Source organism: Gastrolobium bilobum, unplaced genomic scaffold, assembly GCF_033153095.1.
Source record: "Gastrolobium bilobum isolate Gb01-03AN ecotype WA unplaced genomic scaffold, APGP_CSIRO_Gbil_v1 utg1099, whole genome shotgun sequence".
NCBI classification, from domain to species: Eukaryota; Viridiplantae; Streptophyta; class Magnoliopsida; order Fabales; family Fabaceae; genus Gastrolobium; species Gastrolobium bilobum.
In genome coordinates this window covers 28,030-100,118 of record NW_026897765.1, presented here as the reverse complement: position 1 = coordinate 100,118, position 72,089 = coordinate 28,030, and the positions used below count along the sequence as shown (strand labels likewise).

Below are 72,089 nucleotides of genomic sequence, written 5' to 3'. Positions count from 1 at the left end.
CTCTTTGTTAGAGGGCAAAAATATCCACTGGGTTGCCTCCCAGTCAGCGCTTAGTTTAATGTCTTTAGCTAGACATGTTACTAACCTCTCAGGTTTTTGGAGAGGTTGTTGAGGGGACTTCAGTATCCCCTGGTAAATGTCCTGGTGTTAAGGCTAGCAGCTATCTGTCCCAGGTGGGACTCAATATTTCTGACCACAACATCGTTCCTAGTGACATATTCTTTGACATAATTTTTCAGGGTGTTGATGCATTGGTTCTCTCTTTGGAATGGAGCATAATTGGTTCTTCTCTGTGGTTCACATGCTCCGTTCCCACTGCTCTGCCTTGTTGATACTGCTGCTGCTGATTGCTGTATGGCCTTTGGTTCATGGGTGGTCTCCATTGCGGATTATGGTTCTGATCCTTCACTATGGTTCCTCCATGGTTTTGTTTATTGTTGCAACCTGCAGTTTGGTTATCTCTGGTCCGGTTGAAGTTTTTGTTCCCGAAGTTTTCTGCATAACACACCAAGGCAGTAGATGGACAGTCTGTTGAATCTTGAAGGTCACCACAGGCTGAGCATGGTTCACTCTCAGTTGTTGTGAGTTGTAAGACTTCCATCCTTGGTTGTTCTTGATCAGCTTTCAGGTTCTTCACCTCATTCATCAGTGTGGCCAGTTGGGACTCCATGGCATTTTGTTTGTCTAGTTCGAGCATGCATGGCTTCCTTACTGGACTCACCCTGTCCAGTGGCCACTGGATACATCTTTCTGCAGTACCTTCTATGATCTCATACCTGGGTTCGAGGGTATCTGTGAAAAAGTATCCTCCTGCAGCAAAGTCTAAATGTGATTGAGAAGTATGATCAATGCCTTTATAGAAAGACTGTAGAACTCCCCAACTCTCTATCCCATGGTTTGGACATTTTCTGATGATGTCCTTGTATCTCTCCCAAGGTTCATAAAGATTTTCTCATGAAACATTCTAAAGTTGGAGAGTTCTGCCCTAACATCAGCTTGTCGAGACATAGGGAGAAACTTTTCTATGAATTTATTAGAAAGTTCCTCCCAAGAGTGTATGGATCCAGGGGTGAGAGTTTTCATCCATGTTTTTTATTTTAAGCCTAGGGAGTGAGGAAACAGCCTCATTCTCATACTTTCCTCTGTCACACCCTCAGCTTTAAAATTATCACAGATATCTTGAAAGTTTTTGAGGTGTGTGTAGGGATCTTCTGCAGGGAGTCCATGAAAGACTCCAACTTCCCTTATTATGTGGAACATGATGGGTTTCAACTCAAAATTGAGGGCTACAAGAGGGAGGATTACTCCCCTTTCTGGTCTGTTCCTGAAAGAAGCAGCCAGGGTTCTAAAATTATGTTCAAGAGGGATGTCATCATTGTTGTTGTTATGATAAGCCATGTTTTCAAAAATATTTTCCCTCAGATTTCTTCTTCTTCTATGTAAGGTGTGTTCTAGCTTAAGGTCAAAGAAGAATTCAGGTATCTCAGTGGAGTGGGGAGAATCTGTTTCAGATTCTCCACTCATAAACTATAAAACAGATAATATGGATCAGTAGAATATGTGACAAGAGAAATAAAATTGAAAATGAAATATACAGTGTATGTATGTACTTTAAAACAATAATATGGACAAAATTTAGTGTATCTATCCCCGGCAACGGCGCCAAAAACTTGTTGAGTGCTCAGAGGCTGTTGGATGAAAATATAGTATGGTGAAAATGTTCCTCAGTTTACTAAGAAAGAACACAAGTGTTTTCTTAGTTTAACCCAAGTGCGCAAGTGCACGCATCAAGTAATAAATGGGAGTATTATGCCCAGATTATCGTTCCCATGAGGATAGAACTCTAATTAGTGTCTTATATTGTTTTATAAAGAATGAAAATGAAAAGAAAAGTTAGTAATTAACCTGTTTGGTCAAACGTTCCCTACTGTCTTGACAACGTTCCTCAAGGATAGTAGGTTCAATAAGACAGCAAATAGTTCATCGCTTCGTTATATATGTCAGCCTTCTTGTTTAGGGAAGGAACAACAATATTCATGAGAGGTTTATAGATACAGGATTAAATAAAGAAAAATACAAAAAGTAATAACAATAGTCAAGAGACAACAGGGTGGATGGTTTGAAAAACAACAATAACAGAAGGAACGGATCCACTGCTCCATTCATAAATAATTATTTTCTCTACTCAGGACCTAAGACTTAAGTATTCGTTCCAATTTCTTTTCTGCCAACGTCTGATTCCTCAATTTATGGACTAGATGGCTGACAAGTTTTCATATTCTTATGGCTTCCTTGACTCCAACAGGTACTTAGTGCAGAACCTTAAAGTGAACGAAGTGGCCCCTTATTCTTAAGGCAACCAGCAATACTGTTTCCACGGTACTGCCTTCCCCCTCTGGTTAAGCTGTCTGAAATCTCTTCCTTATGGAAGATCCTTTCTCAGTATGTGTTCGATTTCCAAAGATACACAATGAAGATAGCACACTTAACCAGAGAAACACAAAAGCTGTAATACTAGAGCTTCGAAAATAACTTTTTAAGAACTTTGCAGTTTTTTCATTCCACAGATAGTTTAGCTCATGGCTACTAGTTTAAACATAATTATTCCAAACTGAAGTCCCATAGACCCGAGATTCAGTTCAAAGATAACGAGTGGAAAAGATAGAAATAACACTTGTATTTAAATGAAAACAAATTGCTTACAACAAAATGAAAAGTGGAGAAGATGGTTCTTGCTCGTGAGGAGTCTCAAGTGGGTGATATAGAAAGAAGAAGAAGTGTTGTCACTTAACTAAAGTTAAAACTATACAAATAAAAACTACGAAAATAAACTAATTGATCTCTTCTTAAGGAATTCAATCCCTCAGGAATTCGATGGATGTCTTCGTGCTTGAACGTCCTATTTATAGGTAGAAGAGTGAATGGCAAACTTGTAAATCCCTTGGAGTTGGTTTCTTAAATGCATGAAAGGGGCGGTGTGAACAGTGTTTTGTGGGTCGCACGTGGCTGGATGGGACAATTTTTGCTGAGATTTGTCTTTCCTTCTGAACCTCCCATGCCTTGCTTTCCTTTTCGGCCAATAGGAACCGTTTATTCCTTATTGTGCACCTTTCTCCTTGGTTGAGTGTTGCCCACTTGTGCTTAATTGGAAACTTCTTTTCACCGTTCCCTGAAAAGTGGTCAGAAAGATTGAGTGAGTGAAGCAGGTGTATTTAATGCCCAAAATCTGTTCCCCTTTTTATATATTTTCCAAAGATTACGTCACCTTTCGTTCCCCGCTGTGTTTTTGTGATAAAGATATAAAAATTGTGTTTTTAGTGCTAAAGTTGCTCATCAGGTGAGGGAACATATGGTATTTTGCCATCAAAATGGGCTTAGATGGGCACGGATTTCCGTCCCATCATTCACCCCTATTGAAGTGTTTAAACTCGGACAGGGCACAATATGTTTTATCCGAAATTGACGAAGGCATAAATGGTCAACATGTAGGAGCTAAAGCTCTAGCTCGGAAGGCACTTAAGGCTAGTTATTTCTGGCCATCCATGAATGAAGATGCTCTGGAACATGTTAACAAATGTGAACAATGTGAGAAACATGGAAGATATTTGCTGGCTTCTCCAGAAGAGCTTAGTTTTATTACTGCTACTTGGCCATTCTTTAAGTGGGGAATTGATCTTTTAGGTCTGTTCCCGGCATCTGAAGGCTATCTGTGATGGCTAATTGTAGTTGTCGATTATTTTACCAAATGGATAAAAGTCGAACCAGTGGCCACTATCACCTCGGCTAGAATACAACAGTTTTTTTGAAAGAAATTTGATTTGCAAGTTTGGTATCCCGGCTGAGATTGTGACTGATAATGGAATCCATTTTGCAAATTAGAACTTTCAAGAGTTGATGGCCAACCTACCTATCTGTCATCATTTTGCCTCGGTGGAACACCCACAAACAAATGGCCAAGCGAAAGTGACAAATAAAGTGATTGTTGACGGGTTGCGAAAAAGATTAGAACAAGCCACAAAGGGAAAGTGGGTGAAAGAATTATACTATATTCTCTGGGGATATAGGACCACGATCCAAACCTCGACAGGGGAAATGTAAGAACCCGCACCGCTAATTAAGGTAATTAATTAGATAATTATGAGATTAATGAGATAATTCCATAATTGACCCTAAAAATTATGATAAGGCTTGTATAATTATAGAAAGTGAGTAATAATGTTGAAAGTCATTTTTCTGACAAAAAGTGCAGATACTGGTTCTGTTACTCGGTATAAATGCGTACCGATGAAGTATCTCAGAAAATTATAAAAAGTGCATGAATATTCCTAGAATAATATGTAGGACTGTGATTTCAAATTTCGAGTTAAAATAATGAGAACTGGTGCCAAAATTGATACTGGCTATGGAAAAGCGCATACCGGAAAGGTGCTGCGAAAATTAATATAAAAATATGATAAATCTTGTAAAATTGAGTAGGTTCAGAATTCTAAGTTTGGGATTAAAATGCTAAGCGTAGCTATTAATGCTAATACAGTGTGGTTAGTGTTAAGTGGACTATATATAGTCACTTGCACACAACCCTAGGTTGATACTCAGCCATTCTATGCGTGGGCTGTGTGTGTGTAGCTGCTGCCTCCTTCCCTTTTCACTGTTCCATTGAGTTTTCTTCTCAAAATCCTTCAAGACACCATTTTTATGAGAGCTAATACACCTTGAACCTTGAACCTTGTATACACTGAGTAGTTGGCTTTGAGGGTGAGTAGATAACCTTACTCTGAGTTTTGGTCACTGGTTGGTAGGTTTTAAGGCCTGTTTTCTGAGTTTTGGTGTGAGAGGCCATCTTCTTGGCATTTTGAGCTTCATGGTGCCATTTGGATGGTGAAAAGTCCAAGCTTTTGGTTTAAGTTCGTGGCCTTATGAAGTTAGAACATTGGTGTTGTGTTGAAGGCTTCCTTTCTGTTTCATTTTCGGAGTTTGGAGCTTTTGAGGAGAGCCATGATCACCTCTTTGCCATTTTGGAGTTTTTAAGCTTGTTTAATCGATTAATAAGTGAAACTTTAACCATTTGAGTAAAAGAAGGTGTTTCTGGGTTCATAACATATTGGTGTTCATATTTTTAGGGAGTCATTGGACTCCCAATCGCGTTTGGACCCTTAAAAATGGGATTATGCAGATCACTGTTCGTATTTCTGCATTCTGGTGAGGAAGTATTCGAATACTTTTCGAGTGGGATTTGAATACTTGTTCACTGGTAGTCGAATACTCCTTGCTGGAGTATTGGGATACTTTTCTGGGAAGAAAAGTATTCGGATACCTTTGAAGAAGTATTCGAATACTGGAAATTATTCGAATACAGTAAGGTTTGGTATTCGGATACTGTGGTATTCGGATACTGGTGGGTAAAGTATTCGGATACTTGGTAGTATTCGAATACTTAAATGAAAGTAATCGAATACTTTCTGGAGAGCTGGAGTATTCGAATACTACTCGTGGAGTATTCGAATACTTCCTGCAGAAACAACATGTAATGAGTTAAAATGAGTGAGAAAGACTTAATCACTTAATGGAATCTGAGCTATGATTATTGGTGATTAATTATGGTATGGGCAGATTGTGATTGTGCTGTTTGTGGGCCTTGAGCTAGTGTGGACTCTTGGCATTGGATAGTTAGCTTGCAAGGTAAGCTTTCGTGTTCTCGGTTTAGCCATTGTGTGGTTCCACCATACCCCATGGGGGAATGGTTTATATGCATGATATGTTACATGCTTTAATAATTGAAAATGCTGTTGAACTTTATGTGTAATGACTTATAATATGCATGTGTTGTTCCACTTGGACGGTAAGCCTGAGTATGTAGCGTCATACAAGATGGTGAGACTGTGGTGGATGCAAGTAGCGTCTTGCACTAATTGCGGGTAATAGACGTATATAAAACCTGCATTTCTCTGGCCAGTAGAATAGTATTGACACACATGACATGATTATTTGCTGCATTGCACTGTTTTAGAAATGATATTGATGAACTGCTTTTGGAACTTATATTGCACATGTAAGTGAGCTTGGGGTGGAAGATCCTTGAGGACCCCTTGTCTTACTGAGATTTCTTGTTTAGAGATCTCACCCCACGTTTGGGGACGCTTATTTTAGGTTCAGGTAATTTAGGGGCTGATGCCTCTAGCGGCAGGAGGCCAGAGCTTAGCTGATTATGATATTACATGCTGACTTGTATGGATGCTGGATTTGGATGCTGTTTATGTTTTCTGCCTTTATATTATTATGTTGTTGTTGTTGAGACTTATGTTGGGTTTGTTGCCTTATTTGGGTGAGCATGGGGTTTGTCCATGCCACTTTGATGTTAGTACTTTTGAGTTGAGTTGTATAAACTATCAGGGTTGTCCGGTCTACGTGTTGTAGTTCCGTGACTAGAGACTTATATATGTTATTCTAATTAATGAGGTATTTCAGTTAGCGGTCTTTTGCAATTTACATACAGGCAATGTTTTATTAAATGATTAAGTAAGCAAGTTGGTAATGATAATGACGTCATAATTGAAAAGAAAAAGATATTTCGCATTTTTAATTAAGCGCAGCTTAATACGATGATATGATAACATTACCGGATATATACGGGGTGTTACAGGAAACACCTTTCAGGTTGGCTTATGGATGTGAAGTTATGATCCCGGTGGAGCTAGGTGAGCCATCTTGGAAGAAAGTCAAGGCTCTATCACAAACAGAAGAAGAAAATAATGAAAAGATTGTGGTTGAATTGGACTTGATTGATGAAGTCTGAGTTATAGCCCATTGCCGAGATATTATGGCGAAACAACTAGTAGCAAACCGGTATAATAAGAAAGTAAAACCCTGGTCATTCAAAGTAAATGACTTAGTTCTCTGGTGAGCAGACATTGGAGGACGAAATGCAGGAGAAGAAAAATTAGCCTCGAAATGGGAAATACCATATAGGGTAAAAGAAAAACTTGAAAAAAGAGCATACATGCTGGAAATTCTTGATGGAAGAATTATAAAGAGAACCTGGAATGCACACAAATTGAAGAAACACTACAGTTTAAAGCTAGTTTATCTTCATTGTAATTCCAAAGCTTACTATGAAAAGCTATGTAAAGATTCTTCAATTCTCAATAAAAGAAGAGTTACTGATTGTCATTATCATTTAAATTAAAAGAAATCGAGCTATTGGAACCCGACTGGCAAGGTGATAAACTCATAATGAATGGGTTACCATAATGTAAGGCAGCGGCTTCTAATTGAGGCATTGGAAAATGAGGGGACGCCCTTGGGAATCTAATTATTGTTAAAAATGCAAGACAAAGTGCGAGCTCTGATAAAATAAATCAGGCTTGGAAAATTAAAAGGGATGGATTGAAATGACCTTGATCAGGTCAACATGTCACCCTAAAATACACAAACCGGGTTAAATATATCGGGTTGTTAACACAGCAGAATCTGCAAAAAATAACTTGGCTAGGTTAATGTTCGAACTACGAAAAAGTCCAAATTATTAAGCAATATAAGATCAACTTTAAAAGTTGAAGTTAAAAACACATCTTAAAAGCCAAGAGCAAGACTCGGCAATATTCATTATAATACCAAAAGAGGTTTTAAGCCCCAATAAAAAGAAAATTGAAGTTACAAAACAAAATCGGCATCCCTGTCCTTCAAAGAAAGGCAATTATCGCTGATCATCCCGCAGCATCTCGGTCATCTTGGCAACAAAATTTCGACCAACAGCCTCACCTTCCAAGGTAATTTCTACATCCTCAGTTGTATCCAGGTCCTGGTTGATTCTTGGAGGAACATAAGCTCCATCCCAGATGTAGCCAACATAATCAAGCTAATAATTTTCAACGTTACATTAGGATTGAAAATTTTCATCTGATTGACAGCATTGGTAAAGGCGCTGTCAACTGCCTTATCTAAAGAGCTTGACTAAGGCCATAATTAGCTTGTAAATTTTGAAGATCAGATTTCAATTTCCCATTCTCCAAGGCCAAATTATTCACAACCAACTCCTTCTCAATAATCACCGCTGACTTTTCTTTGAAGTAGTTAATGATAACATCCTTGTCGGCTTTAAGATTGAAGGTGTCAGCTACAAACTTCAATTTGGCCTTGGATTGTTCTAAGCTCGATTTTAACTCAGTAGCAGAGTTGGTTAAATATTGACTCTCTCTCTCCACCTTATCACGATCGGCACGAAGAGCATCAAGTTTAGCTTGGAGCTCAGTATACTTATCTAGCAAAAGGAATACGGCTTCAACAAAGATGCCGCCTTGAACGCATACAACTCGATTTTTTAAAGCTCCTCCATTTCATCTCTGAAAATGACCCTAGAACTGAAAAAAGCATAAGGAGGGTGTGTTACACTACGCAGTTCAATGGAAACTCTGGTTTCCCATAAAGCTTCTCTCCTTAGCCCGACAGGAAGAAGAGGTATAACGGTGCCTCTATCTACGGACACCACTGTTCTTGTAGTACCACCAGGAACCTCAACTTGAGCAGATGGGTTGGTATTGGATTCCAACTAGCTATCATGTTCATCTGTGAGATCCATTACTAATACAAGAATGGTACTGATAGATAACTCAATAAATTAACATCAGAAAATACATCGAGATTCATAACAGCATACCTCGGTGCATGAATTGGTTAAAAGTGATAGTTAGGAAAGTATACCTGCAAAGGAAAAGAAGTAGAGAAGCAAATGAACCTTCAATATCGTGAAAACAACGGAGTAAGAAGAAATGGAGAAATGGCAGCGTAAGCAAATGCAAATGAAGAAGCAGAATGAAGTGTGAACATGATAAAAAGGAAGAAAGAAATTAAACTGCTAAAACCCGCGAAATGAAAAGGAAAGGGTAGTTTGGTAACTTCGCCTAGCAGACAAGACATTTGAGGGACGTTCTAACAGTTGAAATTTAATGTAAAGCGGCATGGAAGGGATAGCGACGCACGTCACACCTGTGAAAGGATGACATGTAGAAAGTAGTTATCATTGCTTGGAAGAAGTAACATGCCATGAGGAATGATAAATTCAATAAGCAGTGATACAGAAAGTTCAATCTGGGAAAGAAAATTGTGCTAGGATCCAAATATAAAAGCATATTTCAAGATGAGTTATACCTCGGCTTAGAATGCATTCCGTGCCAACCGGGTCCATGCGCATCTCATGTTGACCTGAATGATATATGGACCATCTTGAACTCATATTAAAGCATGTAAAAGTAGAAGTAAAGTCATTCCCTTGCAAGGTTAAGGACAAGGTTTGGTAGAAAGAAGTTTCATCCTTGAGGAAAAACCAAACAAGAGGTTGAACAAGTTATTTGCAAAACATACATATCCCGGTAGATTGGAAAACCAGGCTACAGCCTGCAGGGGCAACTAAGATAAAGCTCCAAAACCACCCAGTTGAAGCTTTAGGTTCCAAACCTAGACATCAAACCAAGATTTAAGATAAGATGAAGATCAGTTTTGGAGATATGTGACATTGGAGAAAGGATTACTCCCCAATCCGGGATAAAGACCCAGGATAAAAATTCGGGATAAAGACCTGACGAAAATTATTGACAAAAAGAGAACAATTTCGTCAAATGTGGAGATAATCGCAGTTACAACTCAGCAGATATTATGGACCCATCTGAGGCCCATATATCTGAAGGGCCAATAAAGGGTGGATATTTGATTACCATACAGATAGAGATTTGGGCCCTAAAGAAAGGGGCCCAAATGGTTCAAACCTTAAGGTAAATGCTATAAATAGGAGGTAAAGACCACATGTATGAACTGATCTCTCTATGACTATTCTACAATCACTATGCACACACACACCCCATTGGCTAAGGCCTTATAGTTGTGTACGGTGATTCGCTACTCCCAATATATCTAATTCATAGATACCTAGAGAGCACAAAATCCCATTTTGGTCTACTAGCCCTAGGCTAGACATCTCTATCACCTACACAGAACACCTTTAAAAATTTTGTCCTCAAAAGTTAGAGTTGTATGTGTTTGTACAATTTTGGATACTTACAATTATCTCTTATGCCAAGATTTTGATAATTTTTTTAATTTGACTACTAACTTGAGAATGACTGGTCTAGTTTCTATATCCTCTCAAGTATTTAAAATTCTACAATAACTATATTATGAAGAGGTAGGATATTCATACTACCAAATTTTTCTACTACCACTTCACTACCACTCTAATCACCATTGGATTCAAATTTTTTTTTTTCTCTCTTCATTCAACTTTTCTTCTAATCCAATGGTGATTAGAGTGGTAGTGAGAGGGTAGTAAAAAAATTTGGTAGTATGAATGTCCTATCCCTAGTACTTCAATATCCAAAATTTTCATGCCCTAGACATCCATTCATTTATTTATATTTTTTTTATACTTTACATGAATATGTTTGATACTTTTATTTTTTAAGAGTATGACCTATTTTTTTTAATAGCCAAGTTCCACTTTGATGAGACGATTGTATAAATAAATAGACTAACCGCATAAGAGTATGACCTATTTTTCTTAATAAAAAATAACAAAAATATGATATTTCAAGTCTACTGGTTAATCATTTCTACACATTATCAATTTTATCTTTTTTTAACAAATAATATCACCTTGATAGTTTCACTCTCTCGTCAATTTTCAAGTTAATTAAAAAATTTATCCTACCAAAAATTTTACTAATAAATTTATAATATTTATATCAAATAACTATCCGATTTTTATTATTGCATTATTAAAATTTCGCAAACTATATAAATTATTTTCCAGGCATTATTATTTTTTAGAGTAAGAAATTTTTTGCACTTATTACATAATTTGAAGAGTTTGATTATACTACTTACAAAAAAAATAAAAATCTCATATACTTATTAACATTTATTAAACTTATTAAACAATGTGTTAAAATAATATGATAATGTAAACATTTTCTCTAACAGTACATCAACATAAAATTATAGAGTAAATGGTATATGGGGTTTGCATTTGTTATTTAACATGACACAACAAACTTTCCTACACACATAATATTTTGTGCGGTCCACATTTTTTGAAGAAAAAAGAAAAAAAAGAAATTACAGCACGCAAAACGAATCTCTATATATTTCACAATCATTTTTTTTACAACATAACTCTTATAAAATTAACGGTATATTTTACTATGATATAGCATATGTATGCTATATCTATTATTATATGCCAAATGTCTTACATGCACATGATCCCTCCTAATATATCTCTCTTTGGTGAGTCTTGTGCCTAGCAACAATATGAAAATAACTTAAAATGTGGAGTGTAGACACTGCAGGAGTTGAAAAATGGGCGTTGAAGAATCATTTCATTTATGATCACACAATTTCTTGGGAATAGAAATGTTATTAAAATATTTATTAAATTGATTTTATTGAATAACTTCGACCCAATTCTTAACAATAGAAATAATATAAAAATTTTCTTAATAATAAAAAATGTTACACAATATATTAAAATCCCCAATTTATTTTTGGGGAGTAACTCTTTTGGTCTTCTTTTTTTGGTAAACAACTTTTTTGGTCTTTTTTAATATAGCATTGGTCTTTTGGTCTTTTTTAATATACCATATATGTCTGGCAGTGGCGGACCCAGGAAAAAAAATTTATGTCCGCACAATCAGTGGCGTAGTTCGGGGGCAGCGCCTCAGAATTTTTTTTTTTATATAAAAGTTTAAATCAACGCTTGAACCCGCTCATAATCTAGTTGCTTCCATAACAAGCTGCAGACAATAGTTTGACCGATTATTTTCCCCCTAAATCTTATCAATCCTTCAAAACAAATATGAGAATATACTCCAGTACATCCATACATCATCATTCTATTTTGGGATATGTTATTTTACCTAACATTTTTCTGCCTACCTTTGCCTACCACTCTCCAATACCGTTAGATCAAAATCTCAAGAAGAGAGAAAAAGATAAATGTTAGTTAAGATTCTGATCTAACGGTGTTGGAGGGTGGTAGGTAGAGGTAGGCAAAAAAATGGTAAGTAGAATAACCTATCCCTTCTATTTTATAGTGGTGAATAAAAAAGTTAACACTACCTATACAGAAGTAAAACAAAATCACAGTGAAGGTCTCGTCTCTAGATATTAACTTATTTGAGAATGTCAGACCTACAATCAATCATCTCTTTTTATAAAAATAAAAAAGGAAACGAAGGATGAAGAGAACGTGGAAATGAGTACGTGACAAGGGAGGAAGAATAAGTTTTCTTTCTAATCAATGTGCGTTGTTGCGTTGTTTTAATCATCTTCGTACGTTGTTACGTTGCTAACTAATATAAGAATAAATATCCTTTTTGGTCCCTAAAAAAAATTTGGTCCTCACTTTAGTCCATTATAAAAAAAAAATTAGTCACCTGATCCCTATGGACCCACTTTGGTCTTTCTGTGGGACTAGTGTAGGTCTTTTTTGAATTTGTGATGGACCACGATTTTAATTAAATTGATCTACTTTAAATTTTTTAAGGACCTCGAGACTAATTTTTTTTGTAAAGGACTAAATTGAGAATCATGTTTTTTGTTAGGGACTTAAAAAATTATTTACTCCTAATATATATATTGAATCAAGAGACAAATAACAATCTAAAAAAAAAAAAAAAAATTAAAATCAAAAAGTTTATGACCGCACTTGCGGGCATTTGCCCGCAAGTGGGTCCGCCAATGATGTCTGGCGATAGAGAGAGGGACACACAATTCAGAGAGGGATTAACACCAGCGGCGCAATAGCAACGATTTGATCCGGTGGTGGAGTGAGGCGGCGCGGCGGTGGCTATGTGCAGCGGCAGCGGCGGTAGAGAGTATAGTCAAAGAGAAGGGAAGAGAGAGGGGGGAGAGAACTGAGAAGGGAAGAGAGAGGGATTATATAAGGATCAAATCAGAATCGTCGGATCAAAAACTCAATCTAACGGTAAAATTAATTGGTAGTGACATGATACTTGGTTGTTACAATATCCTACCCCTATATTAAAATCCCAATTTATTTTTGTGGAGTAACTCTTTTGGTCTTCTTTTTTTGGGTAAACAACTCTTTTGGTCTTTTTTTAATATAGCATTGACTCACAATAAATCAATTCAAATTTTAAAAGTTGTAGTTTCACTGGCCAAAAAATATTTGCATAGATTTTACTTATATAAGTTAGATAAGTTAAATCAATTAATAAGTAATAAATTGTCGCATAATATAAAATTTTATGTAATTGTTGTTAATTGATTTAATTTATCAATTTATGCAAACAAATCAATTTATATGTTTTTAAATTTCATATTTTTAGTAGAATTTAATTAAATACTTAATTTTCAATAATATCTAATGTCATTAATTATTTTTTAAATATTTTTTTCCCAATTGATAGTAGTTAATAATTATTAGTTAACAATGAAAGGGCTACGAGGACAATTTTGGTAGTAGATCTATAAAATATACAGATTGGTGGATCTCGACAATCAATTGCATAGCACACCGCTTACATAATCTCTTACGTCATTTTTTGGCATTTATACACTTGGAATCTTTTTGGCAAGTAAGGTGTTTTTTTATACTCTTTTTTTTTTTATATATATATATAATTTTCACTCATATCTTAAATAAGTCAATTTTTATCATATTTATTTTTAACAGAAAAATATTTTCATTCATCAATTATTTTATTAAATATGATAAAAAGTAACCTATTTATAGTACTTATACTTTTATAATTATTTTATCCGTACTTATTTCTACTGGAGGAGTGAAAATGTGCTCCTTTTCTAGATCCTTGTGCTCGATCTCTTAGATGTTAGATCCATATGCATTAGTCAATTTATTAATGCATTAAATGGAATTCCAACGCGGCACTACTCTACACTTTGTTTTCTTCCACACGTTATCCACCATGTGTAATATAATATAGCTTTCTAATTGACCTTGTATATATTGAATAATAATCCTAGCTCTATAAAAGTAGACGACCTTAGGAATCAATCAGTCAAGAAAACAAGTAACTTACTAGTTGTTTGAGTAAAGAATTGAAGGAGTTCAATGGCAACATTTCAGGAAGATGTGAAGCTTTTGGGAGCCGTGGATAGCCCATTTGTATGCAGGGTGCAGATTGCTCTTAATTTGAAGGGAGTTGAATACAAATATCTGGAAGAAAAGTTAAACAACAAGAGTGATCTGCTACTCAAATCCAACCCAGTTTACAAGAAAGTTCCTGTGCTTGTTCATAATGAGAAGCCCATATCAGAGTCCCTTGTGATTCTTGAATACATTGATGAGACATGGAAAGAAAACCCCATCTTACCTGCTGAACCTTGCCAAAGAGCGTTGGCTCGTTTCTGGTCCAAGTTCGTAGATGACAAGGTAACTCCATTCTTCTATTTTTCTTCTAAACGTGAAATCTCAGAGTAAGTTTGAGAACTCAAATCTCAGTAGTTGACTATCAACCCTGAAAAAGTTTGAATTCATTTCATTCCATAAATTATACCTCTTATCAACATTTGTTTAAAATCATATCAATTATTACTGAATTTCATTTATAAACTATACCTTATATTATTGCTGTGATCTTTGAGTTATATGGAATCTGTTGGAGTATTCAAGCTGACTTCCATATTAGTTGGTAATGGACTAAGTGAAGTGTATATAAGTGGGGGTCCCATAAACCCAATTAAGGTTTTAAGTTGAGATATGATGTCCGATTCACTTGTTACAGTGGGTGTAACGTTAGCCCATTGATTGTTGTCCCTCTCGTAATATCAAAACCGGGTTAGGCTTGAGCTAATTAGATGTTTGGTTAGGAGGGAGATTAAATACTTTAGATCTTAGTAGTGAGGGGGAGCATATCAATGATCGGTTGAGTACACTTGACAGATTCTTATCGGGGATTCGGTAAACATTTTTTGAACATAAGAATTCTTTAATATGCAAATCTGACAGTTGGCAGTAGAATCTCTAGATAATTAGCTTGTAATTGAGTGATACTTATCCTCCGAGGTCACCATAAAAATTTACCATAAAATAAGATGAAAAAAAAGGTTACCCTAAAGTTTCTTTTAAAACAATTTGATTTATTTTTATATTATCAAGTCATTCCGAAATCGGTTTGTTCTAACTTCTGACACTAATTACTAATAAGTACTTTTAATGGTGAAATCAGTGCTTGGCTGCTGCATGGAAGGCTTTTTTCACCTTTGATGAGAAAGAGCGTGAGAAGGGTGCTGAAGAATTATGTGAGGCTCTGCAGTTTCTTGAGGATGAGCTAAAGGACAAGTTCTTTGGTGGTGAGGAGATTGGAATTGTGGATATTACTGCTGTCTTCGTAGCTTTTTGGACCCCTATTGTTCAAGAAGTAGCAGGGTTGCAGTTGTTCACCAGTGAGAAATTTCCGAAACTCTACAAATGGAGCCAAGAATTTATCAACCACCCAGTTGTTAAGGAATCCCTGCCTCCTAGAGAACCACTCTCTGCCTTCTTCAAAGCTCGCTATGAAAGCTTTGCTGCTTTAAAATAGATTAATTTAAGTGATATTTTCAATTTGTAAGGAAAACTGTATGAACCACTTGTCCGTTGTTGAATTATTGGTGTTCAAATTTAATTTTAAATTAATACATGTAACCTAGGATCTCTCCATGTGAGAAAAAAATCCTAGGATCTTGTTTCTAATTTTGCTATTTCAGTTAATAAAGAAAATCGTTTTCCATCGTATAAATTTTGTATTACAATATGTGCCTGTTTGGATCCTCTTTTGTTTAAGCTACAAGCTACTTATAAGCATAAGCTAGGCCAAACAGGTTTTGGGAAAAGCTCTTATAACGAAAAACTCTTTTTTTTATAATGAAGAAAAAAGTTGAAAATTAAAAGCTCCTAGGAGGAGCTTTTTTTTAAGCTCTTATCTGTTTTTCTTGAATTGTGTGCTTTTTTTTAAAATAAAGAGTGATAAAGATAGAAAGAGATAATTTTCTTGAAATATGTGTTTTTAAGTAATTTTTAAGCTAAAACTTTTATTTAATTTCCAAACAGCTTTTAGCTTATTTTTTTAAGCTCTTTTTTTTAGCTTTAGCTTATAAGTAGCTTCTAGCTTTAGCTTCAGCACAGATAGGTGGAGTTATAAGTTAATGTGTGGATCAAGATAGAGCGATTGGTAAGGATGAGTCAGGTTTCTTAATTTACCGGTCATGATGTTTGTGCGGTGGTTTTTATCCATACCAATCGCACAAACATACTGATGGGTGTGCGGTGTTTTACCGTTGGAATACGATTATCATTTTTTTTGAGTTTAATATAAATATTTGTGATATTTTATGTTTCCTTGCAAAACTGATGGGTAGGTGTGAAAGTGGGCTAGGCTGGGCCAAGCTTTGCTCCGAAAAGTTCAAGCCTACGTAAAAAAATTTCAATTTGGCCTGGCCCAAGCCTAGTATGAGTCTAACTGTTAGCCTGGTTTGGCCCGTTTATAAAAAAACAAATGGCATGGCTTGACCCGTTAGCCTGTTAATTTTTAACTTCCAAGCAGAACCATGAATCAACTTTACAAAGTCCTCAAATTCAATTGCTACACCAAAAATCATAATTTCAACGTCCAAACAGAATCATGAATTATAACAAAACTCATACAATATGCACTTAGCTTAAGTCATTTTCGAAAGCAAAATGCTCAAACTAAATAACATATATTTCATCAGATCCAATAAACAAATCCATACTATGTAAATTAAAATACCTACATGAATTCAACAAACAAAACATGATGCTTGTAGTAAGTATAACTCTCCCAAAAATCTTTTAATATATTCATATATATAATCTAACATGTTGAGATGTTGGTTCCTCCTATATAAGAAATAAAATAATATTTCTATTAAAATATAATCGAATATAATTAAGTTATAAATAATTACAATTGATTAAATTTATATCTTTTGTTTTTTCTTCAAGACATACTTACTCTATTTTATTTTATTTAAAATAAATAGTACAATATAGGCTGGCCTGTGGGCTTATAGGCCCGACTTTTTGAAAGTGGGCCTACGACCATTTTGTTAAACAGGCTTTTTTAAGGCCCAAGCCCAGCCTATTATACAAAATATACTAGGTTAGATCTTGCCTGATGTAGGCCGGGCCATAGGCCCCTGTAGGCCGGCCCGGTCCAGTTTCACCCATACTGATGGGTATTATAAGTTTATCTTTATTTTTTTGTTAAATTATTGAATATTAAATATAATATACACTACATAAATTAAAAATATCATTTAATATCAAAACATGTCCTAACGAGTCGAAATCTAATATTTTTAAAAATTAACATGTTGGAACGTCGTATCTAGGAGTGTTTATTAATCGATCCAAACCGATTCAAACTGCGGTTACCAAACCGAAAAATCGATAACCCCATAAATCGAAAATCGAAAAAACGAGAACCGAAAAAAATCCCAAATTTTAGTTGGATAGGATCAATTTTCGATTGGGTTGGTGAAAACTGATCCAATCCAATACGATCCAATATACTAATTTATCTCTACCTACTTGGGTCTTTCCCCAATCATAGCCCAAAAAATTCTAAACGCAAGACCCATTAACCCATCAACTAAATCTAAGAAAAAAATCTAGCCACATCCCATCAGTAAAATTTCATCTATGTAGAGCTTCATATCTTATTGCTCAAAAAAAAATTAGATTATTGTTTAATGATGTTTCTGTATTTCAAAAAAAAAAAAACATTACAAAGCCAATGCATACAAAAGATATGTTATTTGCACAATAATCATCAAACAAATTTTAGGCTTTTCATAAAATCGAAAAGCTGATTCAATCCAAACCGAAAAAATTGGATTAGATCGGATCGGATTTAAAAAAATCCAAACTGAAGGGATTGAATCATATGATTTTTGCTTCCAAAATCGATCCAGTCCAGACTGCAAACACCCCTAGTCATATCGTATCGTGTTCGGTGTCGATACAACATATGTGTTCATCAATAAAGTGCTCTAAATTTAAAAAGAGAGGCAAACGAGAGTATTTTCTAAACATGGAAGGAATCATGTTGCACTAGTGAAAGGTGAATGGTTGTTTTGAGATTTCTTTTATTAAACAGACAAAATTGCATTCCTTTCAAGAATGATTGAGCGCAAATGGGATAATAGGGGAAAGTGAAATATAGATATGAAATATGATGTCGTTATAGTTTTGTCTAATGGTGGATGCTTTTTTTTTTACTCTAAATATGAAGATTCCGATTAGTCTACTTGCTGGTTAGAGTCCCATGGAATAGACATGGTGAAAGTCATGAAACAGATAACAGTCTTGCTAGTTTTGATGTGCTTGTTTCCAATTATCGACGCAATTATAGTGTCACATTTGAGCACGTGCTCTGCCCTATTTACTCCAGTAATGATGGGGCGGAAGAATGGGATCATGTCACATGTAAATATGAAGTTTCTAACGTGGCCCACACAATGATCTTTGATAAAAAAAAAAAAATCAAAATTTGGTTACTTTAATCAATTAGCCAAAACCCCATTTTAATGAGAGGATTACATAAATAAATAGACTAACTGCATAAGAGGAAAACCTGAATATTTTTTATTAAAATGTAATAACGATAGAATGTGAATTATGGCCTAATCTGAATTGCAGAGGAGTTGGTGTTGACATTGTGAGAGGATGTAGTTGTTGTTGGCTGCATGATGTACACTGCATTTATCCGCTGGCAGTACCAATCGTCCTTTTGGAAGGATTCTGTTTAATAAGGCAATTTGAGTAATGTCAAACAACATAAGTGCAATTTTCACGAAGTAATTGGAAAATGGAAAAGTAAATTTACTTTGAATTCAGGAACAAACAAAACATTATTTATGATCAAATCTTAGGAAAAATGTATAGAACCAGAATGATTGGCTAATAGTCAGTTTCTGTTGGGCAAGAACATAGGTATTGGATAAAAGGAAAGTTTCTTGAGTAATGTGGCTTGATGCTACAGTGTCCATTATCCATTAGGCAGAAATGTTACCTGAATGGCCAATCTTAAGAGTTAAAGCTTGAGCCTTGTTTGAAACACGGATGGAAGGATTATAATTGATTTTTGATTGAATCGTAGTTAATATAGAGTATTAAACTGTAATTAGCAATCCTAGAAACAAACTAACTACCAGCTATTGTCATAGTTAATATATAGTCACTTTGTGCTGATGAGTTACATTTGATATACGTGGTGCATGCACAAGCTGTTGAGCAACATTGCTTTTCTTATCAAAATAGGCACCAATATAAAAACAACTTGGCATGTGGAATGTAGATACAAAGTGAGTTGAAAAAAGTGTTGGAACGAATTCGGTCCCTCAATCTCCATTAAGAAGCTTTTGCGGAAGTCAAACATCAAGCTCGGAGCTCAGCATAATCATAAAGGTCGGCCTGAACTCACCAGGTCGGCCTATGTGTAGCAGAAACAAAAATTGCTGAAGGAGAGAGAGAGAGAGAAAGAAAATGAACACAAACATATTTTAACGTGGAAAATTTTTCTCCAATGTGAAGAAGTAAAAACTCACAGGACACTAGTCCAGAATAAAACTTCCACTATGAAAATAATGAACTACAAGAGATCAAACTTCACAAAAAATGGTGGTACACTCAAATCTCACCTACAATGGTTGTTTTCTCCCAAACTTCCCTAAGGAGGTCTAATCACTTAAGTTTCTTCTTAGAGGTGCTCTCAAAATAATCTTAAAAGTGTCTCACAAGCTAACCTCTTCTCCAACCCTCAACTAATGCTTACATAGAGGAGAAGAGAAAGTTATAGAATGTCAAAAGTGGGGATTAAGGTTTCTTAAGCCCCAAGTTTCTTGAGCCCCACTCACCAACATTGGCCTTGGAAGCATTAAGGAGGAAAAACCCACCAATTCTCCCCATTCCGACTTCAATGCATTGGCATCAACAGCAACTCGACACCTTCACAACAGGTTTCACATTTCCTTGCTGGTACCGGCTTCGTCACCATGTTAGACCAATTCAGGTCGGTGTGCACTTTGACGAGTTCGAGCTCTTCATCTTCCATCACATCTTGGATGCAGTGATACCTCACATCGATGTGTTTAGTGTACGTGTGATAGGTCGAGTTCTTTCCAAGTTGAATTCCACTTTGGTTGTCATATCTCTACTTGTATTGTTCTTGGCCGAGTTCAGAGAGAAACTTCTCCATCCACAACATTTCTTTTCTTTCCTCAGTCGCGGCTATGTAAGTAACAACCCTAACATTCTAAATGGCTAATTAAGGATTTATTTTAATGATATGAAAGGTAAAATTGAGTTAATTATGTGATTCAGAACATTTTGACACTTTTTGATAAAAAAAAATTATGAATAGTGATTTTTATCGGGTAAAATATATTGTTGTGTAATTTACCGATACAACTCAAAAATGAGAAAATTCAATTTATACCAAACAAGTCATTTTAGGACTAAAAATGTTATATTTGTTAAGTTATAAGTGTTAAGTAGTGTAAATTAAGCAGGTAAAAGACAATTATCTTATATTCCCTCTTAAGTGACAAAGTAGGAGAGAGAAAGAGACATTCAAATTACATCTTCTTTTTCCCTTTTTCGTGATTGGCCGACAACTTCATGTAGTTTAAGGGCTAGGAATTGCTTTTCTTTCTTCTTCTATTTTCATCCATTTACACTCATCAAATCCAAAAAGTCTCAACATGAAAAATGTTCCTTAGGTCAATAGGAAGAAAACCTATAACACATTTCTCTTTGGGAACCATTGTGTGAAGAGCTTCTTCTCCAAGTTTATGGCTGCCACTATTCATCAAGAATGAGAAGTGATTTTTCTTGATTGAAGGCTTGGTGGTTTAGGAGCTTATTGGTGGTGAGTAACTCTAATCCTGTGGTTTGAACTTTGAATACTTGAGTTCATGAATTTGAAGTTGTTCATGATTTTAGGGTTTTGGGGAATATATAAATGTATGTCTATATGGTTTCATTTTGAGGGGTTATCTTCCTATGTAATTAAAGAGTTGAAAAATGCATGTAATTTGGATTGGAAGTTAGAAATTTTCAAGAAATCCCCCCTCCCCCGATTTTCGGCCATCATGACACTTTTGAGGGTTTGTTGTTTTAAATCCATGTTGAAATTGTCCTAAGCTTGTTTATGTGTTATGGAATTGAATTAGAATGTTGAGCCATGTACATTAGATTGAAAATTGATGAAAAATACTTGATTTTTAGCCTTCTAGGCCTTTTATGTAAAAAAATTATGACTTGGGTGATTTAATTATGGTTATGAGATATGTTAGGCATTATATGTGGTATGGATTAATTTTCTATTGAATTGGCAGTCATGGAATGCCAAAGCAATAAGACACGAATTGTATAAGAGCCATTAAATGAACATAAATTGTAGAAACAAAGACATGTTACCAAAATTTCTGAAAATGTGGCGATGTTTACCTCTGACTTTGGAGAGCGATATCTCCCTCAATTCTTGGACAAATTAGTCTTGTGAGCCCTCATTTTAAAACTTAGGATGTCCTCTTTATTTTTCTAAAATATGAGACCAATCTAGGCAGTAGATCAATCCCAGAGCTGGTTCGAGTGCAGACTGCCCAAAACTGCGAAATGCAGTTTACTCTCTATCTTCCTATATAAGAAATTAATATCTCTCTCTATTCTTACTCAGATTAGGCTTATGATACCTCAAATAAAGGTCTAGGTGTCTACTACAATATATTAAAATGTGAGATATATTTTATTTGCAGAACTCCTAGAATGTCAAAAACCGTGAGGGATATTTGGTACCGTGTTCATAGTGAGTTGACAGATTTGAATCAATGTCTTGCAGGAAGCGTATCTTGAGTTACACAACTCTGATTGAGGTGTACAATACCTTGTTGGAAATATTAGGAAGTATATAATAACATATTAAAAGGTGATAATTTATAGACATGTAGTTCATTCCAAGTTTTCAAATAACCGAAGGTAACTCATGGTTGGAAAGATGTGAAATCCTAAAATTGTGCTTTGATGGTTATGGGAACCACGTAGCTATATTAAATAAGTGTTGTAAAGTATGTGTTAATGGTCTTATATGTTAAGTCTTGAAATAAAGTAGTAATGACTTTTTGTTTGGCATTTAATTGGCATGTGATTTGTGTATTGAATGTTTGAGATTGATTCCTCTTCTAGGATTGTGTCTAGAGATTTCGGGTCTTTGGATCAAGCATCAGAAGGGAGTATCTAGCTTCTTGTAATTATAGGTAAGCTTGAAAAGGTAAGCTCCCTATTTAAGGATTATGCCTCTATTTGTATGTTCCGCCATGGTCAAGTGAAACTATGGTTGTATAACTGTATGATTGTACGTCTAATATTTGGTATAGGTGCACTCATATAGATATGTATGATAAGATGTTTTGATGTGTGTTGTGGTTGATGGCCATTTAACGAATGTGCGTTGACTATTCCACTAGACGAACTAAGCTCCTAGAGGTCACTGCATACATGCTGTGATTATACCACTAGAGGGTCTAAGATTTTGGGAGTCATAATCATATGTTGACCAATCCACTGGAGGACCTAAGCTTTTGGAAGTCATTTATGTTTGATATGATATTATATGCTCTGATTATATGATTGTATATGTTATGCTTTATATCTAACCCTTCTTGCAGGAAGTGGGCTTAGGGATGAGGAATACTCTATAAACCCTGAGCTTACTGAGATTTGTTATCTCACCTTCTTGGGGACATGATTTTAGGTGTGCAGACAATGGGAGATCCCTCTCGAGCCAAGGAGGTGCTGCAGGGATAGTGGAGCAGTTGCCGGTTATTAGATGGTCATATTTTGATTAGTTGGCATATTATATATAGGGATGATCATATAGTTTATTTTGAGACATGATGTGTGATCATGCATTTTTGCGGTTGTATCCATTCTTTTAAGAGGCATGCTATATAGCCTCGTATTTGTATATCTCAGATGTTAGCTTTGAATTTATTCTTGTTGGCACGGAGCCATACTTTATATATGATGTATTTTTGGTAGAGGCATGTGTTAGCCACTGGATATGTATGCACTGTATTATCCCTGTATACATATCGCTGTTAGAATTTTTGTATTAAGGTGGGATAGTACAATTGAATTATTTCGGAAAATATTATGCTATGTAATACGTCGGCCGAAAAAGTTAACTCGTAGAATTAGAGCAAGATGAAAAGTAAAGTTTAAAGTAATCTTCCGCTTATGCAAGTTTAATTATGCTACACTTTAGTACCATATTTACGTTAATGAACCAGCTTGAGACGAGGATGTTACACTTGACTTCGGTCGTCAAAAGTGCCACACACTTCTTTAATTTAGATTGATAGGAGATAGCTCCTTCTGCAAATGTCATCAAATATCTCGTCGTTGACTTCCTCGAGTCAGCATCTCCCCATAAATCAGCATCAATATAACCTTATAACTCAGCTTTACCTGCTCCAAATTGGAGGCACAAATTTGTCTTCCTTCTGAGATACTTGAAAATTCATTTCACTGCTTCCCAGTGTTCTTTGTTGGGGTTTGACAAATACCGGCTTACTGATGCTACCCGGCAAGTATACCCATCGCACAAGTAATACAGTGATAAGAAAAGTATCGTCTCCACAAGAATTGTGATCAAATATCAAATAATCGTTCCTTTTAAGACGGGAAGAGTTCAAAAATATTGTGGATTTGAGTAATAATAAGAAGATAAAAATGTATTTTTGGAATTTTTGTTGTGAAAAATAAAACAGAGATTAATTTTATAAAATATGAGAATGCATTGTAGCTAGAGTGCACTCACCATATGATCCCACCTTTTACTCTCGATTGATTTAAAATACTCATTTAAATAAATACTCAGATAATTTATCATCTAAAAATTATTAAATAGTCAACCTTCAATCCCTTGCAAGGTTAACCCTTTAACCCCAATTGAAACCCCAATTCCTTGCGATGTTTCTCATGAAATTAAGCAATGAGCACGATAAATTAAACATCTGCAATGTTATATACGTCTATTCCTAGCACGCATACAAATTGTTATCCTACTCCCTTTCAAGATCAAAAACCTCAATATTCCTATCTAGGGTTCTTACCCTCAAACTATCATCAACTATTAGATTGATCAATTCTAACAAAGAAGATAGAAATTACGCACAGAGTAGAGATAAATATAAATATATAAAAGAGTAATTATAAACCAATCCGTTGTAACAAGGGTTCACATAGGGTTTGTGACCCTAACTACAATAAAGAGTACTAGTCAACCATTGACATTGCTGACATAAAATTATAAAAATAAAGATGAAGAATGTAATTACGAAAAGAAGACTAAGAACAATCCTCCGTTCCTCTCCTCTTTCTGAAATCCTTGTTTTCTTCTCTGTCGTCGAAAAGTGTCCTCCAATAAACCCTCGCAGCTTCCTTTTTATATCCATCATTCGTTTCTTCCAATTTTTCCCCTTTCAGAACACAGTGTTTATCTCGCAAACTGGCGTGGGATCACGCCACTGTGTCGCAGAACCGCGCCACATCCCTGGAAGATGACCCAACAACCTATCTGGCGCCAAACCGCACCATTTCTCTAGAGAATGACCCAGAAAAATCTGATGTAGCTCAGGACCAATTCTCGTGCAGACTCGCGCCAATCGTCTTTTAAAATTTCGTTTTCTCCTTCTTTCTCCCTATATAAACATGACAAATAGGAGAGAAATATCATTGAAATGGATATAAACTGCTCTTTTATGACTTGATCCTTAACATTTTTAACTTGGAAAACTACATATACAGAGGAACATCAAATCATTCCCAGATTTAAATGTTGTCGTCCTCAGCAACAGACAAGATCCAAACATAGAAAAACCAAAATAATAATCTAGCACAACATCACACAGATATTCAATAGATCACTATGTTAAGCATGACTGAATCAATGCAAAGAACTCCTAACAATGCCTTCTATGCTCATGAAAATGTCAGAATCTAACTTTAACACCCCTCACCAAGATAACATATAACACTCAACACTCAAGTGTTTGAGGGAATAACAATCACTCAATCCACTACAGCAATAGCACTACTATAAGCTTGATCATATTCTGAAGTTTCTAAAAATGAGGAACATTAATACATGCACAATTGATCAAAAGGACTTCACATGGATGTTACTTGGCCTGGCTTAGGGGTAGGAATTTATGGGAAGTAGCTAAAATTATAAGTTGAGATTGAAACACTGATATACATTTGCAAAACAATCAAATCTCAAACACATTTAAGCTCCACTATTCTTTAAGATCAGAGATCCATCCCTTTTATTTTTCACCCTTTTTCACATTGCTATATACACTTTTTCTCTATCTTGATATATATATATTAGAGATAGAGATATTACTTGGCTTCAGTAGAGCTTACCTCTGGAGCTTACCTCAATTGATTTTTTTTCTTGTCAAGCATTTCAATCTCAGCAAAGGTAAGACAATAGGAATATGGCTAAACAATCAGCAGGAATTATGAACAAATAAGCTAAGGCTCATAGGGGTGAACAATGGAAAAATCAAACAGGTAGGCAATTTAGCCATGGCTAACAAGAATAAAATTGCCTTAATCATTTCAATCAATGCATGTAACACAAAGAAACAGAGCAAGTTCTAGAGTGCTATCACAATGAGGTCTCTCAAGAATAAAAATAAGTGTTTAAGCACAATACCTCACCAGCTATGGTATCAAGCTAGACTCTCAAAAGAAACATCAGGCATCATTAATCATTCAAGCATAAAATTTAGACAAACGAGCAATCATGAATTCTACCCATGCCTATGCAATATCATGCCAGAAGTTCATACAATACATGCTTTCTATGATGAAATCAGTCAAATTAACTAGGGAAAGCATATATAAACCTGGGACTTGCTCATAAAATATTTTCCAAGACCAATCAAAATACTAAGAAAAATAACAAATACTAAGAAAAACAAAAAACAAAAACGGGTTAGAATATCTCCCCTGATATAAAGTGCATTTCCACTCCTGCAACTATTCTGCATGACAATACTTCCCCATTCCCAGATTTAGAAAATTGTTGTCCCCAACAATAACTAAACCCAAGACTTATCACAGCTGCACAATGGAACAAACAGCATAGGATGGATAATAGTAAGAGCAGCACAATATCAGAGTATGAGGACATATACAACCCAAAATATAGTCTAAGTGACCTTAACATCAACCTAAAGGTCACCACTAAAAACAGCAAAAGACAAAAGTAAACTAAAAATATATACAATAAATCTCCAATAGTAAGGAGATATAATCAATCCTCCATGTCATCTCCCTCAGCAGCATGAGATGACTCAACAAATGGAGGAACTGGTGGTTTCTTGGGCCTTCGCAGAAACAAATCGGAAATCATCAAAAGACGCATAAGCAGAAGTCTTAGCCCTTTTTTGGTGCCGCCAGTTTTTTTCTTAGACTTTCCAGCTTGTGAACCCTGAAAACTAGAAAAATTTTCCAATGCACAGAATATGACAATAGGGCAATTAGATCATAATTAATCAAACCGGAAGTATATAGCACACCACCATTCCCAGATTTGATTCCAACTTTATCTCAAAGATAAAATAGAACAAAGCAACAGTTGGAATCAAATTCAAAAAACAATATGTCAATGCATTTTAGCATACAACTCAGCATTTTAAGCCAGATAGTCAACATAGCAAGAGGTTCTAAGAAAAAAAATAACTGACTAGAAAATAAAATAAAAAAATAAACTCTACATTGGGTTGCCTCCCAATGAGCGCTTGTTTAACGTCACGAGCCTGACGGTTACCTCTTTCAAGTACTATTTTTTTGAGAGACAGAGTCTCGGTGTCTCTCTCGCAGGTCCTCCTTTTTGCAGCATTCAAACTCCAGTAATCCACACATATCCTCCAATCAGTAATAATTCTGGTCAGAATTAGTTTATTTTTTCGTTGTGGACCGCAGTGACGCCTCCCTTCTTCGAAATAGTCTACACTGGACTTACCCAACCAGTATCTGAAATCGGGTAAATCATACCAGCATCAAGAAGTTTCACCACTTCCTATCTCACCACCTCCTTCATTGTAGGATTAAGCCTCCTTTGAGGTTGCCTCACAGGTTTGACATCATCCTCCATGAGAATTTTGTGGGTATAAAAAGAAGGATCTATACCCTTCAAATCAGAAATGGACCACGCTATGGCGGTCTTGTGTTCCTTCAGAACTTCTATCTACCTCCTTTCCTGCTCAGAAGACAACCCCTTATTAATGATGACATTGTAAGTCTCCTCATCACCCTAGAAGATGCATTTAAGAGTTTCAGGCAGCTCCTTTAACTCTACTTTTGGGGCACTGTAACAGCTCGTTGTACACCGGTATTGTTAACATTAATTATGATATTAAGCGCAGTTACAATCACAGCAATTCGTTTATAAAAATGCGAATAAACTTTTTCTGATTATTACGCGAGCATTTAAAACAACAAAAGCGTAATAATTAAAAGTTGTGACCATAACTGTAAACTCTTGCGGAATATGTATTTTAACTATTTTTTATATCTTACTTTACTTATTATAAGTCACTAAGGGGTCCCCATAAACCCACTTAGCCAATTTCTCAATCTTACGCTTTTACCTATTCGATCGTGGTTCACTAATTATTTTTCTGTGAACATATCCTACTAAACCAGACCTTTCTCTCTAGTTATCTTTTTTATTACTTAATTACCTTTCTAAGAAGCTATCATACGCCTTGTTCGGAGCTCGTTAGCTCTGGCTATCGCCGTTTGAAGTTGGACAAGCAAAACTGCCAACCAACCCCAAAACAGCTCTAAACATCCCTCACTCCATAAATTACTTCAGAAAATATACTCATCCAATTGCTCTCAAAACTTTACACCACAAACTAGACACCTCAACCTTCAATTTGATATATGATACGCTTAATTTAACTGAGAAATGAAGCGGGAATAAAATTCCCAAAAACTGCCAGAAACAGCCCCTGCATAAGAGTGTTCTGGACAGTCCATGTTCACAGGCTTTTACAGGGCGTGCAACCCATAATATTCTCATATTTTGATACAATGTAGGGGACATCTCAAGCTTCAAAATTGCATATGGAACGTCCCTATCGGACCTCTGTGGAGGGAGATATGCTCTCCCGAAGTTCGTCTAAAATCTGCCAATTCTACAGAAAATTCGCCAGAGTTTCCTTTGTTTTTCCTAAAATCCCCAAATTTGCATAAGCTCTCTAGTACCTCAAATATACCTAATAATCCAATGGGTGGCACACAAAAGGACCAATAATGCCTTGGAACACTTACAACCCAACTCAGTTTATAGTTATTACACAATATAGTTAACTTTGTAATCCTTAACTTGTTTCAATCACCAAAATCCATTGTTATGCAATTTCTCAACATACAAGTAATCATGAACCTAAAATAGACCTAAATCCCTTCCATCATAGTACATCATGCATCCATTGTACAATTACAACATTTAACTTACATATTACAACTTACAACTTCAAACTTTAAATTACAACTCACAAATTCACAATTTTAATTTACAACTTAAAACATAAACTTAAATGACATAAACTACTAGACTTAGGCAAAATAACATGAACAAATATGGCTATGAACTCATCCTACATACATATGGAATGTTCATGCCCTAAGTCTAGCCTAGGCCAAATGGCCATCAAAATGCAAAATATGAAAAGGTCTTCCAACACTCATCCTACGGGCTTCTTGCCCGCCGCTCCAATGCCACTGCTACCTCCTGAAATAAAGCCCCCAAGACGAGGTGAGATATACGGATATATCTCAGTAACCCAGAGGTTCCGGAGAAAACTCTTTCCAATGGCTCACTTTGATGCATATAAGTAATATAAAACAACCACTTTCAAAACAGGATATAGCAAGGGATTTAGAGAAACTGGGGAATATCGGGATATAAAATACGACGAAGCTGGAATGGTAGCTACCAATACCACGCAATGTCCTCGGCATATAAGCCTACAAGTCTCATCCAAGGCGTGTTCCAAGAACCACAACCAAGGTACCCCTCCTATCCATATACACCCGAGACTTCCTAGTGTGCTCCTACCCAATTGACACACCACGACCCTAGGTCAACTGAAACTCCCTCTCGGAGACCTATCCAGTGAAAGTCCGAAACTGCCCGAAGGCTACACTGTCTACTGGCCAGAGACTCAGTACATAAGTACCCTTATAAATACTACATGCATGCTCATGTTATTCTACACTACTCATATACATTTCCTACCGTCACCCTCAACGGGTATGGTGGAACACACAAGGGGAACAAGCCCCAGTACCAAGAGGTTACCTCAATATGTTACTCCACTTAGCTCCACAGCAGCTTATTTTCCAAACTCGTTATTCAACAGAATGCCTACACAGAGGACATTCCCAATTACTCAAAAACTCATACAACACATGTCAATTTACAATTATACATGCATTGATCCAACCACTTACCTCAATCCACTTGGTCCAGGACCAAAGGCAATCCACCGACTCACGGTTCAGGGTTTAAATCGATGTACGGTAACCTACAATATCCATGTACGAATCATCAGTACACGACAATTCTACCAAAACGCGAAAAACGTCGAATTTCCACACCCACACTAGGTAGGTTCGGTCAAACACGACATAATTCCAATTTTATTTTTCTAAATTTTCTTTCTCATTTTATTATATATCCTTAGGTTGCTACGAGGCTAATTCAAGTGCCGTTTTTCCGTTTTACGTCTTTTAAGCATCATTTTGCTTAATAATTCACTCTAGGTTCCTTTATGACCCTAAATACCATTTATTATTTTTCATTGATTCTTCCACTTTCCAACCACCACACAACCCATTTTAATACCATTCAACACTTGAAATATCATCCAATCAACACAAACAACATTAAATTCCTAAAACTCTCTAAATTGCCGAATTGTGACCTATGTTATACCAAGGGATTTCCTTCAATTTTCAACCCTTCCACACCTCACACAATACCTTTATATCAACACATAATCATCCCACAACTCACCAATAACATCTTAACACATTTTCCAAAATCCAAGTCATGACACCTCAAAAATATTCTAAGTTACAAAATCATATTTTTCACCAAAAATTTTCATTGCATTTATAGCTAATATACGTTATTCTAAGACACTTTCATGTACAAACTTTTTCCAATTGAGCTCTCTAAACGCATCAATCAACAAAATCCCCTTTAGGGTTCATGAAAATAAATCATCAAATCAAACCATTAGAGGTGTTGGAACTGACCCACAATTACCTCACACGACTCCTCCTAGAACTCCACAAGCAATGACTCAAGAAATCAACCCCCAAAATCACAAAAATCCTAAGAATTTCGTGGCTGTAAATGTCTCTTTTCTCACAATAGAGAGGGTTTCAAGGGAAACTAATCGGTGGAATGGGTTCGGATGATGATTTCCATCGAATTTCAAGACAAGAATCGTCCGATTCGGCTAAGAATTGATGAAGTTATGAGAGGAAGAAAAAATCAAACAAAAATGGAGTCCAAAGGGAGGGGGGCTATCGTTGGAGCAAGGGGGAAGAGAGAGAAGATGGTGAATAGTGTGGAGCTTAGGTGGCTTAAATGATTTTAAGTAAGGTGGGCCCCACCGCTACCTCACACGATTTCAAATTAACTTGAATTTTTTCTCTGATTCCGCTAAACGTCCTCAAATTCAAAAACTATTTAGAAACTCTAATTTTTAACATTAACTATTATCCTTTAATTAGACTTAATCAGATGAATCCGGAGTTTTCCGGTCGTTCAGAGAAAATGCTGTTTTAAGTTGTTGCGCGCGCCGTTGGCACGCTTCCCCAAACTAACTTAATTCCATCAAATTTTATCAGAAATCATATTTCCTAGTTCTATAAACCATTTATAACTTATATTTGAAACCTAGAGCTCAAAACTCAATCGACACGTTTTACGGTGCAATCGTACGACAGTATTTTGACCCAGTAAAATACTATTTACTGATTTTTCTGAAACTTTCCTATCCACTCAACTTTTCGTTCTGAATCCATTTCCAGGGTTATTTTTACCATCTGAGACCTTCTACTCAATTTTTATCTTCCTAGGGTTGCGTGTTGGCTAATTACCGTTTTGTCCTTTATTTGTATTTTGGCCTAATCTTCAGGATTTTCACTAATCCTTCACTCAATTACTCATTTAATATTTTAATACTTAATTTATAATTGCGAGGTGTTATAGGCACCATCTTCTTTGTCAGAATCCTTCTTCTCAAGAACCTCAAACGCAACACTCTTTTCTTCCTTAACAGGAACAATATCACGTGCCTCAAGTTCTTCATCAAGGTCCTAACTTGAAGATTTCTCTTCTTTCACCTATTATTCTAAAATATCAAGTCTGAAACAATCACCTTTATCATAAGCTTGTCTCATAGAATCAAAGACATTGATGGTGATAGTCTCATCATTCATTCTTAACTCGAGCTTCCCTTGTTCAACATCAATCATAGCCCGAGCAGTAGCCAAGAAAGGTCTACCCAGCAAAAGAGGCATTTTAGTTTCCTCTTCCATGTCCAACACCACAAAATCTGCTGGAAATGTGAATTTGTCCACTTTCTCAAGGACATCTTCAATAATACCACTAGGCTTCCTTATAGATCTATCAGTAAGTTGAAGAGATACCAAAGTAGGTTTCAACTCAGTGATCCCCAAGGATTTACAAATACAAAGAGGCATCAAATTAATGCTAGCCCCAAGATCGCATATTGCCCGGCCAATTTTAGTGTTACCAATTTCAATAGGAATGTTGAAACTTTCAGGATCACGAAGCTTGGGAGGAAACTTCTTTTGTATTATGGCACTACACTTCTCAGTGAGTGTTACCGTCTGACATTCCTGCAACTTTTGTTTTCTTGATAAGAGGTCCTTCATAAACTTGGCATAATTGGGCATATTAGCCAAGGCTTCAGCAAATGGAATATTAATGTGAAGCTTTTTGAAAATATCAAGGAACCTGGCATATTGTTGCTTCTGAGCATCCTGCTTGAATCTTTCTGGATAGGGTGCCATAGCTCTCCCATAATCAGGACTCAATTCATGCTTCTTTTCAGCAGTTACATTCTTTTCTTTTTCCTTTTCTTTTTCAGCGGGCTTCACTACTTCAGCAGGTTTTTCAATTTCTTTTTCAGGCTCACCTGCCTCATCAAGTGTCTTCTCAACTTCAGGAGATGGAAGTACCTTGCCACTTCTAGTTGTAATGGCCAAACAATCTTCATTTGGATTAGTAACTGTGTTACTAGGAAAAGTGCCTGGAGTTCTATCAACAATTTGCTTAGCCAGTTAGCCAATTTGATTCTCTAAATTTCTGATAGATGTATTTGTGTTTTTTGTATTGGCTCTAGTCTCCTCCATGAAAGCATTAGAATGTTGAGCCATTTGTCCAACTAACTTCTCCAAATCAGAAGGTTCCTTAGAATGGATTGGTGGGGGCTGCAAATAGTTGTTAGACTTGAAATCAAGACCAGTTCCCTGCACCCTCCTCTGAAAATTATTACTTATAGAAGGAAAATTCTGATTTCTTGAAATATTTTGCGGCGGAGGTCTTTGATCATACCAAATGCCATTCACCTGCATTTGTTGAGGAGGATCAGAAGACAGCAAAGAAGGACATTCATTAGACTCATGATTGTCATGATAGCATTCACACACAACCGCAACAGCTTTAGCCTGAACACCAGAAAGTTGCATCTTATCAAGCCTCGAAGTCATATTTTCCATTTGCTTAGATAATAGCTTATTTTCAGCCAACACAACATCATTACCTTCCAGCTGAAGAATACCTCTCTTAGGCTTAGATGACAACCCTTCATTTTCATTGGCGGCCATTCTCTCAATCAGCTCAAGAGTCTCATTTGCTCTCAAGGATTTGATAGTACCACCCGCGGCACCATTCAACACCATCCGAATGTCAGGTTTACACCCGTTGAAGAATATTCTCACTTGATTGCCAACAGTCAAGTTATAATGAGGACACCTCCTCATTAAATCCTTGAATCTGTTCCAAGCTCCACACATAATTTCACCCTCTAACTGGGTGAAATTGGTAATATCATTCACCATCTGATTATATCTCTCCATAGAGAAGAACTCAGCAAAGAACTTTTGAGACGAATTATCCCATGTAGGAATGCTACGTGCAGGCTGCCTTTCCAACCAACTAAGAGCCTTTCTCTTAACAGCAAAAGGGAACAATCGCAACCGAATTGCATCATTGGACATCTGAGGATGTTTGGTTGTGTCACAGACCATAAGAAATCTATCTATGAATCTGTGAGGATCTTCATTCTCCTCTCCTTCAAACTGGGCTCTCTCCACCAATTGAATAGTGGAAGACTTTAGCTCCCAATTATTGTTACCAATTACCGGATGAACAATGCTTGAATTCGGCCTATTGAATGATGGAGTAAGAATAATATCCATGAGTGGATTTCCTTCATCGTTGTTTGCTGCCATGATTGGTACTTCAATTGGTATCTCCTGTGTCTCTTAAGATAGAGTACCAAACTCTTTGAATTCAAGCTTTTTCTGAGCGAGTTTTCTATTCCTCCTTTCGGTCTTTGTAATCTCAGGATCAAACAGAAATTCTGCAGTTTTACCTCGCATACAACTCAAGAAAGAGATTAATAGCACTTTTCAAATAAAAATAAAATAAACATAAAAATATTCACAAAATCCAATCTTAAAGATCAAGATTACATGATAAAAGAAACGCAATCCCCGGCAACGGCGCCAAAAACTTGATGTTACCCGGCAAGTATACCGATCGCACAAGTAATACAGTGATAAGAAAAGTATCGACTCCACAGGGATTGTGATCAAATATCAAATATCGTTCCTTTTAAGACGGTAAGAGTTCAAAAATATTGTGGATTTGAGTAATAGTAAGAAGATAAAAACATATTTCTGGAATTTTTGTTGTGAAAAATAAAACAGAGATTGATTTTATAAAATATGATAAGGCATTGTAGCTCGAGTGTACTCACCATATGATCCCACCTTTTACTCTGGATTGATTTAAAATATTCATTTAAATAAATACTCAGATAATTTATCATCTAAAAATTATTAAATAGTTAACCTTCAATCCCTTGCAAGGTTAACCCTTTAACCCCAATTCCTTGCGATGTTTCTCATGAAATTAAGCAATGAGCACGATAAATTAAACATCTGCAACGTTATATACGTCTATTCCTAGCACGCATACAAATTGTTATCCTACTCCCTTTCAAGATAAAAAACCCCAATATTCCTATCTAGGGTTCTTACCCTCAAACTATCATCAACTATTAGATTGATCAATTCTAACAAAGAAGATAGAAATTACGCACTGAGTAGAGATAAATATAAATATATAAAAGAGTAATTATAAACCAATACGTTGTAACAAGGGTTCATATAGGGTTTGTGACCCTAACTACAATAAAGAGTACTAGCCAACCATTGTCATAGCTGACATAAAATTATAAAAGATAAAAATAAAAATGAAGAATGTAATTACGAAAAGAAGACAAAGAACAATCCTCCACTCCTCTCCTCCTTCTGAAATCCTTGTTTTCTTCTCTTTCGTCGAAAAGTGTCTTACAATAAACCCTCGCAGCTTCCTTTTTATATCCTTTATTCGTTTCTTCCAAATTCGCCCCTTTTAGAACACATAGTTTTTCACGCAAACTGGCACGGGATCGCGCCACATCCCTGAAAGATGGCCCAGCAACCCATCTGGCGCCAAACCGCATCATTTCTCTGGAGAATGACCCAGAAAAATCTGATGCAGCTCAAGACCAATTCTCGTGCAGATTCGTGCCAACCGTCTTTAAAAATTTCGTTTTCTCCTTCTTTCTCCCTATATAAACATGACAAATAGGTGAGAAATATCATTGAAATGAAAAAGTCAATATAATAAGCGAATATGTATATAAACTGCTCTTTTATGACTTAATCCTTAACATTTTTAGCTTGGAAAACTACATATGCCAGAGGCACATCACTTACATTCCAACAGCATACGCCAGGTCAGGTCTTGGACAAACCATTGCATATATCAAACTTCCAACGACAAATTGGTACGGGATCTTCAACATCTCATCTTTGTCTTCATCGAATCTTGAACACTGCTTCTGGTTCAGCTTTATGTGTCCGCCTAAGGGGATGCTTACCGTCTTGGCTTTGTCCATGCTAAATCTCTTCAAAATCTTCTCAATGTATTTTTCTTAACTCAACCACAGTAGTAGGTCGGTCTTGAATTATCTTGATTCTTTGCAGGGCCGAGGTCCTTTACTGCGAAGGACAAACTCAACGCCTTCTTCAGGAGGCTTTCTTCATTTTGTCTTGCCCTAGAATCAACATGTTGTCAACATATAACAACAAAATCAGAAAATCTCCGGCCTCATATCTCTTCACAAATACACAATGGTCGGCCTCAATCTTTACAAACTTGTGATCAGTCATAAAGGATTCAAACTTCTTGTACCATTCCCGAGGAAATGCATTCCTTCGTCTTTGCATCAAGCTTCGCCTTTCGTCTTTAGGGATATGCACGAAAGCTCGACATCCAATTACTTTCAACTGATCATAAGCCGCTTTCTGACCTGTCCAGACTTCCTCTGGAATTTCTCCTTCAAGTGGTCGCGATGGTGAGAGGTTGATTAAGTCAACAACATTCCTGACGGCCTAACCCAAGAAAGACTTTGGAATTCCAGCATTGGATAACATACTTTGGACTTTCTCTTCAATAGTCCTATTCATCATTTCAACAAGTCCGTTCAACTGAGGAATCTTTAGGGGCGTCTTCTCAAGTCGGATCCTGACCGCTCTACAGTATGCATCGAAAGGGCCGCAATACTCACCAACATTGTCAGATCAGACCACTTTCAGCTTCTTGCTAGTCTCCCTTTCCACCATCGCATGAAATTCTTTAAAGGCTTGAAGAACTTGATTTTTAGTTTTCAACAAATATATCCACACTTGGCGGAAATGATCATAAATAAAAGAAACAAAGTTTTGAGCTTCTCCAAGGGATTTTTCTGACATGGATCATACGTCGGTTTGGACGAGGTCAAGAATGTACCTCTGTCGTCTGGGTTGATCCGGTCTCATAAAAGAAACTTGGTGCTCCTTTCCAGTTAGGCAGTGCCTGCAGCTCTCAAGCACTTGCCCTTTTAACCCGGTCATAAGTCTTTTATTATTTAGGATTTGGAGCCCTTTCTCGCTAATGTGGCCGAGGCATTTTTGCTACAACTTCATGCTAAGTCCACCTCTGACAGAGTTGGCTTCTCCACCATTAATTTTTCCTTACATCACGTACGAAGAGCCTTCTTTCTTACCTTAAGCCACCACCAAGTTTCCCTTGCCAATTTTCATCTACCACTACCAAAGTAGTTCACTAACATGGTGTCATAAAGCTTGCCAATCGAGATTTGGTTCAGTCGAATGTCAGAAACATGTCTTACATCCTTCAGCATAAATTGGCACCCGACATGCATGGTTAGGGTCACATCACTGACACCAACAATCTTACTGTCACCTGATTTTCCATCTTCATGACTCCAAAACCATCACCTCTGTAAGAAGAGAAAAAATCTTTGTGTGGAGTGACGTGAAAGGAGGCACTGAAGTCAACAATCCAGGTGAAGTCAACAATCCAGGTGCAGTCATCATATGCGACATTCAAAAAATTATCTTCACCGAGTAGAGATATCTCGACATCTGAGTTGGTAGTCACCGCAGTGGTGCTCTTATCTTCTTTTTTCTTCGGCATAGTTTGATCTGGCTCCATAGTGTCGTTCTTCTCATTTTTTTTTGTAGAGTCCTGCAGTCCGGCCTCTGGTCTTATCACGCCCGTCTAGACCCCGACTCTTCCGGCGTCAGACCTTTTTCCATTCTCGGCAACATTTGCCTCAGATGTACTGGTTACATCTCGTTCCCTTCTCTTGGATTCCTCATTCAGGAGGCTGTCTATCACGGTATCCATCTTCAATTTTTCTTCTAGAGTCAAGTTACTCAATGTCACTACCAGAGTATCTTAGCTTTTTGGCAGCGAGCTCAGCAGCAGCAACGCTTGCATCTCGTCATCAATCTTCATCTCGGCTTTAGACAGCTGATTCACAATACCTTTGTAGATGTTGAGGTGCTCAATCATGTTCATGTTGTCCTTGTACTCTAGTTTCACAAGTCAGCGAACCAAGTGTGCTTTGTTCCTAGGAGTCTTCTTCTGAATCATGGACTCCAGCTTCATCCATAACTCGTACGCGTTCGTGAACTCGGACACGTGCTCAACGAGGCTTTTGTCGATGTATTTTGTGATCATGGCCATTGCCTTTCTATTTAGGATTTCCCATTCTTTCTCCGTTTTGCCTTCAGGCCTCTTTTCAATGACGATGGGCTCATACAAGTCTTTGCAGTACAGGTGGTATTCCATCATCAATATCCAATAAGTAAAGTTTCCCGCAGTCAACTTGAGCATGCCTTCATCATGTAAAATTCCACTGGTCTCCATCTCGTCTCCTTCAGAGCCCGTCAAACCCAGGCTTTGACACCATTGTTAGGACGAACTCGGTTTTTCAATCTCAGTTAATAAGCCTTTGCGAAAGTCAAATGTCGAGCTCGGAGCTCGGCACAATCGGTGAGGTTAGCCTGAATTCACCAAGTCGTCTTATGCACAACAGAAACTAAAATCGCGAAGGAGAGAGAGAAAAAATGAACACAAGTAGATTTTAACGTGAGAAAACCTTATCTAATGTGAAAAAGTAAAAATCCACGGGACACTAGTTCATAATCAAATTTCCACTATGAAAATAATGGGTTATAAAATATCAAACTTTATCAATAATGGTTGTACACTCAAACCTCACCTAAATTGGTGGTACGCTCAAACCTTACCTACAATGGTGGTACACTAAAATGTTACCTACAAGGGTGGTATTCTCTCAAACTTTTCTAAGGAGGTCTAATCACTCAAGCTTCTCCCTAAAAGTGCTCTCAAAACTATCTCAAAAGTGTCTCACAAGCTAACCTCTCCTCCAACCCTCAACTAATGCTTATATAAGCGAGGAGAAAAAGTTCTAGAATACCAAAAGTAGGGATTAGAATTTCTTAAGCCTCAAGTTTATTGTCTTTCTTGAGCCCCAAATTTATTGAGCCCACTCACCAACATTGGACCTTGGTAGCATTAAGAAAAAAAAGCCCAACAAAAAGGACGTTGAAGAATCATTTGATTTGTGGTTGAGCAATTTCTCGAGAAGAGAAATGTTTTTAAAATATTTTAAAAAAAATTTCATTTTAATATTTGTATTATCAAATAAAGTTTTGTACTGATAATGTAGACCCATTTCTTAACAATAGAACTACTAATATTTAAACAATATATTAATAATATTTATAATTTTGTGGGAGTTACTCTTTTGGTTTCTTCATACAAAGCGTTGACTCTCTCCTTGCTCTTCAAGAAGCCACTAGGTTGAAATTGCTAACCACTTAGAAATTTCAAGAATTCACCGCGAAGCATTGCGTTCGTCGTCATCCTGCAACCGTTATTGCATTGTAACAAGGGATTGTCTTTTCTTATGTCATTGAAGATAAGAGTATCTTCTACAGATACATTTTCAGGTGGGTCCTGCACTATAAAAAAGAAAAAAAAAATAAAAAATTGATGGCTCAAATTTCGAAGAGTCTATGACATGAGGTAAGCTTTCTTCAACAGCATAAGAAAATCATTACCCTTATAACAAATCAATTCATTTTATCTAAAAAGTTGTAGGTGCACTGGCAAAAAAATTATTGCACAAATTTACTTCTATAGGTTAAATCAATTAGGGTGTGATGGTTGTCATTTTAAATGACGTAAGTGATTTCATTTTAAGAAAGAGATAGACACAGAAAATGAAAATCATGGGAGAGAGAAAATGAGTGATTTTTTTTAATTTAAAATTTAAATAAAAAAATTTATTCTGTATCTCTCTCTTAAAATGACATAACTTTATGTCATTTAAAATGACAAACACTTTTCCCAATCGATTAATAAGGAATAAATCCTCACATAATATAAAAATGTGTATAATTCTGTGTTTAATGTTTCTACCGTGAATACAGATAAGTTATCTATATATGCTCCCAAAATGACGTTATTTTGAGTTGAAAACTTAAAAAATTATAAAGAAAAAGACTATTATAATCCTGAAATAAATTATAATTATAAAAATACCTTGATTTCCTCTCAAAACGATGTTGTTTTGGGCTCAATATAAATAAGTTATCTGTATTAACGGTATAAAAAGTGAACCCATAATTTTAATATCAAATAAAAATATATGTTGTTAATTGATTTAATTTATCAGTTTATGCAAATAAATTATTTTATATGTTTTTAATTATATGATTGATTTGTAATATTATTCAATGGCATTAATTATACGTGGATCTCAAGATTCTCACCAACCGCTTACGTAATCTCTTGCGTCATGTTTCGCCATTTTAACAGTTGGAATCTTCTTGATAAGTAATGTGTAACAAGTAAGGATTTTTAATTCTTTTCTAGACCCTTCTTGTGCGCAATCTCTTGCAACCATATGAGTTAATCAATTTATTAAGGTATTAAATGGGATTAATACGCGGCATCATTTACCTTTTTTTTCTTCCAACCTCTATCCATATAATAATATAGCTTTCTAATTGATCTAATTGATCTCGTATATGTTGACTAGTAATCATGGCTCTATAAAAGGAGATGACCATAGGCATCAATCACAGATCACAAACAAGTAACTAACTTGCTAGTTGTTTGAGTAAAGAATTGAAGTCGTTCAATGGCAACAAATCAGGAAGAGGTGAAGCTTTTGGGAATTGTGGGAAGCCCATTTACGTGCAGAGTGCAGATTGCTCTTAATTTGAAGGGAGTTGAATACAAATTTCTGGAAGGAAAGTTGGACAACAAGAGGGATCTTCTCCTCAAATACAACCCAGTTTACAAGAAAGTTCCTGTGCTCGTTCACAATGAGAAGCCCATATCAGAGTCCCTCGTGATTATTGAGTACATTGATGAGACATGGAAAGACAACCCCATCTTGCCTGCTGAGCCTTACCAGAAAGCCTTGGCTCGTTTCTGGTCCAAGTTCATAGATGACAAGGTAACTCCAGTCTCCTTTTTTTCTTGTTCTTTATTTTCCTTCTAAACATGAAATCTCAGAGAAAATTTGAGACCTCGATAATTAGGGATATATTATTTTTTTCTACTTTTTTTTTTCCTGTTTATTCTTACTTACCATTTTCTATTACTGTTAAATCAGAATATTAATAGAAGAAAAAAATTATGAAAATAATTGAAATTATCAGCTAATGATATTGGAGAGTAAAGATAAAAATAAATAAATAAAATATTTTTACCATAAATGTAGATAAGTTTTTTAAATTAATTCCCAAAACGATATTGAGTTTAAAGATTAAAAATTTATAATGATAAATACTATTATAACTTTGAAATAAATAATAATTACAAAAATAACTTAATTTTCGCTTTAAAATGACGTTATTTTAAATTTAATGTAGGTAATCTAGTGCAGAAAAAAATGAACCATTAACTATCTACCAAAAAGTTTGAAATAATTTCATTCATAAATTATACCTCTAATAAACATTGTTTAAAATCATATGAATGATTAATCAATTTCATTTATAAACTATACCTTATATTATTATTGTGATCTATAAATTACATGGATTATTATCGGGATTTGGTAGTCGTTTTTAAAAAAAAGGAATTCTGTTGTACGCAAATCTGATAGTTGGCAGCAGAATCTCTAGATAAATAACTTGTAATTCAGTGATACATATATTACGAAGTGACAATAAAATTTACCATAAAATTTCTTTTAAAAAAAAATGATATTTTTTTTATATATATAATTAACTCAATCGGAATTCTATTAGTTCTAACTTCTAACATGATCACTAATAAGCATTTTAATTTGTGAAATCAGTGCTTGGCTGCTGCATGGAAAGCTGCTTCCCTTGATGAGAAAGAGCGTGAGAAGGGTGTTGAAGAATCATACGAGGCTCTGCAGTTTCTTGAGGATGAGCTCAAGGACAAGTTCTTTGGTGGTGAGCAGTTTGGCTTTGTGGATATTACTGCTGTCTTCATAGCCTTTTGGATCCCTATAATTCAAGAAGCAGCAGGGCTGCAGTTATTCACCAGTGAGAAATTTCCTAAGCTCTACAAATGGAGCCAAGAATTTATCAACCACCCTGTTGTTAAGGAATCCCTGCCTCCTAGAGAACTACTCTTTGCCTTCTTCAAAGCTCGCTATGAAAGTCTTGCTGCTTCAAAGTAGATTAATTTAAGATATACTCATAATTTGCAAGGAGAACTGTATGAAGTATTTGTCCGTTGTTGAGTTATGGCTGTTTGAATCTCATATCAAATTGTTATATGTTACATAGGATTTCTCCTTCTTGTGAAAAAAAAATCCTAGGATGTTGTTTCCATTTTTGCTATTTCAGTTAATAAAGAAAATCTTTTTTTTTTCCCATTACATAGGAAGCTCTGTTTCCTATGCGTTTCATTCTAAATTCTTTTGTGAATTGATGAATCATAAAGGGATACTTGAGTTATGCATGACAATAAAAATATTAGTATATGATTTTGATATGAATAATTGTTAGGTTTTGTTTGATTTCGGTATAGACTAATAGAACCTATGATTGTATTTGTTTATACTTTTAATGCTTGCCCTAAGCAGGATCATTATGGGATTAGGATTCTTAATAGGTCAAAGAATTAAAATACCAAGGGATTAAGTTTTAATTAATCCATGATGAATTATCAACAACATGAATTTGAATGTTAGTCGAAAGAAATGGTAGATTGATTAGGATGAAATTGGGAAAGTCGAAACCCTTGCTACGATTTTGCATTATTTGTTTCATTCCGATTTTTATTCTTAGTTCTTGGTTCTTGCTACTGTACAGGTTGTTTTCCTTCTTTAGCAATGGCGTTAAGATTCTTTCTTAGAAAATTTTCATCTCTGGCTTATGCTTTCTTCTTTAGCAATCACAGATCACAAACAAGTAAATTGCTAGTTGTTTGACTAAAGAATTGAAGTAGTTCAATGGCAACATTTCAGGAAGAGGTGAAGCTTTTGGGAGCAGTGGATAGCCCATTTGTATGCAGATTGCTCTTAAGTTGAAGGGAGTTGAATACAAATTTGTGGAAGAAAAGTTAAACAACAAGAGTGATCTGCTCCTCAAATCCAACCCAGTTTACAAGAAAGTTCCTGTGCTTGTTCATAATGAGCAGCCCATATCAGAGTCTGTTGTGATTCTTGAATACATTGATGAGACATGGAAAGACAACCCCATTTTACCTGCTGAACCTTGCCTAAGAGCTTTGGCTCGTTCATGGTCGAAGTTCATAGATGACTAGGTCTAACTCCATTCTTCTATTTTTCTTGTTTTCTGTTTTCCTTCTAATCATGAAATCTCAGAGTATGTTTGAGAACTCAACAGTTAACTATCAACAGCGAAAAAGTTTGAATTCATTTCATTTATAAATTATATGCCTTATCAAAAATTTAAAATCATTGACACCTGCTTGGCCCGAGTCCGACCCATCTTTAGTACCACTATCAGGCATGGGTCTAGGGAAAGCTGGTGATAGGAAACTATCACCAGACTAAGCTAGTCCAACCAGACTAAGCTAGTCCAACCGTAATAAGTGAGTCCGACACCGTATCTCAATTCAAAACCTTAAAATATTATGTTCATGGTCCTTTCATCCAGTTATATGAAATTCATTTATCTTATTACCAAACCAACATGAGACTCTTCACAATGAAAATTCAACAAATGTGTGGATCAAGATAGAGCGATTGGTAAGGATGAGTCAGGTTTCTTAATTTACCGGGCACGATGTTTGTGCAGTGGTTTCTATCGTGTATGACTGAGTAGAAAGGGTACTGGTGTGTTCACCAATAAAGTGCTCTAAATTTAAAAAGAGGGGCATACGAAAGTGTTTTCTAAACATGGAAGGAATCATGATGCAGTAGTGAGAGGTGAATGGTTATTTTGAGATTTCTTTTGTTAAACAGACAAAATTGCATTCCTCTTCAAGAAGGATTGAGCGCAAATGGGATAATAGGGAAGAGTGAAAGATAGATAGGAAATATGATGTCGTTATAGTTTTATCTAATGGTGGATGTTTTTGTTTCTTTTACTCTAAATATTATGATTCGGATTGGTCTATTTACTGGTTGGAGTCTCATGGAATTGAGTTCTCAAAGGGTCATGGTGAAAATCATGAAACAGATAACATTCTTGCTAGTTTTGATGTGCTTGTTTCCTATTATCGACGCAAGTGAAATCCACCCACTTCAATACGTATGGAGTTGTTGTTTGCTGGTGAAACATTAAACTTTATAACCTTGCAGTAGAAAAGATATGATGTTGAACTTAAACTGAAAGTAGAAAGCCTAGTATCAAACGAACTAACAACTATTGTTACAGTTACTATTACGGGGTGACAATTTGGGTTGACATGCCCCGCCCTGCTAAAAACAGGGCAGAGCGGGTTGATCCGCCAAAAAACATGAGTTGGAAAAATGAACCCACCCCGTTTTATGGTGGGTTGGCGGGTCAACTTATCAACTCGTCAATTAAAAAAAATTAATTAAAATTCAAAAATAAATTATATTTTATGAATTTTTCTAATATTATTTTATTTTATTTCACACTTCTCTATATTTTTTTAGTCTCAATCTTAAATGAATACTAATATTTGTCAAACATTCTTTAGGAATTTATATATAGATAACATTTGTTATAAATAAAATTGTTATTCTTTATTTTATCTAGGAAGTACTAAGATAAAAAAAAAATTGGATATCACAAAAATTTAAGGACTAATAAAATACTACCTAATTCTAAAAAAAATAAAAATAAATTATAATCCGGCGGGTCAACCCGTCCCGCGACGGGTTGAACCCGTTTTGACCCACTTCTAGACGGGGTGAGTTGAGGTGGGTTGGTGGGTTGAAAACCTCAACCCAACCCGCCCCGTTTTGGCGGGTTGGCGGGTTGACCGGCCGGGCTCAACCCATATTGCCACCCCTAGTTACTATATACTTAGACTTGAAAGAAAATGGTATTTGAAATATTATTGAATTGTGTATTAATCTGATACAAAGAGGTCTCTATTTATAGAGACTAAAAAACTTAATTCTTGACCTAATGGGCTTGGCCCAATACAACAAATACTAATAATAATAAAAGACTTAATATTTACAACACTCCCCCTCAAGCTGAGGAATAGATATTTATCATTCCCAGCTTGCTAGTAAGTTCTTGAAATCTGTCTGAAGGAAGTCCGTTTGTCAATAAATCAGCTAATTGACGCCCAGTGGGAATGTATGGAGTGGTAATCAACCTGCTATCAAGTTTCTCTTTGATGAAATGGCGGTCGACCTCAATATGTTTAGTCCGATCATGTTGAACCGGATTATGAGCTATACAAATAGCGGACTTATTGTCACATAGCAGCTTCATAGGCCCCTCACATTTTATTTTGAGATCATCAAATATAATTTTCAGCCACAGTAACTCACAAATGCCTTGAGCCATAGCTCGAAATTCAGCTTCTGCACTTGACCTGGCAACCACATCTTGTTTCTTACTTCTCCATGTCACTAAGTTACCGCAAAGAAACATGCAATAAACAGTGGTAGATCGATGGTCAGTCACAGATCCAACATAATCAGCATCAGTGTAGACTTCTAAAGAGAGATTGCCATCACGTCGGAATAACAATCCTTTACCAGGAGTAGCTTTAAGATACTGAAGAATTCTCTCTACTACCTGCATGAGTTTCTCCTTTGGATCATGCATAAACTAATTGACAACACTACCAGCATAAGCTAGGTCTGGTCTAGTATGAGCCAGATATATCAATTTCCCAACTAGCCGTTGATATTGTCCTTTATCAACTGGAGGACTCTCCTCTTCATAGCCTACCTTGTGATTCTGCTCAATAGGAGTATTAGAGGGTTTACACCCGAGCTTTCCTGCTTCTTTGAGACGATCAAGAACATATTTTCTCTGGCTGATAAAAATTCCTTTCCTTGAATGAGCTACTCTATCCCTAGGAAATATCTCAGTTTCCCAAGATTTTTGACTTCAAACTCAGAGGCAAGCCGTGTTTGCAGAATCTGTTTCTCCACAAAATCATCATCTGTGATAATAATATCATCAATATATACAAGGAGCACAGTAAGCTTCCCATTATGGGAATGCTTGAAGAAAAGAGTGTGATCTCCTTGACTCTGTCTGTATCCTAAGGTCATCATAACCTTAGTAAACCTTCCAAACCAGGCACGAGGTGACTGCTTCAATCCATACAAGGCCTTTTTTAATCTACAAACTTTATATTCTCCTTTCCCAGAATCAAAACCAGGCGGGATTTCCATGTAGACTTCTTCTTCTAACTCACCATTGAGGAAATCATTTTTCACATCAAATTGATTTATATCCCAATCGTAATGGGCAGCAAGGGACAACAAGACTCTCACCGTATTCATCTTTGCAACTGGAGCAAATGTTTCTTCATAATCAATGTCATAGGTTTGAGTGTAACCTTTGGCAACTAATCGAGCTTTGTATCTCTCAAGAGTTCCATCAGAATTATATTTCAGGGTATAAACCCATCTGCACCCTGTTGCTTTCTTTCCATTAGGTCTATTAATAACCTCCTATGTTTTATTTTTTTCAACGCATTCATCTCCTCTTGCATGGCTTGAGCCCAATTCCCATCTTTCAAGGCTTCATGTACTGATTTTGAGATTGCAATAGAGTCTAGTGCTGAAACAAAGCTTTTGTGCTGCACAGAAAGATTAGCAGAGGAAACAAAATGAGAGATAAGGTATTGAGTACAAGAGGGACAAGAAGAACAAGATTTCTTGGGACAAGATCTTTTTCCTTTTCTAAGAGCAATGGGTAAATCATCGGAATCAGTAGTAATGGGTAAGTCATCAGAAGTATTAACATCATGATCAGAAATATGAGATTCAGGACTTACCAGTGGTTCAGACGATTGAGGTTGCTGCTGAGGCAATGTGGGTTGTTTCCTTCTTTGATAAACCAACTCAGGTGTCATAATCTTCCGTATCTCTGGTGAACTTGATGTATCAGTCACAGGAGGATTAGTCACAGGAGGATCAAACACAGAAGGAACAGGAACAATAGGGACAAAAGGAGGATACACTGACACAGGCAAAGGAGTAGACACTGAAGACTCAAAGAAGGGAGGTGATGAGCTTTCTGGTGAAGGATTCTCCCCCTCAAGATGAGGACCTTGGAAAAAGGACTCAGATTCCTGAAATGTAACATCCATAGAAACAAAAAATTTCCTACTACCAGGGTGATAGCACTTGTAGCCCTTCTTATCGGGAACATAACCAAGAAAAACACATTTAATAGCCGTAGGGTCCAACTTACTGCGATGATGTTTATGAACATGAACAAAAGCAACGCACCCAAACACTCGTGGAGGAAGACTCATAGTTGGAATAGAAGGGAAAAAAGAAGTTATAGAGTGAATCGGACTTACATGGTCAAGTACCCGAGTGGGTAAACGGTTGATCAAGAATGCTGCAGTAAGAATAGCATCTCCCCAATTGTATTTGGGTACATGTGTCTGAAACATTAATGCACGAGCCACTTCAAGAAGGTGACGATTTTTTCTTTCAGCAACCCCATTCTGTCGAGGGGTGTCAACACAAGTAAGTTCATGAATCATACCGTTATTTCGTATAAATTGGGAAAAACTGTGATTAACATATTCAGTACCATTATCTGTTCTTAGTCCCTTGATTTTTTTACCAAATTGGGCCTCAACCATTTTATAAAATTGAAAGAACATATGTGGTACCTCAGACTTTTCACGCATTAAGTAAACCCAAGTTACATGTAACACCCCGTGTATACCCGAAATATTAACATTACATCGTATTAAGCGGTGCTTAATTAAAAATGCGGAATATTCTTTTCTTTTCAATTATGACGTCATTATCAATTACCAACTTGATTACTTAATCAATTTCAATAAATATCGCCTGTATGTAAATTGCAATAAGTAATCTACTGAAATACCTCAATATATAGATAAAGTGTGTATCTAAATCACGGCATTACATCAAGTAATCCGGACAATATCCTGGTACATTATTACATCTCCAAAAGACTCAAGACATAACCAAGACATAATAATACTATGTGTCATGGACAATCCCCATGCTCACCAAATAAACATAGTAAACAACAAGTCTCAACACAAAACTCCATAAACATAAACTGAAGCTATAAGCATAAGCATAAGCAGCATGCAAATCCAGCATCCAATCATGGCAGCATAATATAACAGCAATCTAACTCAGCTCCGGCCTCCTGCCACCTGAGGTCTCAACATTACCTGACCCTGAAATAAGCATTCCCCAAACGTGGGGTGAGATCTCTAAACTAGAAATCTCAGTAAGACAAGGGGTCCTCAAGGATCTTCCACCCCAAGCTCACTTACATGTGCAATATAAGTTCAAAAAGCAATTATATCATTATCAGTTCCAAAACTATGTAGTGCAACAGATATCTATGGCATGTGTGTAATCATTATCTACTGGCCAGAGAAATGCAGGAATACGTCTATTACCCACACGTAGTACAAGGAACACCGCTTGCACCTCACCCACAGCCTCACCATCTTGTATGTACCACATACTCAGGCTTACCGTATAGGTGGAACACCACATGCATATCATAAAGGCACTAGCATATAACAGCTCAACAGCATTTCCAAAACATCAAAAGCATGTAACACATCATGCATATAACCATACCCCCATGGGACATGGTGGAACCACAACATGGCTAAACCGAGGACACGAAAGCTTACCTCTAAGCTAGCTATCCAATGCCACAAGCTCAAAGTCCAATCACAGCAGATCACAATCTGATATGGACCAAATATAAATCAATAAACATGTACCACATGCATACAATTAAAGGCAACATCTTTTCATTACGTTTTCTAGTCTTAAGGCTTCTAACAAAGCTGCAAGCCCTTAATCCCATGATTCTGGCTTAGTCCATTAAAAACAGAAGTTCAACTTCATCAATCTAGGGTCTACAAACCCCCAATAGCCTACTGTATGCACAGCACAGCTACTGTTCTGCGAAATCCCAGAATATCCGGATACTCCTCGGGACCATATCCGGATATGCAATATCCGGATATCTCACTGTCCATATCCGGATATTCCGGATATGCAATATCCGGATATACAGATTCACATATCCGGATATGCAATATCCGATATCCCAAAACCCCATATCCGAATACACATATCTGGATATCATATCCGGATATCCAATATCCGGATATTCCACGGGCAGATATCCGGATATTTCACGACAGAATGCAGTTTCTGCATTTTCATGAAGATATCCCTTAAAGGTTCCCTTTTTACCGATTTTAAACACCTAATCATGCATTTCTAGATGTGTTAAGCCTAACCCAACAACAAGTTATCATCTTTTAACCTTAACATGCATCAAGCTTCCATTTTTAAGCCTTAAAACTCAAGTTAAAAGTTGGTACAACATACCAAGGCTCAAAACTCAGAATGGAGATGCTCTTGGAGCTCACCAACAGCCCCTCAACTGCTGACCACACAGGGTGTGCGAAAATGGAAGACAAGCAAGGCTCTTCCTCACCAAAGGTGGCTCTTTGGACCTCAAAAATGAAGTACAAGGTTCACTCACTCCACCAACCCAAAGTCAGCCTCCAACACTCCCTCAAGCTGACCTCCTTACTCAGAAACAGCACCACAAACCCCTTCCCAAAGGTGACTCTCCCTCACACAAGTGTTTAAGAGAAGCTTTCAAGGAAGATAAAGCCTCAAAGCTCAAGAAATGGTGAAGAAAGGGATGAAACAGTGACACACTCAGACCAGCCACCCAATCCCACGAAGAAGAGGCAGTTTTCTAGGGCATTGTGCCCTTAGTAAGTGTATTTATAGCCAAAACTCACTTAAGCACACAGTATTAACTTTAAATGCTACGCTTAGCAGTTTAATCCCAAACTTTGGATTATGAAACTATATAATTTTCTAATAATTAACATATTTTTCTTATATTTTTCTGAGCAACTTTCCGGTACGCGCTTTTCAGCGCCAGTACCGGTTTCTAGCACCAGTTCTCATTATTTGGACTTGAAACTCGTTTTACAACTCGTAAATATTATTCTAGTAATTATCATGCACTTACATTAATTTTCTAGGATACTTTTTCGGTACACATTTATACCGACTAGCAGAACCGGTATCTGCACTTTTCTTGCGAAAAGCGACTTTCAGCATTCTTAATCACTTATTATGATTATTAAGCCTCATAAATAATTATTAGGGTCAATTATGGAATCATTTCTTATTTTTGCATAATTAATTAATTAAATACCTTAATTAATGGTGTGGGTTCTTACATTCACCCCACCTTTTTAGGATTTTGACCTCAAAATCAGAAACATACCCGGTCGAAACTCGGGGTACTGCCGGAGAAGCTCGTCCTCACGCTCCCAAGTACACTCCTCAGGAGTCCTTCCGGTCCACTGCACCTTGACCATAGGAATGATCTTGCTCCGCAGCTGCTTCTCGCCACGATCGAGAATTATGAGTGGTCCGACGGGAGTCTTTAGGTTCTCCCGAACCTCCACATCATCCAGTTGCACCACGTGCGACGGATCTGCTAAATACTTCCGAAGCTGAGACACGTGAAACACGTCGTGGATGTTAGCCAGGTTCGGAGGCAAGGCAAGCCGGTAGGCAACAGGTCCTACTCTACCAAGAATCTGGTATGGCCCAATATATCGCGGGCTCAGCTTCCTCACTCCGAGTGCCCGACCTACACCGGTGACAGGTGAAAGTCTCACAAACACGTGCTCACCCTCACTTAACTCCAGTGGACGATGCTTGACATCATAGTAGCTCTTCTGGCGATTCTGCGCCTGCTTCAACTTTTCACGGATCATCTGGATCTGCAAGGTGGTATCTTGGACAAAATCCAAGCCAAAAAGCTCCTTGTCCCCAACCTCAGACCAACAAGTAGGAGTCCGACACCTCCTACCATATAGTGTTTCGTAAGGCGCCATGCCCAGGCTAGCATGAAAGCTGTTGTTGTAAGAAAACTCAACCAACGGAAGGTACCTATCCCATGCCGAGCCCTGCTCCAACGTGCAAGCTCGTAACATGTCCTCCAAGGTCTGGATGGTCCTCTCAGTCTGTCCATCAGTCTGAGGGTGATAGGCGGTACTCAATCTCAACTGCGTACCAAAAGCCTCCTACAGCGCCTCCCAGAACCGAGAAGTGAACTTCGGGTCCCTATCACTAATGATACTCTCGGGCACCCCGTGAAGCCTCACAATCTCGCGGACATAAAGCTTGGACAACTGCTCTGTAGTGAAGCTCACCTTCACTGGAAGAAAATGGGCAGACTTCGTCAGTCTGTCCACTATGACCCAAATAGAGTCACAACCCGCCTGAGTCTTCGGCAATCCCACCACAAAGTCCATGGAAATACCTTCCCACTTCCAATGTGGTACTTCAAGAGGTTGAAGTTCACCAGACGGTCTCTGATGCTCAATCTTCACCTTCTGACAAATCAAACACTTGGACACAAAGACAGCAACATCTTTCTTCATGCCCGGCCACCAGAAGTTCTTCTTCAAGTCTTGATACATCTTAGTAGCACCAGGGTGGATAGAAAAATGACCCTTATGACCTTCTGCCATAATCTCCTTTGTGCACGGGCCTCGAGGAACTACAATCCTCTGCTGAAACAAAAGCACTTCATCCTCATTCCAAGACACATCGTCTTGGTTCTTCACATAATCCAGACACTCTCTCTGAACTTGTGCCTCTTTAATCTTTTCAAGCAGCTCGTTCACCACATCAGATGCTTCCAATCTGAGAAGTACACTCTCACACGGAGCGATCACTGCCAGGTTGCAGAGCTTCTCAACCACATTGAAGTTACCAAGTAACAAACTGGATGAACTACTGGATTTCCGACTCAAAGCATCAGCTACCACATTGGCCTTGCCAGGATGATACCTTAGCTCAAAGTCGTAGTCCTTTATAAACTCCATCCATCTCCTCTGCCTCATGTTTAACTCCTTCTGGTCGAACAGGTACTTCAAACTCTTGTGGTCACTGAAAACCACAAACCTCAAGCCAAAAAGACAATGCCTCCAAATCTTGAAAGCAAACACAATAGCAGCCAACTCCAAGTCATGAGTAGGGTAGTTCTCCTCATGAGGTTTCAACTGCCTCGAAGCATAGGCGATCACTTTGCCCAACTGCATCAACACACAACCTAGCCCCTTCCCGGAGGCGTCGGTGTAAAGCTCAATCTCAAGCGCAGGATCAGGAAGGACCAACACAGGAGCAGTAGTCAGTCTCTCCTTCAACTCCTGAAAACATACCTCACACTCGTGAGTCCACACAAATGGAGTCTCCTTCAGAGTAAGGCGAGTCAATGGCAAAACCATGGTGGAGAATCCCTTGATGAACCTCCGATAGTAACCTGCCAAACCCAGAAAGCTCCTCACTTCCGTAACTGTCTTGGGTCTCTCCCAATCCAGTACGCCTCAATCTTGTTCGGATCCACTGCAACTCCCTCAACAGAAATAACATGCCCAAGGAACTTCACAGACTTGAGCCAGAACTCACATTTGGAAGGCTTCGCATACAGCTTCTTCTCTTTCAGCACTTGCAGAACAGTTCTCAAATGCTCCACAAGCTCTTCCTCCGTCTTGGAGTAAATCAAAATGTCGTCAATGAAGACGATCACAAACTGATCCAGGTACGGCTGGAAAATCATGTTCATGTAATCCATGAACACAGCAGGTGCATTGGTGAGACCGAACAGAATCACCAAGTACTCAAATGACCATATCTCGAGCGAAATGCGATCTTCGGGACATCCTCCGGCTTCACCCGAATCTGATGGTATCCGGACCGGAGATCAATCTTGGAATACACACAAGCACCCCTGAGCTGATCCAACAGATCATCAATCCGAGGAAGGGGATACTTGTTCTTGATTGTCACCTTGTTCAGCTGCCTGTAGTCGGTGCACAATCGCATTGTCCCGTCCTTCTTCTTCACAAAAATAACCGGTGCTCCCCAAGAAGACACACTCGGTCTAATAAAATCTTTCGCTGAAAGATCCTCAATATGCTTCTTCAGCTCTGCCAACTCCGGTGGCGACATCCGGTATGGAGCTAAAGAAATCGGCCCCACACCAGGCAACAGATCTATGGAGAACTCTATCTCCCTCTGTGGCGGAAACTCAGCAATCTCCTCAGGAAACACCTCGAGGAACTCCCTCACCACTGGAATGCCAGTGATATCCTCCTGTGTACCACTCACCAAACCTCCCAACATGACATAACCAAATGCCCCTGCTCTCAAGGCTCTCCTAGCCTGCAGCAACGAAATGTATGGTGAGGAACTGGCTATGGAATCACACGGAGACAACACTACACGCTTGGCACAACAATCAATCATCACACAATTTCTGGACAGCTAATCCATGCCCAGAATAACCTCCAAGTTGGCCATCGGCAACCCTATCAGATCTACAACTCACGGCCATCCCACTGAAACGCCACATCGCGATGAACAGTGGTAGCATCACATCTTTCTCCGGTGGCGGTGGTCACCCGCATCGGTGGAGAAAGCACATCACTGGGAAACTCAAGCCCCACAGCAATCGGGGTAGCAACAAAAGAATGCGTAGCCCCAGAGTCAAACAACACATCAACAGCTGATGAACCAATCGTAACAGTACCTCTGACAAGGTTCGGAGCTCGATCCGACTGCTGACGATCCAGAGTATAAACTCTCCCAGAAGATGGTGGCACTACCGGTGCCGAAGTAGGTGGAATGGGAACCATCTGAAGTGGCACTGCCTGCACTGCAGTAGCCCTCGTCGTCGCCGACGGACAATCTCTGGAGAAGTGGCCCTCCTTGCCACACTGAAAGCAAATCAACTGGCCGGTAGAGCACGGCCCAAAATGAGTCTTCCCGCATCCCGAACATCTGGGAGCAGGAGGTCTCACTGCACTCCCCTGAACAGAAGTCCTCTTGAACTGACTCGGCGCCTGCCGAGCTGCCAACTGTTTACCCTTGTTCTTGTTCCCAAACTTCCTGTCTCGCCAAGAAGTGGAACTACCAACTGCAACCTTCGTCGCCTCAGCAACCTTGGCCTTCTTGGCCTTACTTGAGCTATAGTAATCTTCAATATCACGACACTGCTGAGCCAGTGTCCCAAAATCTCTAGAAGCAGAACCAGCTAGGTAACCAACAATATCCTCACTAAGTCCCCTGCGGAACTTAGCAGCCAGAAATGTAGGAGTAGGCCTCGCCATCCTGAAGTGTGCAAACTTCACCAACTGGTTGAACTTGGCCAGGTACTCGTCCACAGACAACAAGCCCTGCACCAATCTGTCGAACTCTCCCTGCTGCCTCTCCTGAGCGTCATATGGAAAGTACTGACCTAAGAAGAAATCCTCGAACATCGTCCAAGTCATCACATGACCCTGCATCTCGTAGACATGAGAAAGGTTTGTCCACCACTCATGGGCATCGTCCTCCAGCATGTAAGTAGCGAACATCAACTTCTGCGGATCTGTGCACTGCATGACCCGAAAAATCTTGTCCAACGCCTGAAGCCAACGTGCAGCAGCAATAGGATCAAAGGATCCATCAAAGGCAGGTGGCTTATGCTTACGGAAAGCATTCAGCCGGCGATCGATCTCATCACGATCCTCAACAAAAACAGGGACGGTCTGCACGGCCCCCGTAAGATGTGGTACCTCAGAATTTTCACACATTAAGTAAACCCAAGTTACATGTAACACCGCGTGTATACCCGGAATATAAACATTACATCGTATTAAGCAGTGCTTAATTAAAAATGCGGAATATTCTTTTCTTTTCAATTATGACGTCATTATCAATTACCAACTTGATTACTTAATCAATTTCATAAAATATCGCCTGTATGTGAATTGCAATAAGACATCTACTGAAATACCTCAATATATAGATAAAGTGTGTATCTAAATCACGGCATTACATCAGGTAATCCGGACAATATCTTGGTACATTATTACATCTCCAAAAGACTCAAGACATAACCAAGACATAATAATACTATGTGTCATGGACAATCCCCATGCTCACCAAATAAACATAGTAAACAACAAATCTCAACACAAAACTCCATAAACATAAACTGAAGCTATAAGCATAAGCATAAGCAGCATGCAAATCCAGCATCCAATCATGGCAGCATAATATAACAGCAATCTAACTCAGCTCCGGCCTCCTGCCGCCTGAGGTCTCAACATTACCTGACCCTGAAATAAGCATTCCCCAAACGTGGGGTGAGATCTCTAAACTAGAAATCTCAGTAAGACAAGGGGTCCTCAAGGATCTTCCACCCCAAGCTCACTTACATGTGCAATATAAGTTCAAAAAGCAATTATATCATTATCAGTTCCAAAACTATGTAGTGCAACAGATATCTATGGCATGTGTGTAATCACTATCTATTGGCCAGAGAAATGCAGGAATACGTCTATTACCCACACGTAGTACAAGGAACACCGCTTGCACCTCACCCACAGCCTCACCATCTTGTATGTACCACATACTCAGGCTTACCGTATAGGTGGAACACCACATGCATATCATAAAGGCACTAGCATATAACAGCTCAACAGCATTTCCAAAACATCAAAAGCATGTAACACATCATGCATATAACCATACCCCCATGGGACATGGTGGAACCACAACATGGCTAAACCGAGGACACGAAAGCTTACCTCTAAGCTAGCTATCTAATGCCACAAGCTCAAAGTCCAATCACAGCAGATCACAATCTGATATGGACCAAATATAAATCAATAAACATGTACCACATGCATACAATTAAAGGAAACATCTTTTCATTACGTTTTCAAGTCTTAAGGCTTCTAACAAAGCTGCAAGCCCTTAATCCCATGATTCTGGCTTAGTCCATTAAAAACAGAAGTTCAACTTCATCAATCTAGGGTCTACAAACCCCCAATAGCCTACTGTATGCACAGGACAGCTACTGTTCTGCGAAATCCCAGAATATCCGGATACTCCTCGGGACCATAACTGGATATGCAATATCCGAATATCTCACTGTCCATATCCGGATATGCAATATCCGGATATACAGATTCACATATCCGGATATACAATATCCAGATATCCCAAAACCCATATCCGAATACACATATCCGGATATCATATCCGGATATCCAATATCCGGATATTCCACGGGCAGATATCCAGATATTTCACGACAGAATGCAGTTTCTGCATTTTCGTGAAGATATCCCTTAAAGGTTCCCTTTTTACCGATTTTAAACACCTAATCATGCATTTCTAGATGTGTTAAGCCTAACCCAACAACAAATTACCATCTTTTAACCTTAACATGCATCAAGCTTCCATTTTTAAGCCTTAAAACTCAAGTTGAAGGTTGGTACAACATACCAAGGCTCAAAACTCAGAATGGAGATGCTCTTGGAGCTCACCAACAGCCCCTCAACTGCTGACCACACAGGGTGTGCGAAAATGGAAGACAAGCAAGGCTCTTCCTCACCAAAGGTGGCTCCTTGGACCTCAAAAATGAAGTACAAGGTTCACTCACTCCACCAACCCAAAGTCAGCCTCCAACACTCCCTCAAGCTGACCTCCTTACTCAGAAACAGCACCACAAACCCCTTCCCAAAGGTGACTCTCCTTCACACAAGTGTTTAAGAGAAGCTTTCAAGGAAGAGAAAGCCTCAAAGCTCAAGAAATGGTGAAGAAAGGGATGAAACAGTGACACACTCAGACCAGCCACCCAATCCCACGAAGAAGAGGCAGTTTTCTAGGGCATTGTGCCCTTAGTAAGTGTATTTATAGCCAAAACTCACTTAAGCACACAATATTAACTTTAAATTCTACGCTTAGCATTTTAATCCCAAACTTTGGATTATGAAACTACATAATTTTCTAATAATTAACATATTTTTCTTATATTTTCTGAGCAACTTTCCGGTACGCGCTTTTCAGCGCCAGTACCGGTTTCTAGCACTAGTTCTCATTATTTGGACTTGAAACTCGTTTTACAAGTCCTACATATTATTCTAGCAATTATCATGCACTTACATTAATTTTCCAGGATACTTTTTCGGTACACATTTATACCGACTAGCAGAACCGGTATCTGCACTTTTCTTTCGAAAAGCGACTTTCAGCATTCTTAATCACTTATTATGATTATTAAGCCTCATAAATAATTATTAGGGTCAATTATGGAATCATTTCTTATTTTTGCATAATTAATTAATTAAATACCTTAATTAACGGTGCGGGTTCTTACATTACACGAGTGCAATCATCAATAAAAGAAACAAACCATCTATTTTCAGAAGCATGAGGGACTTTAGAAGGACCCCAAACATCAGAATGAATAAGATCAAAATGTTCAACACTCATAGTACTACTAGAAGGAAAAGACACACGATGATGCTTAGCAAACTCACAAACATTACAATGAAAAGACTCAACAGACTTAGACAAAAACAATGATGGAAATAAAGACTTGAGTAAACTAAAAGGAGGATGTCCCAAACGCTTATGATGAAGCCAAATCAAAGAATCAATAGTTGATTGACCATGAGACATGAAGATGTGATTTGTTACTTTATTTGCGGGAGATTGTGACACCAGATAGTACAGCCCACCTTGCTCTTTAGCACTACCAATCGTCTTCCCCGTGGTGAGATCCTAAAAAACACAATGGGTAGGGAAGAATGTTACAGTACAATTCAAATCTTTTGTAATTTTATGAATAGAAAGAAGATTCGTGAGGAGTTTAAGAACATGAAGAGCATCTTTAAGATGTAAGGACTGCTGTAAGTTTATGTCACCAAAACCCGCAACTGATGTATGTGAGCCATCTGCTATGGCTATTGTATGGGTTCCAATAGTAGGATGATAAGAAGTAAATGGGTCAGCACAACAAGCCATATGATCAGTAGCACCAGAATCAACAACCCAAGAATGTTTAAAATCATTACATGAAGAAAGAAAAGAATGAGTTTTGGTGCTCATACCAGTCATAGCCAAAGCACTAGTATCAGATGGCTTACTCAGATAATCAAGGATGGTTCGGAGCCGTTCCATTTCATCTGGACGAAATGCAGGTTGGGTCTCATTAGGTGCAGGGGTTATTTCAGAGGAAGTAAAATGCACTTGCCCACGCATCCTTGCCATCTTTTCTAAGACAGTTTGCTTTCCATGGAGGCGAAAGCATAAATCCTTGATATGACCTGTTCTTTTACAATAAGAAAACCATCGATCATCTCTCTTAGGTCTAGAAGATGCACCACCATAAAACTTTGTAAAGGAAATCCTTTGAGAAGAGGCCATACTGCACAAAAACAATCAACGAAAAAGCTCCAAGAAGCCAAAAAATTCGGAAAAAATACCAAACGAAGTACGATCAAAGATTTGAGCATAGGTCCAGAACGAGCTTGGAGAGTCGATCAGAACTGCAGTGGCCCGACCTCCAGAACCGCTGTCACGCGCCGGTGAAGCTGGAAGCGCGTGGGCTTCACGCGCAGGGAAAAGAGCGGCGGGTGGAGGCGCGTCTGAAGTCCGATCGGGCTGGGCTTTTCTGGCGAAAGTCGTCCAAGGGTTGCAAACCTATCTGGGGCTGATCGATCACCGGAAAACGTCCAAAAATCGCGATGAACAGTGCTGTTAGTCTTGAAACGCGATGACCAGCGATGAACAGTGTGAAGAACGTTTGTTTTGCCACAGTGACCTTATGTTGTGTCAAGAGGAAAAAGAAGAGAAAAAGTGATCTTCTCGGTCCAAGAGGTCCCAGGAAAAATTTTTCTGGTGGCAGCTGATGGCAGCGAGAGACGAAAAAAAGACTAAACAAGGTTTCGTAGGCGCGGAAGCAGAGCCCTCAGGATCGAGACCTCGATACCAACTTGAAAGAAAAGGGTATTTGAAATATTATTGAATTGTGTATTAATCTGATACAAAAAGGTCTTTATTTATAGAGACTAAAAAACCTAATTCTTGACCTAATGGGCTTGGCCCAATACAACAAATACTAATAATAATAAAAGACCTAATATTTACAACACTTAGTTACAACTTTATGCTGATGAGTTGTATCTGATACACGTGGTGCATGCACAAGTTGCTAAGCTACATTGTTTTTCTTATAGTGATACCCTCCTCAAGGTGGGAAGTGCACATTAAGCTTTCCCAACTTGGATATAAGATCTTTCAATTTAGCAAGAGGCAGCAATAAGTAAATGTAGAAATCCATTAAGATCAATCTTTTCAAGCAGGATGTAAAAGCCTATTTCAATAAGTTTATTGTGCATATGAAAAGGATGGATTGTGTGCTAGATAAATAGCTGACTGGTTGTCGCAATAAACTGAGATGGATTATTGGAGAGATATATGGATATAGTTGAATAGGTAGGCTATACATTATAGTTATCAGGCGAGGCTTGCTGAAGCATATGGTACTCAGCTTAAGATGAAGAACGAGAGACAGTAATGTGAAGGCATAGGCACTTTTAAATGCATGAGCGTGGGTGGTGTTCCATACAGCAGCTCATAGGGAGTCTTCTTGTTAAGTTATGGAGAGGTTAACCAGCTAATTATGGATAACATGTGTAATTGAGAAGGACCATAGGTGTTTAGGTAAACTGAATTGGAAACATAGAGCTCTTGTAGTATTTGACAAGTGTTGATGTTTATGTCCAACCACCCCATTTTGTTGGGGTGTTTCAGTGCAAGAAATTTGGTTAAGAATTGAGTTGCCGAGGAAGGAATTATGCATTATGAATTCTTGGTCATTATCATTGCGGAAACATTTTATGGTGGTGCTAAATTGATTTTCAATTAGAGTTAAAAAAATTTCTGTTAAGACTTCAAGTTTCTAAGTTGTGTTTCATGAGAATTATTTATGTGAATCGAGAGATGTCATCTACAAGAGTTAGAAAATATTTGCAAGGGCCTCGGATATCAGCATGCACAACATAAAAAAGAGTGAACATATTTGGTTGTGGTAATAGTATAGGTAGTTTTCTTTGCTTCGAGTATTGACATATATCACAATTACATGAAATGAAAGGAAAATGTGATGATATAGTTTGTAAAGTAGAGTGTAATGTATGGCCTAATCTGAAATGCCAGATGATAGAAGAATTGGTCTTAACATTGGGACAAGTAATAGTTGTTGTTGGCTGCAAGATGTATAGTCCATTCATTCGCCAGCAGTACCATTCGTCGTTTTGGAAGGATTCTGTTTAATAAGGCTATTTGAGTCATGGAAAAGAACATAAGTGCAAGTCTCACGAAGTAACTAGAAAATGGAAAAGTAAATTGGCTTTGAATTCAGGAACAAACAGAACATTATTTAAGATCAAATCTTAAGGAAAAATGTATAGAGCCAGAATGATTGCTAACAGTCGGTTTCCATTAGGCAAGAAAATTGGTGTTGGATTGTTATTTCAAAAATTGGTAAATGGAAAGTTTCACTAGTAATGTGGGTGAAAACATCATTGTAAGACTTTTGGGCAAAAGAATTACCTAATTAAAGCTGATAGGATAAGTTTTTCCAAACTAATGCAGTCAAACAAGTCATTGATACTGACGTGACTAGCCCCGTCAATGATATTGACGGGATTCATTCTATGTCAGCGCCATGTAGGCAATCTCGTTATCGTAAAACTTCGGAAGGCCATAAATTTGACTCGGGTATCCAAATCAAATGATTTTTTTATTATTTCACATCACTTTTTGAGATCTACGCAACAACACCTCATTTGACATATTTTAACTCCAATAAACATATTTTGAATTTGTAACAATGGTACCACAATAACAAGAGCGTTTAAATCCAGAAGATGGCACATACAGCAGCTCATGGTGTTGGTTCGGAAAGAACTCAGGATCTTTTGGATTTAAATGATCTTGTAATTGTGGAACTATCGTTGCAAACTCAAACTATGTTTGTGGGAGATAAAATATGTCAAATGAGGTGTTATTGCGTATATCTCAAAAAGTTATGTGGAATAAAAAAAAATCTGATTTGGATACCCAAGTCAAAAGTTATGGTCTTCCGAAGTTATACGGTAACAGGACTTCCTATGTGGCACTGACATAGCACGAGTCCTGTCTGATAATGACGTGTTTGACTGCATTAATTTAGAAAAATTTATCCAATCAACTTTAACTGGACAATTCTTTTATCCAAAAATCTTACAATGGTGCTTTAGCCTAGTAATGTGGTTGATGCTACAGTGTCCATTATCCATTAGGCAGAGTTGTTACCTGAATGGCCAATCTTAGGTTAAAGCACCGTAGTAATCACATTTGTCAAAAGTTATGTATACTTAAATCATATTTGAGATGTTTTTTTTATTGTAATGCGGTCAAAAGTTATGTATACTTAAAGTTATAGTAATGTTTTTTTTTATTTGAGATATTTGAGTAGTCCCGCATGCACATAGTACGGGAATCCTTTTTTCTTGAACGAGTCTCGCATGGCTTGGGGACGAGATTGGCCAACGAGGACGAGACACTTGGCAATCCCGCACCTGCAACAAATGGGACTAGTCAGGTTATCCACGCAGCACCCCCTTCCCTCGTTCATTTTCTCATTTTTCATTCTCTCTTTAATTTTTTCTTCCTCTCTCTATGCATTTTTTTTTTTTTGCCTCTCTACAATTTTGGGATACCAGGTTCTCTTTCTACCGCTTGTGACTCACCACTGCAGGTAAGTATTCAAATTTTATCAATTACATATTGATTTATGAAATAGTAATTATAAATGTTAAAATAATTAATTACAAATTATAATGAATTATTTAATTACATATTTCTTTATTTTAATGTGTATGTTATTTATAAAAAGAAACTTAATTAGTGATTTAATTAATTAGTAATTTAATTAGTTACTGATTTTATTAATAAGTAATTAAAATTATTGAAATAATTAATTACAAATTCATATTACTTAATTAATTAATTATTTCTGATTTTAATGTGTATGCCATTAATTAAACCTTATGATAGTAATTAGTGATTTAATTAATTAGTTAATGATTTTATTAATTAGTAATTATAATTACTGAAATAATTAATTAGGAATTCTTTTTAGTTACTTAAATAAAAAAATTGTTTTAATGTGTGTGCCATTTATAAAACCCTAGGATAGTAATTAGTGATTTAATTAGTTACTGATCTTGTTAATTTGTAATTTTCATTATTGAATTAATTAATTAGGATTTCTAATTTAGTTAAATAATTAATTTTTTCTGATTTTAATTTGTGTGCCATTAATTAAACCTTAGGATAGTAATCAGTGATTTAGTTAATTAGTAATTAAATTAGTTAATGATTTTGTTAATTAGTAATTATAATTATTGAAATAATTAATTAGGAATTCTTATTAGTTACTCATTTAATTTTTTTTAATGTGTGTGCCATTTATAAAACCTTAGGATAGTAATTAGTGATTTAATTAGTTAGTAATTAAATTAGTTACTGATCTTGTTAATTTGTAATTTTAATTATTGAATTAATTAATTAGGACTGTTAATTAGTTACTTAGTTAATTTTGTTTTCTATTTTAATGTGTGTGCCATCTATAAAACCTTAGAATATTAATCAGTGATTTAATTAATTAGTAATTAAATTAGTTATTGACATTTAGAGATGATTTTTGACACATCTGGGATGATTTTTGGTCCAGGAACTGGCGGTATTCCTTCTTCACTACCTATTGGGTACTAGGGTGCAGAGTAAACGTACATAATATGGTAAATAAAGAATATTGGATCTATGTATTATTCATTGCTGTGGGATACCTTCGCACATGCTGCGATTACATGGCTATATGGGAATTTGAAAGCCTGAAACCTGCCACATTGGCATTTCTTCTCACAAAGATGCACCCAGAATTTATCATCATCGTCATCAACTTCAAATGCGATATGCTGTACATTAAATTGCCAAACATGCATCGATGTAACCCTCTCTCCATTAGTTGTCATGGCTTCGCTAATAACATTGGAAAAATGCTTTCTTGCGCATCTTTTTGGGCCTTAATCCCTCTCTAGAACTAGTAATGGACAAGTCGAGCATAGGTGCATTTCACCAATGAAGTTATTGGCATGTTCCTTGTTCCCTTGAAAACCCTATTCACTAATTTCGATATATTAGTGGTCATATGGCCATATCTTCTTCCATCCAAATCTTAACTCTGAGTCCACTTTTCCTTTGGAATGCTCTCAATCCATACAGCCACTTCGGGACTAGTGTTGCAGAACTCGACGTACAACGCGTCAAAATGGATTTGATTTGGAATATAACCTGCGAAATAGAAAAAACATTAGGGATTGCATCAGGTAGCAAATGTACTAGTAAAAAAAAGTGCACATGAGATGTAGTATATAACCTAGCTTCATTAGATCTTTCTTCAACTGCTGGTTATTAAAACATGTATGAAAATTGCTCGCTACATGACGTAGACAATAAACATGGTACACATTAGAAGGCTGCCAACTAATGACCTCATTGTCGAGCGCTCATATTATGTTGCAATGTCAATCAGAAATAAGACATATACCAATTTTCTTTGTAACATATATTCAGATGGATGCCAAAAAGTACTCTCATGCTTCCTTTGTTTCACTTTCAACAACCGCAAATGCAATTGGCAGGATCTCGTTATTTCCATTTTGTGTTGTGGTAATCAATAATGTTCCTTTATACTTACCATACAGATGTGTACCGTCTACCTGTACAACTGGCTTGCTCCATTTGAACGCTTCACAACATTGATTGAAAGTCCAAAAAACACGTTGGAATACCCAACACCCATCAACAACTTGTCGATTGATGATATATTCTTCAGTTTGAATATGATGCATAGATCTCAGAGAAAAAGACATGTACTTCAGCCATCTTGGTAGGAAAGCAAATGACTCATCCCAATCACCGTAAATCTTTGCAATTGCTTTTTATTTTTCCTTCTTGTAAGAGACATGAAATCCAAAGAGATTGGTCACCCTTTCTTGTATTAGGATCACAGCAACCGAAGATTGGGCCTTAACCATGTCTGCAATACCATACACAACATGTATATATTAGGAATGTTATTTACGTTGACTGTTAAACACAAATAATTATCAAAATTGGCAGAATGTATTGCAGATCAAACCTAACATGGCTATGGAAATAAGTTCAGAATCAAGTTGTCTGTGATCTTGGGAAAGAAATTGGTTGATATAATTATCATCTCTAATCCATTTACTAACCACCCAACTGTTGCTAATCTTAGGGTTTTTGACAATTTCATAGACAACCTTGTTCACAACATTGTTCGTGGTTTTGATATTTCATAGACAACTTGCCCGTAGTACTCTCAACCGCTACAACTTCTTGATGATTTTTCAAGCAGTAATTCTTTATTGCAGCCTGAACATCATGCTTGGACACTAGCTCTTGTTGCTCAAACAAAGGATCTCCTCTTGTCCACGGACCCCGACTTAAGCCTCCAACATCTAGTATATCTTCATGCAGGTAATCCCAATTAACAGCCTCATAATGTGGAATCGAATTTCAGAATGGTTCAATATCTACACATACACACATAATACATTTCAACAAAAACAATGGTATATGGTGGTGGCCTTCTCGAATTTACCACTATATAATTTTTTTTTGTTGGTAAAAACCACTATATGTTTTAGATTCAATGTCAGCTCTACAAAGGGAAACATTATTAATATCTTTTAATATACTTTTTATTATTAACTAAAATTTTATGTTAGCCTTACTAATAATATTAGCCAAGTGAGTTTGAGTTTAGGTAATTGAAGGTGTGTATAATAACAATTACCGGATATATACGGGGTGTTACATTTATGGTATCAGAGCAATGGTTCGAGAGAAAAGCCTGTATGTATTGCAATTGCTAGGTTGTTTGGTTGTGTCTGTCTTTGTGTTTACTCCGTTAAATTTTATTATGATGATGTATATGTGATCACATTGTGTGGGCCTGATCAACTCATAATTTGTGTAACTTGTGGAAAGTCATGGTAAGGTCCGGGAGAACACGAGAGACTTCTGAGGATCAATCTGATCCTATCCTGACTGCATTGGCTGAGATGCACGCGGCTGGCTAGGTTAGCCGATTAGGAGGCCGCTAGAGTGGCCAACGCGGCAATGATGGAAGCTGTTCGCGAGGCGAACCGGATAGCCGCAGCTCAGGTTCGTGAAGCGAACCGGAGGACCACTGAGGAAGTTCTCGAGGCGAACAGGATGGCGAACGTGACGATGATGAGAGTCATGTTGGAGGAGATGAGAGCTGGTCCTGCTATTGGCCAGGCTCCACCGCCACCGCCTCCACCTAGTGTTCAGGAGGAGAGCCATAGTCACATCGGCAGTGCTACTCATGCCGCTGAGACGGGGGAGCCCCTTGTGGGGATTGCTGAGGATCGTGATGTGATCGATCGCCGGCTGAATGCTTTCAGGAAGCATAAGCCACCTGTGTTTGAGGGGTCTTTGGATCCTATTGCTGCTGCGAGATGGCTAGAGTCGCTGGACAAGATTTTTCGGGTCATGCAGTGTACAGACCCACAGAAGCTGATGTTCTCGACCTACATGCTGGAGGGCGATGCCCATGAGTGGTGGACGCACACCTCTCGTGCTTTTGAGAGGCAGGGTCGTGTCATGACGTGGCCATTCTTTGAGGAGTGCTTTTTGGGCCGATACTTTCCCTATGATTGCTGAGCATCTTGCTGGTGCTACTTCGAGGGACTTTGGTACACTGGTACAGCAGTGTAAGGACATCGAGGATGTTTGCGTGGCAAGCAAGGCCAAGAGGGCCAAGGTTAAGGAGAGCAAGGGAACAGGTGGTTCCACTCCTGCTCCTATTTCTTGGAAGGACAGGAGGTTTGCTGATAAGAGCAAGGGAAAGCAGTTAGCGACTAGGCAGGCGCCTGGTCAGTTCAAGAGAGCTGTTTCACATCAGGGGAGTTCTGCTAGGCCTCCTACCACTCCGAGATGTTCGGGATGTGGGAAGGAGCATGTGGGACGCTGTGCTACGGGGCAGTTGCTGTGCTTCAAGTGTGGCAAGGAGGGCCACTTCTCTAGAGATTGTCCACCGTCGACGGCGAGAGCTGCAGCTGTTCAGGCAGTTCCTTTGTAGATGGTTCCGATGGCATCTTCTTCGGCACCTGCAGTGCCACCTTCTGTTGGGAGAGTGTATACACTAGATAGGCAGCAGTCGGACCGCGCTCCGAACCTTGTCAGAGGTACTGTGTCTATTGGTGATTCTTTTGTCGATGCTATCTTTGATTTCGGGGCTACTCATTCGTTTGTTGCTACCCCGATTGCTTTGGGGCTTGAGTTACCCAGTGCTGTGCTTTCTCCACTGTTGCGGGTGACTACCGCCACCGGAGAGATTTGTGATTCTTCCACTGTACATCGCGATATAGCGTTTCAGTGGGATGGCCGTGAGTTCTCGGTAGACCTGATAGGGTTGCCGATGGCCAACCTTGAGATTATTTTGGGCATGGATTGGTTGTCTAGAAACTGTGCTTTGATTGATTGCTGTGCAAAGCGCGTGGTGATGTCTCCGTGTGATTCCACAGCTAGTTCATCGCCATACATTTCACTGCTGCAGGCCAGGAGAGCGTTGCGAGCAGGGGCATTGGGTTATGTCATGTTGGGTGGTTTGGTGAGTGGGACACAGGAGGATATCACTGGCATTCCTTGGTGGGGGAGTTCCTTGAGGTGTTTCCGGAGGAGATTCCTGAGTTTCCGCCGCAGCGGGAGATAGAGTTCTCCATTAACTTGTTGCCCGGTGTGGGGCCGATATCTTTAGCTCCTTATCGGATGTCGCCACCGGAGTTAGTTGAGCTGAAGAAGCATATTGAGGATCTTTCGGCAAAAGATTTCATTAGACCGAGTGTGTCTCCTTGGGGAGCACCGGTCATCTTCGTGAAGAAGAAGGACGGGACAATGCGATTGTGCACCGACTACAGGCGGTTGAACAAGGTGACAATCAAGAACAAGTATCCCCTTCCTCGGATTGATGATCTGTTGGATCAGCTCAGGGGTGCTTGTGTGTATTCCAAGATTGATTTTCGGTCCGGATACCATCAGATTCAGGTGAAGCCGGAGGATGTCCCGAAGACCGCGTTTCGTTCGAGATACGGTCATTTTGAGTATTTGGTGATTCCGTTTGGACTCACAAATGCGCCGGCAGTGTTCATGGATTACATGAACAGGATTTTCCAGCCGTATCTGGATCAGTTTGTGATTGTCTTCATTGATGATATTATGATCTACTCCAAGACTGAGAAGGAGCATGCGAAGCATCTGAGGATAGTTCTGCAAGTGCTGAAGGAGAAAAAGCTTTATGCTAAACCTTCTAAGTGTGAGTTTTGGCTCAAATCAGTCAAGTTTCTGGGGCATGTGATTTCAGCAGATGGAGTTGCAGTGGATCCCAACAAGATTGAGGCCGTGTTGGATTGGGAGAGACCCAAGACAGCTACGGAGGTGAGGAGCTTCTTAGGTTTGGCAGGTTACTATCGGAGGTTCATCAAGGGTTTTTCCACGATGGTTCTCCCTTTGACTCGCCTTACCCGAAAGGAGACTCCATTTGTGTGGACTCACGAGTGTGAGGCGTGCTTCTAGGAGTTGAAGGAGAGATTGACTTCTTCACCTGTGTTGATCCTTCCTGATCCTGAGGAGCAATTTGAGCTTTACTGTGATGCTTCTGGAAAGGGGCTGGGCTGTGTAATGATGCAGTCTGGTAGAGCTGTTGCTTTTGCTTCGAGGCAGTTGAAGCCTCATGAGGAGAACTACCTGACTCATGATTTGGAGTTGGCTGCGATTGTGTTTGCTTTCAAGATTTGGAGGCATTATATTTTTGGTTTGAGGTTTGTGTTGTTCAGTGACCACAAGAGTTTGAAGTACCTGTTCGACCAGAAGGAGTGGAACATGAGGCAGAGGAGATGGATGGAGTTCATAAAGGACTACGACTTTGAGCTAAGGTATCATCTTGGCAAGGCCAATGTGGTAACCGATGCTTTGAGTCGGAAATCTAGTAGTTCATCCAGTTTGCTACTTGGTAACTTCAATGTGGTTGAGAAGTTCCGCCACTTGGCAGTGACCGCTCCGTGTGCGAGCGTACTTCTCGGGTTGGAAGCATCAGATGTCGTGAACGAGCTTCTAGAAAAGATTAAAGAGGCACAAGTTCAGAGAGAGTGTCTGGATTATGTGAAGAACCAAGACGATGTGTCTTGGAATGATGATGGATTGCTTTTGTTCCAGCGGAGGATTGTGGTTTCTCGAGGTCCGTTGACAGAAGAGGTTATGGCAGAAGGCCATAAGGGTCAGTTTTCTATCCACCCTGGTGCTACTAAGATGTATCAAGACTTGAAGAAGAACTTCTGGTGGCCGGGTATGAAGAAAGATGTTGCTATCTTTGTGTCCAAGTGTTTGGTTTGCCAGAAGGTGAAGATTGAACACCAGAAGCCATCTGGTAAACTTCAACCTCTTGAGATTCCGGAGTGGAAATGGGAGGGCATTTCCATGGACTTCGTTGTGGGTTTGCCGAAGACTCAGGTTGGCTGTGACTCGATATGGGTCATTGTGGACAGACTGACGAAGTCTGCCCATTTCCTTCCAGTGAAGGTGAGCTTCACTACAGAGCAGTTGGCCAGACTGTATGTTCGCGAGATTGTGAGGCTTCACGGGGTGCCCGTGAGTATCATCAGTGATAGGGACCCGAAGTTCACATCTCGGTTCTGGGAGGCGCTGCAGGGAGCTTTTGGTATGCAGTTGAGATTGAGTACCGCCTATCACCCTCAGACTGATGGACAGACTGAGCGGACTATCCAGACCTTGGAGGACATGTTGCGGGCTTGCACGTTGGAGCAGCGCTCGGCATGGGATAGGTACCTTCCATTGGTAGAGTTTTCGTATAACAACAGTTTTCATGCTAGCCTTACGAGGCGCTCTACGGTAGGAGGTGTCGTACACCTACCTGCTGGTCGGAGGTTGGGGATCGTGAGTTGTTTGGCTTGGACTTTGTCCAAGATACCACCCTGCAGATCCAAATGATCAGGGAAAAGCTGAAGCAGGCGTAGAATCGTCAGAAGAGCTAATACGATGTCAAGCATCGACCACTGGAGTTCAGTGAGGGTGAGCATGTTTTTGTGAGACTTTCACCTGTCACCGGTGTTGGACGGGCACTCGGAGTGAGGAAGCTGAGCCCGCGGTTTATTGGGCCATACCAGATTCTTGGTAGAGTAGGACCTGTTGCCTACCGGCTTGCCTTGCCTCCGAACCTGGCCAACATCCACGACATGTTTCACGTGTCTCAGCTTCAGAGGTACATAGCAGATCCTTCGCACGTGGTGCAACCAGATGATGTGGAAGTTCAGGAGAACTTAAAGACTCCCGTAGGACCACTAAAGATTCTCGATCGTGGCGAGAAGCAGCTGAGGAGCAAGATCATTCCGATGGTCAAGGTGCAATGGACCGGAAGGACTCTTGAGGAGTGTACTTGGGAGCGTGAGGACGAGCTTCTCCGGCAGTACCCCGAGTTTCGACCAGGTATGTTTCTGATTTTGAGGTCAAAATCCTAAAAAAGTGGGGTGAATGTAAGAACCCGCACCGTTAATTAAGGTATTTAATTAATAAATTACGAGAAAATAGGAAATGATTCTATAATTGACCCTAATAATTATTTATGAGGCTTAATAATCGTAATAAGTGATTAAAAATGCTGAAAGTCGCTTTTCGGAAGAAAAGTGCAGATACCGGTTCTGCTAGTCGGTATAAATGCGTGCCGAAAAAGTATCCCGGAAAATTAATGTAAGTGCATGATAATTACTAGAATAATATGTAGGACTTGTAAAACGAGTTTCAAGTCCAGATAATGAGAACTGGTGCTGGAAACCGATACTGGCTGGTAAAAGCGCGTACCGGAAAAGTGCTAAAAAATTATAAGAAAAATATGATAAATCTTAGAAAATTATGTAGTTTCATAATCCAAAGTTTTGGATTAAAATGCTAAGCGTAGAAATTAAAGTTAATATTGTGTGTTAATCTTTAAGTGGGCTATTTAAGCCTTAGTGGGCACTAAACCCTAGGCCATATTACTTTCTCTACGTGAGTGTGTGAGGGTGGCTGATCAGCTTGGCTGCTCCTTGGGGTTTCTTCTCCATTTTGTGTCCAAGACACTTCCTTTCTTGATTTTCTTCACCTCCAAACACTTGAGCCTTGTGTGAGTGGCCTTGTGAGTGTGTAGAGAGCTGGTGTTCTGAGTTGGGAGGCTGTTGGGAGTCAGCTTTGAGGGCTGAGTTGGAGAGTTGAGTGGTGGGAACCTTGGAGTTGGCTTGGTAAGCTTCAAGGTGTGTTCTTTGTGGTGAAAGGACCAACCTTCAACTTACATTTTCGTGTGCAGAGAGAGACAGAACCTTGGAGCTGTTGTGTGAGCTCCAAGAGCACCCTTTTTCTGAGTTTGAGCTTTGGTAAGCCTTGTCACCTTTGATCTTGAGTTTAATGCTTAAAAATGAAAGCTTAATGCATGTTAAGGCTTAAAGATGATAACTTGTTGTTGGGTAATGTTGAACACACCTAGAAATGTATGTTTAGGTGCTTTAAATCGTTAAAAACCCAACCTTGGAAGGATATCTTCACGAAATGCATTTTCTGCATTCTGTCGTGAAATATCCGGATATGTGCCCGATTAATATCCTGATATGTGATATCCGGATATGGGTTTTGAGTATCCGGATACTAGATATCCGGATATGGGATTCTGGATATCCAGATATTGCATATCCGGATACGTCCAGTGAGATATCCGGATATTGCATATCCGGATATGGTCCCGAGGAATATCCGGATATTCTGGGATTTCGTAGAACAGTAGCTGTGTTGTGTCTACAGTAGGCTATTGGGGGTTTGTGGACCTTAGATTGATGAAGTTGAACTTCTGTAATTAATGAACTAAGTCAGAATTAAGTGATTAAGGACTTATGGCTTGGTATAGAGCCTTAAGACGTAAAACGTAAGGAGAGGCGTTGTCTTTAAGTTATATGCTTGTGTTGCATTATTATTGATATAATATTGGTCCATAACAGATTGTGAATCTGCTGTGTTTGGACTTTGAGCTGTGGACTCTTGGCTTTTGGGGTTAGCTTGCAAGGTAAGCTTTCGTGTCCTCGGTTTAGCCATGTTGTGGTTCCACCATGTCCCATGGGGGTATGGTTTATGCATGCTGTGTACATGCTTTTGGATATTTGATATGTTGATTGAACTTTACATGTAATGGCTTTTAATATGCATGTGTTGTTTCATCTTGACGGGAAGCCTGAGTATGTAGCGCCATACAAGATGGTGTACCGGGGTGAATGCAAGTGGTACTTGCACGGTGTGTAGGTGATAGACGTATACCTGCATTGTCTCTGGCCAGTAGATTAGTATTGACACACATGACATGATTATCTGCTGCATTGCATTGTTTTAGAAATGATAAATGATAAACTGCTTTTGAACTTATATTGCACATGTAAGTGAGCTTGAGGTGGAAGATCCTTGAGGACTCACTGACTTACTGAGATTTCTAGATTAGAGATCTTACCCCACGTTTGGGGAATGCTTATTTCAGGATCAGGTAGTATGGGTACTGATGCCTCAGGCGGCGGGAGGCCGGAGCTTAGTTGATTATGTTGTTTCTGCTTATTTGTTAGCATGACTAGATTTGGATGCTGTTTATGTTTTCCGCTATTTATGATATGATGTTGTTGAGACTGATGTTGGGCATGTTGCCTTATTTGAGTGAGCATGTGGATTGTCCATGACACTTTCTGTTAGTACTTTTAGATTGGAGTTGTATAAACTGTTAGATGGTCCGGTCTATATTGTTGTAGTTCCGTGACTAGAGCCACAATTATATTATCTATGTTATGAGGTATTTCAGTTAGCTGTTTTATTGCAATTACATACAGGCGATATTTTATTAATTGATTATTAAGCAAGTTGGTAATGTTAATGGCATCATAATTGAAAAGAAAAAGTAATTCCGCATTTTAATTAAGCGCAACTTAATACGATATTATGATAACATTACCGAATATATACGGGGTGTTACATTACCTAAATGGCCAATCTTAGGTTAAAGCACCGTAGTAATCACATTTGTCAAAAGTTATGTATACTTAAATCATATTTGAGATGTTTTTTTTTTAATGTAATGCGGTCAAAAGTTATGTATACTTAAAGTTATAGTAATGTTTTTTTTTTTATTTGAGATATTTGAGTAGTCCCGCATGCACATAGTACGAGAATCCTTTTTTCTTGAACGAGTCTCGCATGGCTTGGGGATGGGATTGGCCAACGTGGACGAGACACTTGGCAATCCCGCACTTGCAGTGAATGGGACTAGTCAGGTTATCCACGCAGCACCCCCCTTCCCTCGTTCATTTTCTCATTTTTCATTCTCTCTTTAATTTTTTCTTCCTTTCTCTATGCATTTTTTTTTTTTTGCCTCTCTACAATTTTGGGATACCAGGTTCTCTTTCTACCACTTGTGACTCACCACTGCAGGTAAGTATTCAATTTTTATCAATTACATATTGATTTATGAAATAGTAATTATAAATGTTAAAATAATTAATTACAAATTATAATGAATTATTTTATTACATATTTGTTTATTTTAATGTGTATGTTATTTATAA

General features: G+C 38.0%; 1 non-coding gene and 1 pseudogene across 1 annotated transcript; both read left to right on the top strand.

The window, feature by feature from the left end:
* The first annotated feature begins 13,992 nt into the window (after positions 1 to 13,992).
* Positions 13,993 to 41,681, top strand: LOC133310026 (probable glutathione S-transferase; annotated as a pseudogene).
* Positions 33,126 to 33,231, top strand: LOC133310032 (small nucleolar RNA R71). Its single transcript, XR_009751390.1, has one exon. It is a non-coding gene; the product is annotated as a small nucleolar RNA R71 (small nucleolar RNA).
* Positions 41,682 to 72,089: the final 30,408 nt, after the last annotated feature.